Source organism: Cygnus atratus, chromosome 11 (genome assembly GCF_013377495.2).
Source record: "Cygnus atratus isolate AKBS03 ecotype Queensland, Australia chromosome 11, CAtr_DNAZoo_HiC_assembly, whole genome shotgun sequence".
Lineage (NCBI taxonomy): Eukaryota > Metazoa > Chordata > Aves > Anseriformes > Anatidae > Cygnus > Cygnus atratus.
In genome coordinates this window covers 16,607,442-16,679,530 of record NC_066372.1, presented here as the reverse complement: position 1 = coordinate 16,679,530, position 72,089 = coordinate 16,607,442, and the positions used below count along the sequence as shown (strand labels likewise).

Here is a 72,089-nt window from a genome sequence, read left to right as displayed (position 1 = left end):
ATGTGCTGGGTTGTGTGGACATGTTGAGACTCTCCAACGGGCTATAGGATGTATATGAAGGTGGAGAGTTAAGCTTAAGTAATCCACAGACATTCAGATTTTCTAAAAGGTCTCTTTCATCCTGTCTGCCCCTCTTTTGTTCCAATTTTCCATTAATTTTGTGTGATTGCTCAAACTCTTGCTTTCAAATAGCAACATCACCACTGTGGATTCAAGTTCTGGTGAAAACTGCTACGTTTGCTCACACAAGCCAAGCTGCTCATTTATTAGATTTAAGGAAAGCAATTCACCTTTAAATAGGGATCACAACTATTCAGGGCAAAGCATTTAATAGCCAAGAGAGTTTAAAAAAATGGCAAAAGATTATGTCAAATACATTTGAGTAACAAAGCAATTCCAGTCTCCTCTCAATATCCCACTAGCTGGAGAAGGAGGCTAATTTATGTACTGTGAATTTTCCGCTCAGCCCTCTTCCTAGAGGCTATTCTTTCAGAGGAGAGTTGAAACACGTGATGGCTGAGATGAAATGTTGGAAGAGATTGCATTGCACTAGTCTGTATTTTCTAATCCTGGCTAGATAAGCAGGGAACAATTGCTTGTAGGACTTTTATTTCCAAAATTCACTTTTTCTATAGTTTATTTTCCTTCATAGCAGATTTCCATGGGGATCAAACTGAATTCTTTTAACCAGCACCTCTAGTCATGCAGTGTTAAGAATATTACAACAAAAGCTGGAGTGGCCAGCACATCTTGCAATTTTTTAATTTATTCTTATTTTGTGTTACTCATATTTAATTTTGAGTGTTAGGCACTGCCTAATCTACATAATAATCTAGAATAAAATAGAGCCTGATAATGTTTAACAAAATTCAAGCCTCTTTTCCATTTAAGCACCTCTCATGAGAGTGAAAGGACAATAATATAATTTCTTACTTTCATAAAGAAATAGAATGCAGTCAGACCCATCTTAGCCTCGAAGATACTTTTGCATGACAGACAGCTGTCCTTAGCAGTAGGTGCAGCCCCAAACCGGAAATCCCAGCCCATATGTTCTCCATAGCATTTGGATCGCTAGGCTGAAACTGCTTGGTTAAATCAACAGGGATACATAAGAGCCTGAAACCTGCCTTTATTTTTGGTGCTAGTGGCATGGACACAAAAGGTGAGGATGTTCTTACATGGCCCTCAGCTACCTGTATCACAGCTGTCCACGCCCGAGGTAGTCACCCTTCAATGAACAGCAGCGGGGCACTAGGGCTCATCCTGAAGCAGTCAAAGCAGATGAATTGTGCGCGAGAAATGCCCTTGCTCTCCACAGACTACAGTGGAGTACAAGCACAGTGAGAGCAGATGCAGAAATCTACCTTAAAGACAAGTGAAGTTACATGAGGCAAATCCCAGGCATGGTCACCTTTATCAGCTCTCTGCCACGGCAAAGTCCTTGTCTCTCCTGCTCTCTGCCTACAGCAGGCAAGTTTTGTCTCTTGATTTCTGAAATGCTGTCATTTAATTAATGTCACTGGGCTCAGCTTAGAACTATGTGAGTGAAATATAATTGTGTGGGCTAAGAAGAGAGTCGAAGGAGATGAACTGAAGGTCTATCCTGGCCTTACATGCAAAGAAACTGAATCTGAGCCAAACGTTGTGCATAGCTGTTAGCCGTAACATAATCTGAATGAACTCTTGATCCAAACCGTTCGAGGGAGTCCGAAACCCAGGGCTCATCTTTTTATTCAGTCATTATTGATGTAGTCTCAATATTCCTACATTTGGAAATGAATTGAAAACAATTCTTATTTACTTACACATGATAATTAATCTTCCTGGACTGGGAGGAACTGATACATTAAGTGTTTCACTGGGGAGAGTCCTTTGTGCTTTACAGATATTTAAGATTAGACCTGGGTGGAAACTGGAGTTTTTTACATAGTATTTTTTTTTCCGAATGTTTGCTGCAAAATCATCTGACAAACAAAAATATATAATCTTGAGCAAAAACTGCTCCAAACTAAATCATTGTTGGATTGGAGCCTTTCTCACTGAAATATTGAAAACTTTCTATTTAAATCAAGTAGCTGCTGCATAAGAATGTGTAAATCCAACCTTCAGTAAGATAATGTTGTGTACATTTATATAATGCTAGCAATAGTTAGGACAATTTGCCAAGGTTAATAACTATATAGGCAGAGCTGTGATACCAGCTGCTAGAGAAAGAGAACTGGAAAACTTCACTTCTTCTTTGATTGTTAAAACTTGAAATCTTCCATAAGACCCTTGCATGGTCCAAAGTAAAGAACAATTAGGTCAGGCAAAATGATAACCAAATGTGGCTGGTTTCTAGCATCCACGATCAGTTCCTTTCTGTCTAGCCTAATCCCCTTTCAACTACACTAATAGGAAATTGTTGGTATGTAACAAAACTGGCAAACCCATACTGTGTGCCTTCAGCCAAATATTGCTGAGTTTTGAGTGTGATACCCATAATGGTCACACAAACAAGTGAGAAAGACAGGAAGAACAAACCAAGTCCAGCAATTGCCACACCGTTGCATGGAAAACTGGGGTCATTTGGCTCATAGAACTGCTGTTTGTCCGCTGTTACATGAGTCATGAAGCAAGGCAGCACAAGAACATCATACTGGCCTGTTTTATACAAAAGAGAAAGAAAGAAACATATAATAACCACATGTATAGTGATTCCTGCTGATCAGTGACTTTCCCTGAAATTGGGACAGTTGCATTTTAATTGACTTTTTCCCCTACAGCACTGCATTGGGAAATCAACTCTGATATACTTGTAGCAAGGTGGAAAACAGTTGAACTCTTGTCAGATTTCTGTGGAGATCAGATGGTATTTATTTGCTGTCGTGCTCTCTTGGGCTAGATTCAAACTCAGGTTCTACAGATTACAGGGAAAATCTTTGGAGCCTCAGATGGATTTTATGCTGACTAAATTTAGAAATATTAGCAATTAAACCTGAAGCCGGGTTCCTTTTTCTTGGCATTCCTATGAAATGTTGCATTAAAGAGAGAACAGGGTGAAAATAAGAGCTGGTGGACTAAGGAGAAGGATAAAAGATTCACGAATATTTCTGTTAATAAAAAGTGCTGAGCTTGGCCTATTTGATTCATGGGGTTATATTATGCATTATTTTTGAGTATTCAGATGACCTCCAGGAATTTGTAAAGCTTTCATAAAAGTAGAGAATACATTGATATTTTAACTGAAAGTATGCTTTTAAAGAGCACCTATCTTGTTTAGACACAACTTAATTCCAATTCTAGAGAAAATATTGTTCTGTGCAGTACTAAAAACATAGGCTGTATTAATGGAGTACATACATTTCTTTGTTTTTTCCTAAGAGAAAGTGCAGCCACTTCATTTGTTTTGATGATGTTCGCTATTTATTGTCCATCATTTTTTGAAAAAAAAAATTAGTTGCAGTCATCCAAGCAGAAGGCAGAAGCAATACCATAGAGCTGGGTAGGCAGCCACATCACTGACCCAACCAATAACCACAGCCAAAATGGTTTTGAATGCTCCATCACCTGCATATTATTTCTGCCAAATTTTCATGAGTATTTCTGAATAACAAAAGCATTAGTAGAAAATCAGACTCTGTTTTCAAGCTGTTGTGCAGTGAAAATAAAAAGGGAAAAAAAATCATCACAAATATTACTGGAAAAAAAAAAAAAAGAATGCAAGGAAGGGGAAATCCCGGCCCAGTTGCATGTCATGCAACTTCATGAAATACTTTTACTGTTTTCAGGTCCTCTGGCAAATGCAGGCTCTGAACAAAACCCAGCCCTGTCGAGCAAACTGCTTCCTAACTGCAAGCATGGCGACCATTCCTGCAAACAAAGGGAGAAGAAAATATGTAAATTTAAACAAATTCACAGTTCTTTTTCTTCAGAAAAAAAGCTTTCATGTTATTTGAAATAGCCAGACTGCTAGAGTAATGTTCTTACATATAAATGGAAATCCTTTTTGATATTTACACTACTGATTTCTGCACTTTCTTTAATCTCTGCTTTCAAATTAATAGACAATAACATCAGATTCCTTCCTTGGCTCACTCAGCACTTGTGCATATTTACCCAAGTGTCTAGAGTGGAGATTGTACACATATCTCTAATCCACCTGCCCATGTTAGTTAAAAGCCCAGATAAAATCAGCAGCACTTAAATCTTAACCTTTTAAGTCTGAAATGTTTTTAAAGTCTGGGCTCATGGCAACTCCACTGGAGAAGGGGGGAGAGGTGGAAGTTGAATGTAAAACATTTCACAGCTTGAACTATTGTTTCTTTCCAGGGCAAACTGAGCTCAGGAGTCCCACAAGAGTGTTACTCCGAGAACATTAGTGGTGCTGACCAGCTCGTAAAGCTCGCCGTCGTGTTGAGTGCTCCTAGCCTCTGAGAGTCAACTTCATTTTCCATCCCGGCAATATACTGCTCCCGAAAACCTTAGCAAGCAAAAGAGAAGCAGAGGGAGAGCGAGCTGTGATATCTGGCGCTTTCCATCCCTGTTTTTGCCTTTTGTTTCAGTGTTTGGCTCCGGACCCTGTAGAGGCCACTGAGTGATTTAACACCTGGATGGCCCCAGGACAGCATTGCTGCTCTAACAGCATGTTGTGCTCCCTTCTTCCTTAAACAGTGTCAAGTCTCTTGTTGGCTTCCCTTAGGAGCTGGGCCTGGGCGAACAGATGCACCTATTCCTTGGAGAATGAATAGTTTGTTTATGTAGAAGAGATGAATGGGGCAGTAAGGCCAGCTAGGTCAGTTATTTAGCATGAAAAAAGCCATCAGGATCGCCCTGCGGTACTGCTCAAGGAAGTGTGGAGCATACAAAGGTGTACACACATCCTCCAAGCCAGCCCTCCTCGGGGAACACTTTAATTAGGAAGGAGGGCAAATGACCGGGGAGGCCGTGTGTGGAGGCATGGGGACAGGAGGTGACGGGGCCTCACGGCTGCCCGAGCAGAGCACCACGATCTGTGGGTGTCCACTGGGCATTGCCTCCACCCGTGACACTTCTCCCCAGACCCCCTGCTCAGCACCCAAGCATTAAGGTTTATTTTTTTATTGCTTTTTCTTGTTTTCTCCCAAGCTGATACTGGGGGAAAGGGCTAGCTGGGAACAAGGATGGGGAAAGTACATGTGCATCTTTCTTTTTGCCCGTCTCTTTTTCTCTCAATCTACCCTCAACAAGGGTGCCTATAGAATATAGCATAATGCTGTATTGTTTGGTTAGGGATTTAATTTCACTCCATCACAGGCTACCATCGGAGCCCCTGTCATTGCAATTTGTCACACTTTTTCGTGCGCTATATCTCACTGAAGTCACATCTCCTCCTCAGCCTGTTGCATAATCTCCTGGTCTGGAACAAAGCTCTCCAACATAATGAAAGAGGTGAAATCAGGAAAGGGAAAGTCAACGGTGACCGTTATCACTATGGAACTCGCTCCCACTGGCTCTGCAGATTCAGTCACACCACGCAAAGTGGAGTAAGAAGGACATGCTGTTTCTTTTTTTTTTTTTTTTTTTTTTTAAGCCCATTTATTGAACCTACAGGCAGCACCACTGGCTGCTGAGATATGTAATCCTATTCCCTCCTGCAGACCACCAGCCATAAAGAGGCTGCGGGATGTCCCACTGGCCCACCAGGGAGTTGAGAGCCTCCAAAATAGATATCACAGGGAAAGAAGTGGAGAAATCAGTTTGCTTTAAAGGAAAGGATTGACTCATGTCTCAGCCTAAACCCACAGTAACGTTGTGCTTAGAAAAAATACCCTAAACAGTCAGAAAGAAGATAGAATAGGTGCACTTTAAAGGAAAAATGAACATCTGCCAAAATAAGCAGGATTTTGTTTTCTATAGGAGAGTGGTCAAGGACTCTGTTATGTATTCAAGGCTGAATTTCAAGATGTAAGCTGACTGTTTAGAGCTCCGGGGGGATCATATGGTGGTTCATGAGGCTGCCCATGTGTTCAGGGCTCCACACCTTGCTGCGCTGATCCAGCCAGGACTTCAGAGTCTGCCTTGCATTGCTCCTGGGGCACTACAACAATGTCTTAATGTTCTCGCTTGATGAAAGAATTAGAAACTTTGGTTTATTTGTGATTCACTTACCATGACATCAACATAAAGAGAATGTTGATGCTGCAAAGGCAATGATAGTAATAGTAGAGAAATCAGCTTCATAAATTCCTATGTGGACTTTTCATATCCTGTGGAAGGGTAGGGAGTGGCCTGAGACAGATAGCTAATTCACAGGACAATAGTATTTTTGTTCTTCATTCACATTGTCGCAACTCTGCCTGCTCAGAACTTGTGAAAAAATCTGTCTGCTCTTCCTCCGGGGCTGATTTATCGATGTGGGCTTCCAGGTTTGAACTATCTGGGAAAACACTTTACCAGGCTCACAAGCAAAACACACGGATTTGTGCTTGCAGCTTACCAGATCTGGCAGCAGAATTCTTTAGAAAACGTGTTTGGAGGGTTTCTTAAGAAATGTAAATAATGTCCTCTATAAGGAATTTCAATTTCTCCAAGAGGAACAAAAGAAAAGAAAAATCTGAAGCACTAAATGTTTGTGGCCTTGGGTGAACTCTTATATTTTAATTTCTGCTAAAGGCTATTTTTTTTCAATAGAAAAACCGCATTTCATCTGAAAGTTTGCACTAAAACGTCCCCAATTTTTGATCAGTTGTGAACACCACCCTTTCACATTAAATAAAGAGAAAGTATAAGGTATTCACAAGACATGTATCAATTTGACATCAGTGTAACATTTCTTAAGTGGCTCATTCAGGAGCGAAGCCCATGACTAACAGGCAAATGGCAGTGAGATACAAGGAAAGATGGTTTTACAAAGGAGAGCAATAAGAAAGGAAAATGTTACACTGTTTGCACCGTGTGTTTTATAAGGAAGATCAGGATAACAATGAGTCACTATGGAAAGGATTTATTGGGCTACGGAGCTAAAAGTCTGTAAAGATTAAAATTCTGATGGGGTTTGGATGTGGAATTGTTTCTGAGTTTAGTTTTTATCCAGCACACTGTCCAAGTTATTAATCCCCTTGTGTTTTCTAAGCTGGGTAACTCGTTGTCGATATGCTCTCTGGGCCAATTTCAGGCATGCCGGCCCACAGGCTGGTGTAATATTTCTTCAGGCGAATCACTGGGTGGTCTTGTCTTGTCTTGTGAAGAGTGAGAAGCAGATAGCAGGAGACTTTCAAGATTGCTGTTGCAGGCATCAGTCTCTGAGTGGAAAATAATCCACCTGGAAGGACGCTGCCTTTGCAGAGAGGGGCGGCCAGCGCTGCGATCAGGAGATAAGTTACGCTCGGAGATGTTTGCAGTGAAGGTGCAATTTGTCAGTGAGACGCAGGGCTGGCGACTCAGTTCTCTGGTGTCTGTTAGCATCTGCCACTCGCATCCACTTGCAGCTTCTCTGGAATCGCTGAGCACTAGAAAGCGGCACACTTCACTGCCGCGCGAGAGCAGGTGACTGGCATCAGCCCTCAGTTAACCCTCCTGACAAAGCCCAGAGACGTGTTGACTAGCTGCAGAAGGTGTCTAGTGTCCAGCTTTCCTCGGGATGGCCATATGATCATTTGCAGCGTAGGACGCAAAGGGAGCCCAAGTGGGACAACCCCACGTGAAAATACAGTAGGCAGGGAAGCGTGTTGCGATAGTCTCGGCTCCACAGCTGCTATCTACCATGTTTTCCTCACATCACCGATGCTGAGATGCTCTTAGAGGAAGGAGATATGGCTTGAAAGGGAAGCAAAGAGTCCAGTTGGGACAGTTTGTTCCTACAGGCAGCATTTACCTCCTGTGAATGCTGGCAGAGAAGGCAAGATGCCAGTGGACAATAATGTCTGCAGGGAGGAGCAGGGACCTGGGGCTTTGCATGTGGCTGTGTGGAAGCCAGCAGAGTCCCTCCGTGCTAATCCCTTGGTGTCTCTGAACTGCTGAGGAGGCCGATTGCAGGTCTTTCCCTGAGTACAAGTGCTTCAGGTCAGATTCACTGTAGCTGGAAGTTTTTGCAAGTATGTTTCCCCCTGGTGTGTTGTACGCCAGGAGACAATATCTTGTTTCCCGGAGAAGAACTTGATATTATCACTAAGAAGTAGATTTAACAGAGGAATCTGGTGAATTTGTCACCGCCCTGCACAGTTCCTCTGGTTTTGCTTTTGTTACAGCAGCTTACATAGGTTAAGGAGATAGGGTGGAACTAGGATCCTTTCTGTTTTGTTGTTGTTAAAAACCTTTTTACAAAGAAAGGGATCAGAATGTTCACAGCTCAAGCTTGACTTGGATAAGGCAGCGTTGTGTCTGAATTTATCCAAATTATCCGTACTACTGTCAGGACAATGAGTCATGAGATTTACAACACTTCTATTTCTTGTCCCAGCTGGAACTACCGCTAGAACATTTTTGTGTGCTGGTCCGGCATTCTCAGCTCTGGTCCCATCTGGAGTGAGTAAGATGCACCTGAGTGGGAAACACTTAGCCGAACATTTCAAAACAATGAGGCACAACATTAGAGACCAAGATCTAAAAGTTCATGTTATCAGGCCTAGGCTTGAAGAACAATTTTGTGTTTGCTCCAATAAAGGCAGGTGCTGGACTACCAGGATAGAGGCACCAGAGATGTATCTGCTGACTTAGGGCTCAAAGGACAGAGGAAACATCATTAAGTTTTGTATGAGAATGAGTACATGCCTAAACACCTTTATTGCTTATCCTTGTTTTTGGTGTGGCTTGTACAAAAATTGTATGGATCTTCAGCAAAAAATTTGCTGAGCAAGTGAAAATATCTTGAATGGAGTTTTGTTTAAAGGACACCCTTCATGAAAGAGAGGGAGGAAAACTACTGCCAGTCAGTGTATCTTTGCAATGCCATAGTCTGTTGCTATTTCTAGACGTTTTATGTAATGATGAGGATTTACTTGAGATTTTTCTCAGGAGCTCGGCTGGGTCCTAATGGCACTAAATTCCTATCATTGGGTTTCAGGACACAGACTCCCACTCTGCAAGCTGATGTGACCAAGGCAAATCACATCTGATCAAGTTTTCTGTAGTTCTTCAGCAAGTTCTTACAAGTGCTTAAGCAGGTTAAGTGCCCAAATCCCATTACTTTAGTTTTGAAAAGCTGGCCTTTAGTCTCTCTAGTACATATGTTCATAGGTATTTATGATCCCAACTACCTCTCACGATTTCCCACTCTGTGCCCTCAGCAAAAGATGGAGAATAGCACTACCTTATCTGCCAGAGATATTGGGGGGATAAGTACATTAAAGATTCCTCAGAAGTCACTTGGGCTGTTTCATCTCACAGGTGTATTTACATGGCTTGATTCTCTTCCCATGAACTCATTTGAAATAAATAGAACACAGTGGTAATATAGCTGGTGTCACCAAAGAATTACTCTTATAATGTCATATCCTGCTCAGAGGCTGCATGGGTGCAGAACCCAAGTGTCCTTCTTTGGAGAGGGCTTGTTTCAGTTAAACAAGGGTTGAGGTACGTATAAGATGGAAGCCTTCCTTCCTACTCTCTCGCCATGGCTGTGGGGGCAAAATGAAGCTTTTGCAGAAGCACTTCTAGTTCTATATAGCCACCAGCTGAAATATCAGAATTAATCTGGTATTCATTCCTATTACCTACCCCTTTATTTTTGAGGCAAAATGAGCGCAAACACTTTGGTTCAGAAAGACAGGAATTTACACTCCAGCAAATAGCTGAGCATTAATGACATTCAGCCTATATGGAAGCATATATCTTATAGGAAACTGCATTGGTTATGCTTGAGAAATCTTTCTAGGACAGTCATTGCCCTGAGACTTATGCATCTGCATAAAGTCTACTACATTAGAAACTGAACAGAATGGCCCGTCTCTCCCACGGTCTTAAGTTAGCACTTTTCCTTTTGTCTGGGGCACCCTTTTCTAAACTTGAAATCCAATTGGCCAACAATCAAAGCCAATTAGCACGTGAGGAAAATAAACCGCAGACCCCACTTCTATGTATTTCATGGGCTGTAAGAAAGCCTAGTTAGCTCAAGGCATTAGCATAGTTCAGGATCGGTCGAGGCACACAGCACAGACTAGTTGGCTTAAAGTATTAGAGGACTGCGATAGTGGGCTGGCTGAGCAGCAGTGTTATTCTGGGCTCACAGCTGCCAAACATTCTTGACAGGAGATGAGGCAGATGTCCAAGGACAATCAAAGAGAGAAGAAAGTTTAAGCCAACGTTTGCCTATCTCATATTCTCTACTTGATCCTCTCCTCAAAGACAAGGCACAGCTGTTGCACTTCAAGGTCTATCTGGCTGAACCCAGCAGCTCCTCCTTTTCCCCCTCCTGGCCTGCCTGAGCTTTCTGTGTGTTGGACTTTGGCAACCTACCAGACCTCATTAACTCCTAACAGGACGATTCGTGACGCTAAATGGGTCTTATTTAATCTTTTTGCATGTGTGTATCTGAGGACAATTCTGCTGCATACTAATTGCATGAAAATGTGGCAGATTATAGTTATGTGAGCATTGCCCACCAGTCTACAAGGGATCACCCCAGGCCACAAGAACAAGCACTGTAACATTAACAAGGTGATTTTTCACAGCTGCGATGGCAAAGGTGATACAAAAACAGCAGACAAAAGTGTTTCACAGACAAAGGCATCAAGAGGCTCGGTCATTTTGCTCTCACTGATGAATAAAAATACAAGAACTGTTGTGATAATGAACATGGTGAATGATGGCAGGTGTATTAATAAGAACAGAAGTGCCATATCTATAGCTCCCAGCCCATCACAACAATTTATCCCACTCAGAGCCTGCTCTCTGCAGCCCTCTTTTCTGGCTGATGTTTGGATTTGGGCACAGACTGAGTGGTAGGCCAGATTTTGTGATGCTCACGTCAACTCCTTCTGCTTTCCTTTTTCTGAGTCCCACAGCAACTCCTCTCACACAACAAGCATGGGGCAAGTGTCTACCATGTGGCCATATGAGATGGGGATGCCTCCAACTTAATCCCATAATAGCCAGGTGATAAAGAAAGGACCAGGCTGAACAGCTTTCAAATGCCTCCTACTTAAGGAAATATATTGCACTCTAGGACCCCCCAAATTGAATGTCACTGACCTACAGGAACAGGCTGGGACACGGGAAACTTGGGCTCTGCCACTCCTTAGCCTTCAGCAAATCATTTACTTTCTCATGGTTTATCCTGGGCCACTGCATGGGAATAATAACGTTTAGCTGTGTTTCGAAAGCTCTGTGAGACTGTCAGAGGAAAGGAATTGGCTAACTTCAAAGTAGTGCTATTATTAACTGCATACAGAGCTGTGGAAAAGATGTAACTGGCCAGTTTAATTCAAGTAGCCAGCTGAGTTTCCTGGGCCAAAAATATGGGGAGTTTGTTTTATATTTTCCAAATGAGAAACAAAGTGTGTTTCTCAAAGGAAGATACCTTCGTGCTTTAAGTTTTTTGAATTTTTTACATATGGAGAATTTTTACACAGGCAGAATAGCAACCATGTGCAAATAGCAGCTGAGATTTGGGCATGTGTTATTTTGTTCCCCGAAGTACGTCTGCAATGAGTCTGAATGAGCAATCCTACAATTACAAATGTTTCTAAGTCTATAATGGAGCAATTCTCCCTCTCCCTCAAATGCAGTAAAGAATCTCAATTCTGGACATCCAGCAGTTGCAGAAAACATGTGTTACTTACCTATTATTCATTTTACTTAGCATTATTCTGCCCTTTACGCATTGATTTGTTTCATTCATCCTTTATAGTTTGTTTTCAGCATTAGGAACTGTACCTGCAGGCATGCAACAGACGCACTGAGGCCACCACATGCTGGAAGCTTAGAAGTGCTGTTGTGATACATCCCAGCAATATAATAACTCCTCGCCATGGGCTGCAGGCACATGACTGCAATGGTTGAATCACGGTGGCTGGAGGAGCTACCACCCATCAGCTGAGCCACGGCAGCCATGCGCACTTTCTTACAGCACCACCTCTTGTGAGTTAACACGTTTGTTTCAACCATGAAAGCAGTTCCCACGCCTCATCTGGCAGGCAGTAACTGGTTAAACTGTGGTAAATGGATCATTTTCAATTGTGTGACTATATCTATAACATAATCTGGGATTTCAAAGGAGCCTTGGGCAATCAGCATCTCCCACTGCTTTATAGTGGGCTTTGCATGTCTCCATCCCTTAGGATTTTGGTTATAATTCCTAGAATAAAATAATGTCAAAAACTATTTTGACTGTCCCCTAAATGTAATAAAAATCTATCCCTGAAGAGTCATCAGTGCCCGGTCTCTGCGTGCCAAATTTAATTTTCTGTGTTGGGAGGAGGGGAATGAAAACAAACAACCCCTTAAACAATGACATTGGGATCTGAATGTGCTGTGCCTCCCAAGCCATCCAAAATCAAACACAAAAGGATGCAAAGCATTCCCAAATGCCTTCCCTTCACTTCTCTTCTCACAGCAACTCTGATGGACTAAAGCCTTTGGCTGAGAACAAGCTCATGACCGCAGCACCGATTCAGCCGCTCTTTCTCTCTCCAGCAGCCCCTTTCTGTCTGCCTCCGACCTCTGTGCTTTCAGCAGTTTGAATTTTTGGTGGCTGGATGTCTTCAAGAGAGCAGCTTCTGCCTCTCTAGCATGGAGCTAGTGGGTTATCTTGAGCTCATCATGAACTCAATGGACAAATAGGAGGGAGCCTGTGTGAAGAAAGTCCATTTGTCACCATTTGGGTGCCAGGGAGTGCTGCAGTTTGCCATGATACAGCAGAGAGGATGTCGGATATTGGTGCAACCCACCCAGGAGGCATCTGGTGCTTCTGCATGCTCAGGGTCCCAGGAAAAAAAAAATGCATTGAGAAATACCATGAATCCAGGGCTCGATGGAAGTGATGTGCATGCAACCCTGGCAAACAGGCTGGAGGAACTGGGGTGCGACATTTGTGCTCGACTTTCAGCTGGCCAAGGGAAGGCGAGATTCACAGCTACTGCCACGCTCTGCTCAAGGCGAGGGGGGATTTGGCAACTGAAGCCCCATCCTCTCACCTTCATTAAAAACCCCATTCATTATACGTGATTTAGTGCTATGAGACACATTAGAAAGCAGGCTCTAACTAGCACTTGAAAAGTTACTTTGGTCTATGGTGAAGATATTTAGGTACCTAAGCTGCTTCGGGTAGATTTTTCAAAAATGCCAGGATGATTCATTCCTATTAATTTCAATAACAGGCAGTTAAATGGTGCATTTATTTGTCAGTGCCTAGCTGCTTAAAAATTGGATGGTGCTGATTGCAAAGATTTAGGAGCCCTGGCTCCTCACTGGAGCCAAAATCCTGCAAAGCGACCATCATTTTTGCTATCCAAAACTCTCTGCGTTTTTGGGGTCATTTCCTGTGTCTATCCAGGTCTGTGCTCTCTTACTGCTGTTTCCACTTTAAAGGCGGCTGTATTTCAGTGCCTGGGGAGGGATTGGCTGCACACATATGGCCAGACCACACTTAAGGCCTTTAAAATGTATAAGGGTGAAGCTGAAGTCACCCTGCAGCTTGACGCCCACCATCCCTGAACACAGCTGTGAATCCCCATTAGTCTTTGCAGTATAAGGGTCATGTGAAGGCGTGCTGGTTTTGGTGACGTGCAGTTTGAAGAAGTAAACATGAAATACTGCCCCTTTTTACACTCTGACTGAGTTTCTGGAGTTACCCGAATTGCTATATATTGTTATATATTGTTATATATTTCCTGGTGCTTCTGGGGCTGTGATTTCAAGGCACAAGCAGACATCTAGCATGCAGGGACAGCACTGGAAAGGGCAGAGCTCTCTATGCTTCGCGTGGCAAAACAGAAAGGATGGAAAGCAATCTCGGCTGGAAAGCAGAGGTTTTGGGCTACGGCTGTCTCTCTAGAGAGCATCCCAGGGCTGGCAGCCAGCAGCCGGGTGGCAGGCTGTCTCAGGTGTCTCTCTGCTCTGCAGAGACCGCAGGGGAAGGCAGCCAAGGGTGGATCAGACCTGCATTCGGTTGCACAGAGTCACTCAAGCAGAGCAAAACACAAGGCAAATCTTTCTTCCAGGTCCCAGCTGAGTTTGCCCTGACACTACCCCACCTTGTCAGAGGGAGGCAAGGGTCTGGTTACTACGAGCACTTTTTGTTCATTAAACTTGAGCTGCAAGAACTAATTTGCCTTTTGGGCAAGCTCTCTGAATACAAAGCTGCGCCTTGTCCTGTCGGGCACAGGCAGCGCTACCAGTGCTTCAGCATTGGAGGCTGCAATGGCATGGCCTCAGCTGGCAGGCAAAGCTAGGCCTTGCTTTGCCCGGCCTGGTGCGGGAGCTTTGCTTTGACACGTGGCAGCACATTTGTATTGCTATCACCTCCTTCACCTGACTGCTGCTGGCACTGAGGTCGCAGTGAAGCACCTTGTGTTTTATTGGGAAAATCCTGCTGCTGCTTTCAAAGGGTAGGCCTCTGGGTGAGCCTTCCTCTCAGAGCCCCTCCGCCATTGCTTTCACTTACCACGAGGGTCCAACCCTAATCCCTTTAACCAGCGAGGCTGACCTCAGGCAGCCCAAGCCTGTGAAACCCAGATGGCAACAGCTCTGGGGACAAAATATCTCCCTGCCCCGTGGAGAAAGAGCAAAGGGAAGTTTACAAAAGGCCCATATGTGGCTGAGCCATTTTAAGCAGCTCAGGTACAGACACACCTCTTCCTTATCCAGAAACCTCCTCGGGGAAGGAAAGAAAGACATATGTTTGGCCTCTGCAGCAAGCTCTTATCTTGGCAGGAAAAAGCTATTGATGTTCATGTTTCACATTTCTGGCGCCCAAAACAGGTTCTGATGTTTAAAACGAGGCAGCGGTGGAACCTGTTTTAAATATGTAACAGTCTCGGAAAGGAGCAGTCTAATCACTTCATTATCCAACACAGCAGAAAATGGTTTGAAACCCAAACTTGGGAGACGGGGGCTTGGAGGAACCTTCTACAACAAGACATTGCCAGCATTAACCCTGGTATTTATTGCTCATTTTAACTATGGTGCACAGCAAGCATTTTCTCAGCCTTGCATTGCAAGAATATATAATTCATATGCTTAATATTTAGCCTCAGCTCTCCTTGCATATGTTACAGTGCTGGAGACTGTTTGTGTGTTTGCTATATATCAGTTGACACCTCTGTAAAATCTTTATATTGAATGCCTTTGGCAACTATATGCCAAATAATAGCATTACCATTTGTAATTTTCTTAGCTGCAGCTTTCCTGTAAGCTTTGCTCTATGCATTACAAGTAGGAAGGATTTAAAGAGCTTTATTGGTTCTCAAGTCTTCCTAATGACCTTTCCTTGCTTTTGTAAGTCAAAATAACTTTTTTTTTTTTTTCTGTTCTCCTTGTGCATTTTCAAGTAAAACTGCAAGAGCTCCTAAGCAAATAAGTAAGAGAGTCAGATAATCACTGTCTCTGCCCCTGCAGAAACTCTTTCTTCCTCCTCCTCCTCCTCTCTCGCTTCCTGCCTGGAGTCCTCTGGTGTCACCCTCAGATTTTGTTGACTCTTGTCTTGCAGATACTTTTCTTCCCTTGCTCTCATCTTCATCTCTGCTCATTATACTAGCTATGCTGGCAAAAGAAATAGAAGAGCCCCTGGTGAAAGATCGGGGCCGAGCTGTGCTAAGCACTGTACAAATAACACAAAGGCTGTCCTTGCTTCGGGACTCGCGGTGTAGGATTTAGACAATATGCCACTGGGGAATAAATCAATAAATGGAAAGGAGAGAGTGTTTAAGAAGGAGATATGTTTATACCTGTTAATGATTATGTGGAGTTTCAATAGCCCCGTTATTTGCTTCTTTTATAAATTCTGTTGGTATTCACCTAAAACCTCTCAATACTTTCCTGAATCATAGTCTTTTGTTTTGCCTGTCCTGGGCATCATCTTGTCCAGGTTGGGCTCCGAACTTTTCCCAATCAGGACCGCATGTTATTCTTGTTTAGTTAGCACCAGGTACATTTACAGGGTTGTATATTTGCTTAATAAAAATAAATAACCAGCAGAAGTTCCAAGCTCAGAATTACTTCAGACACAGCATTTTCCTTATTGCTTTGTCTTGTGGAAAACAAAGTACATTTTATCCTACGTTTATCATGTAGCTTATGTGGTACTTTTCATTTTGATGTATGGCACACTTTCTAATGTGTCTCCCCTCATGTCTCTTTATTACTAAAGTGTTTCGGTGGAAAAGTATATTACAAACAAATAAATAACTTTCAACTACTGTCACTAGACTAGCAAGTGAGCCACAGGCACAGGCTAGTTGGGTCCATTCATTACAAAGCCTTATTCAGGACTTTCTATCTTTTTGTTTTGTTTTGTTTTGTTTTAATGAATGGCTCTCATAGCTTCATCCTAGCAAATTTTGCTCTCTGGCTCTTGTTCTCATATATCCCTCCAAAAGGATATTTGAGCTGGTTCAATCTCAGAAGGAAAAGCAAAACTCAGTTACTTTCCCCCCCAAAATGAAAAGTTGGAACAGGGAGGGGAGGAGAAAGGAGAAAGAGCAGAGAGGTAGCAGATGGGATCTGAGCTCTTGGGTTAATTCTCTGCTAGTTTTTGGGAGAGGGATGGGAACAGTGACAACTGCTGCTGCAATGGGCCACCGTTTTCACCCCATGATAGCTGCCAGCCCAGCCACCAGCATCTCCCTGGGTCATGGCAGCAGCAGGAGTGGCTTCCTAGGGCTCTGAAGGCCAAACAGCCAGCAGTCATGGTTGAGGCTGGTACCTTCACCCAGGCTTGGTCTGCACCTAGCTGCTGCTGCAGAAGCCCATACTCAACCTAGGTTTTGAAAACAGATAAGAAACAAGAGTTTGGAAATGGATGCTCTATTAGAGAGTGGCTTGATGGTTGTGGGGAGCTGGACAGAGAACTGTGACTAGCCTGAGCTGACCACTGATAGCCACTAGTGAGGAGACCAATGAGAATGAGTTTAAATGCATGAAGCTTTCTTTGTCCAGTTAGGAAAGAGTGGAAGGCAAAAACATAGCTTTCAAATTGCAATGTGGGAAGCACCTGCAAGCCTTCATTAGTCCCACAAACCTGTTGTTGGTAATGTAATAAAGAAGCGTGGGCAGGAGGGTGCAGGCTGCCAGCACTGCAGCAAACACAGGCAAGCTCTGTGTTCAATAAGGGACGGGTCCTTCCCCACCCCCTGCCCTCCTCCATCACCTTGCCTTTCTAAAGCACCAAGTGCGCCCAGGGTTGTTTTACGTGGGCTGGGTTGTACATGCAAAACTTTGTGACAAGCCCATTAAAAGTGTGTTAAATTACAATGCTCCTGTTTAGGCTCTCTCACCGAGACATGGACGCTAATTTATGGCAGCTGCTGGATGATAAACCTAGAGATGGAAGGAAGAACCCACGCAAAGGGAAATGGAGAGAATAGCATGGTAATTCCTTCAGGCAGGCCTGAAGCCTGGGAATATTCCTTTGTTTGTTTTGAAGCACTTTCTATGAAAATACAGTTATAAAAGAATTCTTTTAGCTATATTCTCTCTGCTCCCTGCCCCAGCCTGACTGTGTGAAAAAGCAACTTTGCCATAAACAGATTTTACTATATCAGAGTCAAATTTTACTACATCATTATAGGAGTGTTCCACTGGGTAATATGACTGGCCGCCCTATCAGAGGACTAGTGCTAATGCTGTAGTGAAAACATGCCATCACACTTCCCCAATAAAAACTTTTATTGTATCCCAGTGCACATTAAAAACAACACTAACTGCATTAATACATTGTAATTTACTTTTGTGTTATGGAGCAAATGACAAACCTAGTGCTAATGAGGTCATATTTTCCATTACCCCAATGCAAACTCTTGGTTAATCCAGTCCTTGGAGATTTCCATTTGGGACTCAGACACACTGGTGTGTGCACATGCACGCATAGACACACAGACACACGCAGTGTGCATTTGCTGGTAAGGGATGCTTCCATTGTCACTTTGCCAAATGCGGTGCTCTAATGTGATTTTATTTTAAACTGCTGCTTTTGAAACAAACTTTTTTTTTCTTTTTTTTTTTTTTTTATTGCTGTGACATTTGTGTTTAGTTCACAAAGCCTTTCTTAACCAAAAAAATATACACACATTCCCATCACCAGTGTTGTCTCTTACTTGTGAAGCCTCTTTCACACTGTGGTGAACAGAAATGCAATTCTTCTGTGCTGCAGAAGATGAGGCTGAATGGATTCTTTAGGGATTGCTTATATTTCAAGTGCAATTATTTAAGAAGCTGTAAGCTTTCCATTTTATTTTGTCATGAGCTGAATGTTAGAAGAAAACTCATTTCTCAGGAGATATGGATGATTCTTTATTTCTAAACTTCCTGTGGTGTTTTCTTAATGATGCTATTAAATGATTAAGCTTTGCTTTTATAAATTAAATCACCAAAATGAAATCATTAAGGCTCTCAGTTTTATTAAGCATAGTTATTTGCCATCATGTGTAAATTCACTTAAGTAATCATCTACACTATCTCCTTTAAAATTGTGTTGGCAGCACCACAGGGAGGTCGGTTCAGAGCGGTGGCTGGCGATACCTGTCTCTCCTCATTTCAGCGGGCTTAAAATAGGCTAATGAGAGCAAGGGATGTGTTTGTACCAGCCAGGCAAACCAAAGACTTAGCACAGGACAGATCGCACAGCCTTGCCCTGCCGTTTAGCGCTGGGACTTTCTGCAGCCGGGGCTGTGCACAGCAGCAGCCTCTTCCAGCCCAGGCGGCACAACTGGGAGCTCCGCCGGCTTGCATTAGTTAGCAAATGGCTTTGTCTTTATTTTCCTTCCAGCCCTGTCTCTTTCTCTCCGTATGTCTCCTCTGCTCTCTGCTATTTGTTCTTGCCACATTTGAGTCTCCAATCTGCTGATGAATTAGGCTGCTGCTCAGGGAGAAAATTGATCTTCACTCTTACAGAAGTTGCAAGACAAGTTATGCTTAGTTCAGGCTGTGGTATTTTGCTGGGCCTCGCTATGATAAGGACAAGATGGTTCTAGGTATATGGACATGAACTGCAGCTGTGGAACCTAAAGCAGAGCCTCTTGTTGATATTTATATTTAAAGCCATTCCCTTTAGCTCTTGAAACCATTATACATTTTTAATAATGTCTTATCAATAATGTTTTTGTTTTTGTTTTTGAAAGAGAGTGATAAAGCGTAGTTTTTTAGTGATTCAGAAACTAGTTTCAGATGAGCGAAAAACAGTGTACATGTGTTATCTCAGATTGTAACCTCTGCGTGTTGTAAAGCTGGAGGTAGTGAGGCAGCCTTGTGTGATAATGCAGGTATTTTACATACTTGTTCAGATACGTGTCTGAGGCGGGAATTATCCCTAGCAAAGCACCTGAGGGAGGTGTGCTTTGCCCTGCTGCAATGGGTTAACTAAGTTGTCCTCTCCGAGCTGTAAAGGGCCGGGTTCCTGCCCTGGCTTCACATCGAGCAGGTTTTGCTGATGGCTGTCACTTCTCCTGACACTGGAGACGATGGAGATAATGGGGAGGCTCAGTAATTGAGTTTGGCATGTGGTCAGGAGCTGCACAGTTGCAGGGACAACATGCCTCTAGAGCAATCAGACCCCTCAACCATGGGCAAAGTCTCCTGTGGTCTCTCTCTCTTAATTTTCTTTCATTCTTCCTTTCTTATAAACTGAAACTACAAAGTATAAAAACAGGGAATAATCCATAGTAGCTTATTTTTTCCTCCTGTCGCAAGCACTGTTTACTGCTGTTTGGTTTCAAACTTCAGCTAGTAAATATTCCCAAACTCAGCTCTGAGTCTTGTCACTTTACCAGCTTACTGGCAAATAAATGAATAAATGAATACTTCCCATTACCAATTTATAATATTTTCAGAAAACTATGAGTAACCATGATCCCCTGGAATCATTCCTGAGCTGATTGCATCCATTTGCTTAGATTTTGAATGGCAGAAGGCTTAACAAAAAATAAAAAAAGGAATTTCATAATAAAAATTCATTCTGAAAAAAAAATGTTTCAAACCTATGGAGTACAGCTTTTTGTATCCTCAGATTATTTGCTGTGGCTTTCTTATTCAAGAAAATAGTTTGGCAAACAAGATTACTTAGCATTGAGAAAGCTGATTATTTTTGTTAAAAATGCTGAATTATTTTATCATTTCTGATAAAGAAATTTTGGGTGAAATGCAATTGTAATGTGCATCATCAGCCTAAGCGTCTTCAGCTGAAGACTCCTGCCTGTTTTTATTCTGAAAAGTGCTTATTTACTTAGACTTCTCAGGAACGTAAACATCCAGAAGCAGAGAAATAATTCTCAGATGATGGTAATGTTAATGAAAAACAATTTGCATTATATATACACACATGTATGTATATATATTTATTTGGTACTTATATGCTGTTAACATATATCTGCTAAAACTTTAAAATACTCTTGAAATATATGAAGTGCTTTTAAATTTGATCTGGAAGCATATTAAAACAAATGAAAGTCAGCAGTAAATCTGGGACAATATTATTGAAAACCTGATGCAGATATCTATGTTGTTTGCAGAGAGGCCTTTTTGTCAGACTTAGAATAGTTTTGGCTGAATTTTCAATGAAAGAGTTTAAACTGTAGGAACAATAAATTTTTTGACTTGACAGAAAACATTGTTATATAGACAAATAACTGGCATGCCAGTAAATAAATGGAGTGTATTTTCCAAGCATCAATAGATGCCTGGGCAAAAGCCATTTTAACAGGAACAGATTTTTTTGTGTGTACAGCGGCTCCTGTGTAGTGTTTGGAAAATGTACCCATATGTCTACTCACAAATAATGTTCACCTGTAACGAAATGCACACCAGGTTTATGGATGCTATTGAGTATTCCCAGTCCTACCACTATGAATAATGATGCTTACATGCCCTCAAACATGAAAAATGCTCATCTGAATGCACTGAAGTAGCCTGACATACAGATTGTTGACATTATTTTTTAAAGAAGTATTCACAGTTGGAGGCAGCAGCATTATCCTTGCCATGCGCCAGTGGAAAAAGGGTTTGGGAACTTAGCTGAAAACCAGTTATTGATGTTAGCTAATTCGGGGAGTTTGCTCCAAAGTATTCAGTGGAGAGCAGCAAGGCTGAAGATTTGGATTCCCCAGGGTGGGCAATCATTCACTGCTTGTGAGCCAGAGACTGCAGGGCCTTAGGCAAATAACTTTGCTGCCTGTTGCCTCTTTTTCCCCATTTGTAATAAATGACTAGGTATAATTATGTATCTGTTGCTTTAGAAGATAAATTAGTTCATATTTGCAAAGCAGGGGGAAGAAAAAAAAGTGGGTTACCTCTGGTCTTTTCATTCTTCTTTTTCCTAACTGCCCACTGAAATTGTTTCCCTTTGCCAGAAGAATAAGAAAAGCAAGCCAATGTTTATTCCTGCCATGCAGTGCTCTGCTCCCGAGCATTAAAATGCCATTGACCTTTTCAGCCAGGCTGAGTGGGGCAGGCCAGTGACACGGGAGAGATGGGGGGCCAGTTCTGCAATGGCTACAACAGGTAGCGATTTGGCTTGTTGAGCCCACACTCAAATTTTGTCTGCAGATTTCAGCCCTGAATCGCATGTTGCTAGGCGGATACTATTTTCAAACGTTTAAGGCAAGCTTTTGAGTGTAATGTGCACTTCTCTCCTTCAACATTTAAAGACTGCAGCAGTGGGAGAGGCATGCGGCATATCTGTAAAAGCCTGAAAGCTGATGAAATCTCAGTTAGATCTGTTATCTCCCAATGCTTTAAAGGTCTTCAGCTGGGAGATTAAAGAACAAGGTTACTGTGACAATTTGTTTACACGCAGGGAGAGATTAAGATCTCGTTGAAAAGGAATAAAAATAACATCATCTTGAGCTGTCACAGCATGAGACCCATTGTAATCAACACTGGTCTGATTTCAGGGATAATTTAAGACCAATTTATTATCTTAATTAAAAAAAAGAAGAAGAGAGAATTCAGTGTTTCAGATGCCAGTTGGGCTGCTGTATCTACACTTTACACAGTTAGAAATTTAGAGGTGTTCTGAAAGCAAAGCCAAAATCAGATGATACAAACATTTGAGTCTGGCTTAATAAACTTCAGCTTAATTACACAACTAACCACAGAAAAAAACAACCCCAAAATTCCCAAACCCACTCAGAGAATGAGCACAGAAAGCATTGTTTCTAAAGTCCATTTTAACCCTATATCTCAAGCAGGTGAAAATGCAATAAATACATATGCTTTGATTATATTTCATGCATATAATTAAATTGTTTATTTGCAATAACAATAAGATCATGCTGAATATTCCTCATATTTGCCATTGTTGAAATTTAAACTCCCTGAGCTTCTGGTATCTAAATAAGAGCGCAAGCAATTTAGAGTTCAGAGAAGGACTTGCTGTGTTTCACAGGCATTTGATATCAAGCACTACTCAAAAAAGAGACTATTTCTACCTTTTAACTCATATAAGACAGAGGAATCTATAGATCTTCAAATAAAATGGAGTTAAAAAAAAAGTTAAAAAAAAAGAAAAAAGAAATCAATTTGCCTGGCCAGTTTTTGTGGTGCTTTTGCACTTGTTTTTACCAAACATTGAAATGGCTATTTCCATCTTGCATGCTTGCAAAATGCATTTTAAAATGTGTTTCTCATGATCATTCACCCTTGGAAGCTGATGATCCAAGTTTCTGTATGCTCATCCAGCTGGTGGAAGAATATCAGGTGACTCATACGATAGTGCTTTTGGCACAAATACCAAATTTTAAAAGCAACTAGGGGAAAAAAAAGGAAATTCACCACTAGTGCATCTTTTAAATAGAATTTGAAACAAATCTGGCAAACTGTAAGAGTGTTTTCAGACATCTCCCTCAGAGAAAAAGGTGGGATGGGGCAGATGAATTACTCACTGCAATTTGCCTATTTCTCCTGTCTCCTCAGGTCTAATTCACTGGACCACCCTTGGAGATTTTGTGTTCAACTTTGAACCACTCCAAACCTCTGAAACAGAGTCAAACGTGGGTTTTGAAAGCTGAATCCACCAGCACCACTGCCAGAAGAAGGGTTAGTCAGTGAACTCTCCCCTATACATAAAATGAGAAGGACCTGAGGTGGTTCTGGGTGGGAATCTGCTGGACCCCAGTGCTCCAAGGCAGGCAGACTGACCCAGCTTCTTCCAAAGACTTTACAGCATCCTCATGGAAACTACTCCAGTGTTTCACTGCCCATAGCTTTAAGACGTTTCAGCTAGGGAATCATTTGGATGCCTAACCACAGGTCTCTACTGTCATTTTAAATGTCTTATTGCATCTTGCCAGGCCTACAACCCCATCACAAGGATGGAAATCTTGCATAGGTCCCTTATATCTGCCAGCCTGTCTTGGATACTCTTGGCACTAACCATTTAGATATAGACACCTGAGCTTTTCCCCTGACCTGAATCCGTGCCGTAAAGTAAACTCTTTCCTTTCTAGTATAGCCAGTACGGCTGTGGAGGGTAGATTATTTTCTTCTTTCATCTTTTGCATTTCTGAAGACCCTCAGTTGAAACAATTGTGTTCTTTCACAGGGCAGATTCCCTGGATTCTGATCTTTCTGCTCGCCCTCCAAACCTGGCCCCAGTCAGCTCTGCATGGGCTGGAGGTCATTCAGGAGTCCTGCAGGCAATACCCCCGCTCACACATGCTAATATGATGTTTGCCTTTTCCACAACATCATCACAGCATTCCCTCCTCTTTGACTTGAGATCTGCTCGTCTCTTCATGTCCTTGTTGAAGAATCACCACCTTGCCCGGCTTTTCCTGTCTTCATGTACCTTGCTCCTGCCCAGACTTGGACTCCAAACTTGCCCTTAGGGAGTGGTACCTTATTTTTTTCGAGACCATTTTTTCCCATTTATCAAGATCTCTTTGAATTGCTCTCCTTCCTTTCAGTGAGCTGGCGACCCTCCCCAGCTCAATGTGCTCTGAACGTTTAATGCCCATATTCTTTATTTCGCTAGCTTTAACAATCCCGTTGAACAGGGCCGGTCCCAGGACAAACCCCAGGGGAGCTCACTCAGCATCACTTTCCATTTTGACTGCTGATAACTTACCTCGGCAATCCTCACAGTCCAGATATGCATGGTCCTTTTATTTGCTTGCCCCACTCAGAGAGATCTCCCCTGGAGGTTTGGGGGGTGGTGTAGAGGCACAGATTTCAAAGCAATATGTCATTTTACCCCAGAAGAGGATCTGACTGTTTATTTCCCCTCGCCCATTGAACTCCTTTGTCCTGTTGCCCCGCGTATAAAGGCAATATGAATAACCCTGAGCCATGTGAGGCTGTGGAGGGGGAGGTTACCGTGACTCACACTACCATGCTTTTTTGTTCCCCCTTTGGTGCTGTATTGCCTAGTGCGTGTCCTCACTCCTGGCTCTCACCACAAAAGGCAGCAACAATCAACCAAACCTCCGAATGAGTAATCTGCTCACAAAGAGCCTTTTGAGTGCACAAAGTAGTTGCAGGGAGGAAACGTCCCACTGGGGAACCAGGTGGACAGCAAACATTCGCTTTCCATTACAAATGAGTTCAAGGGAAATGGAGTCACCCCAGCATGGGATGCCAAATCCGTGTCCAAAGCTACTTCCCACCATCCAAGCCAAACATGCTTCCCTTTCTCTCCCTCCCCATCTCCCCTCCTTGTTTACAAACACGTTTACAAGTACTTGATAGGTGACCTTATTTACTTAGTAACCTGTGGATTCATTTATCTTGAAATTAGCAGGTAATGAACTGGAAACCCTCAACAACCCTCCCACTAATTAACATGATAATAAGATTGTTTTGCTACAGAGGTACAATTAGCATGTATGAGCTAGAGGGGGAGAAAGATCAATAAAATGTCTGAAGGGTACTAGGAACCAGTCTCAAGAAGAGAACAAAAGAAGAGAGCTTTATGGGGTGACAACAGCACCAACAACTTCCAGGCCTGTCCCTTTACAGATAGCAAGAGCAGTGGTCGTTTTTCCATGAAGCTGCCTGCAGGCAGGCTGGGAAGACCTACCTGTGTCATATACTGCTCCTTGCCATTCAGACTAGATTAGCGATACATGAAGAGGATTGTAGATAATATGTTTGAAAATGGAGAAAAAAAAGTTTTGAAAAAAAGAAACACCAACAAAACACCAGAACATACATAAGATGTCTGTCCGTAAAAATAATGCGTTAGGTGGTGAAAGGGGATGATGTAGAGACATTTACCACCCATAATCATACAAGAACTTCAGCATGCATGTTGAGAACCACACACCCCCCCCCCTTAGCTGCCTAATTGCAGAATCAAGCCTTTACATACAGAACTGAATGGGAAATAGCAAGAAAAAATTGCACAACTGTTTCAGGAGGCACTCTTTGATAAGCCAAGATGGGTTTGGCTGAAGGGAGTTAGGGAGAACTCATGTGTGAGAGTGGTGTGCAGATGACGAGAGCTAGCTCTGCCAGCCAGGTATGGCCCTCTCCTCCAAATCCCTGGTCAGGTGGAGGGAAGCTGCTCCAAAAAGAGAGCATTTCTCCATAGGAAAAGGAACATGAAGGAAAAGGGAGAGGGTTTTTTTTTTTTTTTTTTCTTTTCAAACATGACGTTGTATTTAGTGGACTAATGGGCGATGAAGAGTATGGGGCTACAGATCTGTTAGCCTTTCTGTGTGCTTCTGTGGGTAAATGCACAGCTATTTATTAAAAATTAAGTATTATTCTAGCACTGGGTGCACTGTCTGATGCACCAAATTGAAGGGCCAGCAAACTGTAATACTGCCCTTTTATGCAGATATTGCTGGATAAAAGAACTCTGGCCTTCAGTTTGGAGGAGGCGTTCAGCTTAAATCCCTGCATGTCTCAGTGAAGCTCACTAGAATTCTTTATTTTTCATAAGCCCCCGTAAATATTGGCTCCTCCGCACAAAGCCATTTTGCCCTGGATGACTTGGGAAATGAGATCATTCACAGTTGCTTGACGTAAATGGTGGGTGCTGAAGGCTTGAATCTGGCCCCGAGCTCTTTCCCTCACATCTGGCTTAACCCCACATCTGTCCTCCCCATCTGTACTGACGCCTTCTGTCACCTCCGAAACTTTACATTGTGCAGCGCTTTTCAGCACAGCCCCTGCCAAGGAATTTGGGATCGCCGTGCCTCTGGAGTGCAGGCTTCAGGTAGCACTGACACCTCCTGCGAGCGTTTCACCACGAGTTTGATTTTCGCATGAATGTTATTCATCAGTCATTTGAGTTCACAGAATATTGTCTCCTGGCATTCTTTGGAGTGCGAAAGAGGAAGGAAAACTATTAATTACTTTTGATTGACATTTTCCATTTGTGTGTGTGTGTGCAGGGGGGGGGGTTGTTGTGCATTTTTTTAATAGAACCTCAGGTTTCAATTGGGTAAACTGACACCTTGCAATCTGATCTGACAGCCCTGCTTTGTGTGGGAGTTTGTACAACTCCAAAATTTCAGCTGTGAGACTTTCTGCGTGAGCAGTCGTTTTATTAGAAGTTTTGACACCTCTCCTAGCAGGGATCAGTGCCCGCTGTGTGAACGGAAACACCAAAAAGAGCATTGTGTGATGCAGAGTGGGAAGGGAAGAAAAGAAGTTCTGTAGCAAATAACCGAAATTAGCTCAGACAGAGTTCTTTGGAGACCTTACCTCACAACAATAACAGTGGGACACTGGAGGTCATCCCACTGTAATTACTGTCATGAGTTCACGTTATCATTTAAAAATCACAGATGCCCACACAGTTTTGTTGCATTTTGTTTCTCCCCCTGAAACTGCCTGTTTTGTGTTATTTTGGACTTCACTGTTTATGATTTTCTCTCACAAGAGGATGGCAGCAGCTTGGGTTCCTTCCACCTTTTTAGCTTGAAATTTGCAACCAGTTTGTTGGTGCTGGGCTCTGGAGCTGTTGAGACTGACTGCAGCAAGCAACGTGAGACAGGTATCTGACTCCAGAAGGGAAGAAGTGCACTGGGGCTACACCTTGTAGTGTAGGACTGTAGACCAGTCCTTTCCCTAATGGACAGCCACACCCTGCAGACCCCAGTGGACTTTTGTTTTCTGTTTGGCTCCAGTAGCGAAAAGGGTTTTTTGTTGGATGGGAATGGTATGTGAGTAAGTTACTTTTGAAATTTCCTGTCTCTCCATCATGTTTCCATCCAAGCCCGTCTAGTAACTGGGCGGCTTCTTGCACAGATTTTGGTTCAGGTAGATAGAAAACAAAACCGGATCAATTGTAGAAGCTGGGCTGAGGGTTTTGTGGGGAGAAAGCAGGCCGATTTTTTTCTGATCCTCCTCACCTGCCCTCAGCTAGGTTGATAAATACCTGTGAAGCATTTGCTAGGAAAGTTCATTGTAATGAGCAATCCTTCTGGCCTAGATTTGTATCTTCCTTGAGAATAGGTGTAATTTTAGATCTGCTTTGCAAGTTTTTTCTTTTCTTTGTTTTTTTTCTTTTTTTCTTTTCCCCCTTTTCTTTCCAATACTGCTCCGTACAATAGGAATCTTGTCCCATGGTGTGAAGCCCCTGCAGAGTTATAAAATTGTGTCACCTTCCCTGCCTCCCTTATAAGTTACTCTATGTGACACTATTAAAAAGAAAAGCCACAGGATCTCCTGGGATCAAAACAATGTCCTGTTGTTATCTTAACACCACTCCATTTGGCTTTTTTGGCTTTTACCTTTCATTTCCTACAGCTCTGTGCAAGCAGAGCTTGCCTTGCATTGTGCTTCATTCCATGCATGCATTTTCTCAGAGAAGATGCTTTTATTTCTGAAGGATATGCTGGGTGGCCAGAGGTTTCAGATTTCTTCAGCAGGGATTCATCTCTTCCAGGAAGGGGGAGGTTGGAGTGAACAGGCCAACTAAGAAACTTTCATCTCTGTGCAAGAAGGGAGGAGAGACTTAGATGCTCATCACTTCCTCAGATGAAGATTTAAGCTCAAGAATTAACTAATAAACTCCCTATCCCGTGGGAGTTGAGACAGTGTATGTGGGGGAGGGAACAGGCTCAACATGTGTGAGTTTCCCACTTTGAGCAGGAGTTTTGGTGGCCTGGAAAATGTAATGTGTTTTTCCTTCAGACTCTCTGGAGTGTGACTCATAAGCCTCTGCAGCTCAGACAGTTTTGCAGAACAAGCTACCAGCAACCTCTTTGTCCTTCGTGTGGTATTACTGAATAAGCTCACGGTAACTCATGCCTTGGAGCAACTTACCATCGGAAGATGCTGCAATTGGTGCTTTCACACTTGTTTCACATTTGTTAACAGGAGCAGAAGTTACCTATGTAAGAACAGGTTTATCACTGTGTAAAGGCTCAGGTCTAGAAAACATCTACAAGTGGTGCGCCCTTAAATCTATTTGAATATGTGATGTGTCCGGTTGCATTTTCTGTGTTATACATTTCTGTAATATGATTTTATTTCTGACTTGAAGATCCTGCTATTAGATATTATTATAACTTGAGGATGAAACTCTTCATAATGCTACCTTGCAGTTACTGTTTTTGACCCAAAAGCCTGCAAAGTGCCTGGCAAATGCTAAATGGCTTTATCAGAGACCCTAGAGGTCATTAATTATAGTTATATCCATTTTACACATATGCTAAGTGAGGGTTTCAGCACTTTGTACTAGGTCATGCAGTGTGTACAGTGTGTGGAGTGAAGACAGAGGCCAGTTTTGTCTGGCAGGATGTCCAGGTGTCCTGGGAACTGATGCCAGTCCTTACGGACTGGAAGGATTGTTGGGCTGGAGAAGAAGCATTGCACTCCTTGAAGGTCTCTGCAGTAATGACAAAAGTATCTTGCACAGATTGTACGAAGCTAACTGGTCTTAATTGCAATATCATAGCAGCAGTGCATAGCTGCGATGCACTGCCAAACCACTGGTCTGTCCAGGAACTTATGTGGCCCCATTCACTTCCATATGAGAACACATTTTTTTTTTTTTTGGTCTTTACCGAACTTTTAAACAGCAAAGGCTATTTACTCACAGTTGTACAGAAAATGAAGTGGCTGAGGAGAGGAACCTGAGCCAGAACTGCAGTATCCCCTTCCAGGACGCTATCTATTAAATAAGTCCCTTGCAGTCTTAACTTTTTGTAACAATTAATGTTCAGAAGTCTCTTAATAAATTAATTATGTACTTAATTAGATAATATGAAAAAGTAACGATCTGAAGAAATAACATTGCAGGCAATCTCACCTCTTCCTCCTAGAAACAGCTCTAGCTTTTCAATTTCCAGCGGCCACTTCCAGCACAGAGAGATGCTGCAGCCAGTGGGCAGCTCCTGGCTCTTGGCTTGCAGACCAGCATATTAGAGGTGAGCAGTCTGGCCCCCTTGATTCTATACAAAGACTTCTTCTGATATGCATTTCTGCCATCATCCTTTTTACCTTTCTGTTACATTTCTGATTGTTTTGAGGTTGGTTTTTATTTTTTTGTTTGTTTGTTTATTTTAATTAAACATGACTAAACAATGATTCTCTGGGTGGGAATCATTCTTCCTAATAACCACAGTGTGCATACTAACTATACTAAAAATAAATCTTGTCTCTGACTAGTTAAAAATTGCAGTGATTTGTTGATGCTTTTTACCTGTCACTAGTAAGATATAAATATAAATAAGTAGAATTACATTTAAAATATCCATCACTGCACATATGGAGAGTGGCAATGAGTGGGCTGTAATAATAAAATATACTTTATAAGTGTCATAATCATTCAGACACCAGGAACTCATAAGCCACAGATCTGACATTCAGATGATGAATTGTGATTTTGTTTTAAAAGCCAGACATGTCAACTCCACGTGCATATTGGGAATTGTAGTTCAAGTGACCTCTGCTAAAACACTGACCTTAACAATAACTTTGTTTTACATTTCCCAGAAACTTTTTAAGTAGGTGTGATACTTTCCAAATGCAGTTGTTGCACTAATACTAATGTAAAGTCATTTAAAATATTTTGACACCTTAGTTGTGGTCATATATTATATGACACAGAAAATGAGATTCAGTGAATGGCTTAAAATTAATTCTATTTTGGGGTCTTGGTAACATCATAAACCCCTTGAGATTCACCTGTGTGATATATGATATCACTGGATAAGATAATATTCTTCTAAAACTCTACAGCTCATCCATTCTTGCATGCAATAAATAAATACATTAAATATACATACGGAGGAGTGTTAGTATTGGTACATATGAAAGAGGATTAGATAACACTCAAGGGAGGCTCCATGGACTGTAGGGATCTTAAATCTGATGGAGGAAGGTTGATTCAGTGGACTTCAGAGACCTAGATTCTGCTCCCCTCTCTGCTGCAAGTTCCTCTTGTGTGACCTTGGACATGCTGTTTAAAACCAAATCTAAAAAGTATTTAGGCTCCCGATTCCTGTCAGGATGCCTTGCTCATGCTGATTTTGGTAGAAATTTAAGATTTGAAAAGGAACTGGGCACTAAAATCCCTTGAAAGATCAGGGCTATGTTTCTTTGGGCAGCAGTTCCCTACTTTCAGGATGGAGAAATTATTTCACAGGGATATTGCTTGGGTGAGTTCATGAAAGATGCCTTACTGCACTGTGCATGGTCCTGGGAGCTGTACAGATGTGTGAAGTCCTGTCTCTGATTCCCTAGGAGTAGCTGCGTACACTATATAGATATAATTATAGTCATATCAAATGAAAACACAATTAAGTTCCAGAATTGAAGCTGATTGGCATAACAAAGCTGAGATTTACTGCTTCCTTTACCAGGCCAGCACAGGTTCTAACACAAATCATGCCTCTTAGCCTTCAATTTGATAAACTTTCAGCTATTTTGACATGTAGAGCCAACTGCAGCCTACTCCATCCTGACAAAAAGAGCCTAACAAATGGATTTTCAGTCACCCACTGAACAGAGCTAGATGACAGATCTACATGAAATCCTTTTTGGAGGGAAGGCAGCCTTTTAACTTGATTGATGAAATTATATCTAAATCTGGTAGATTTGGGACTTCAAAGGCATTTTTGCCTACTTAGGGCATCCCAGATGAAGGGAGTATGCTATTTGTACCAAACTCCCATGCTCAAGTGGTTTGCAAATTGACCCCTTTGTAATAGGTTAAAGGTTCCGTGCTAGATAACGGTGGTTCATTTTGATTAATTATGTCAGGGAATTAATGTATGATTACTAACTTTTAGCAGACCCTGCTCTTTCTGACCTCGAGCTGCTTGTTTGTGTGGCTGGTTGTAATTTTCGACCAATGGGTTACGAGAGGTCACTGTGTGGTCAGCATATTTTAAACAAAGAAAAGGGAGGTGGGGAAGGGGGAGCAGAGAAACAGCAATCACAGATCAGAGTGGATGGACTACAGTTTACTGGCCTGACAGGGGAGATTTGTTAAGTGTTTTAACAGTAGATTTTTATACATTTACCATTTCCAATAAAATATTCTTCTGAAGAGCTGAGAGAGTGGCCTGGAAAGATGTTGGGAGGATAATTTAACAGTTGAATGTTAAGCCCATAAATTGCACTTCATACTGGTTTCAATAGCAGAGAACCTTGTTAAAAAATAAATTGGGTGGTGTTTTGTTTAAGACTTGGATTGGCTGAGAGCAAGGATGAAAGCTTCTTATTAAGCCAATGCTTGGGAAATGTTGCTTACAAATTTCTTAACCAATCACCAAATATTTAGCAAATGTTGATAAAACAAGGTTTCTTGGGCTTTTAGCTCCATTTCATATTTAAAACTCTTGGGTGGTATGTGAAGCCATCCAAGAATTTTTAAAGTCTAGGAAGGGAAATATGTGAGGTCCAATCCTGTAAAAACCTATGCACTCTAGATCAATTGTATTCACTGTGTTCAGTATCGTATTCAATAGAATTGTTCATGCCGAAAGTGAAGACTATGCTTAGGTCTTTACAGGACAATAGCTATACTACAAAAATCATGGTAGACTCCTGTGTAGAGGAAGGGAAGTAGGAACCAGAAGTCCTAAATCCCTCTGTTTCTTTCACAAGCTTGTTGTTTGATTCTGGCAGAGAACTTGAGACAGAGGCTTCTAAGCACATACTTTTAAAGCAGCTAAGGTAGGACGTGAGCTTTAGAGATGTTACTTGCTTCCAAAACCCTTGGAACCACGGACACTTATCATTTCTGAAAATAAAGCCATATTTACTATTGGGTGTAAATGTACATCGACTTAAGTAACCAACTGCAAATGTACAAACCAAATTGCAACTATCTTTCCTGGGCCTCACTCTTCCTTTAAAAAATGTGTCTAAAATGTCTACCTTGTTTATAGGGGCACTGAGAGGCTTAGTTCATTAATGTTTGCACAGTGCTTTATGGCCCTTAGATGAAAGGCACTACTGATGCTTAAAGAATGATTATTATTATAATACTTATTCTAAGAACAATAGGCACATTTGTTTTATTTTCCACTGAGCCCCTTCAAACACCAGGGTGTCCAATTAAGCTGTAATCAGAATAAGGGCTAGGACTTTGCTGAAACTTTTCCAGCTTGCTTTAGAAACCCTATTTCTGCTTTACTTTTGGTCGTACTTTTTTTCCTACCCAATGAACATGGACCTCTTTTCTTTGCTTTGGATCCCCTTAATTTGGTTGTTCCTTGCAAAAACATGCTCTTGACAAACTATCTGTTGCATTTGAAGTGTGAACGCTATGACAGAGCTTTGCAAGAGGAAAAACGGGTGCTATCTGAACAAAAATATGTGGTGTTAGTAGGGTCAGGAAGGGACACTTGGAGGTAAAATGATCTGAAATTAGCAGAGGGAGAGAAAGAATTGGAAGGGAGAAAGAGATAGGAAAAGAAAAGGCATTGAATATGATGAGAAGACTGCATATGGAGACAGAGACAGCGACAGCAGTGGTGCCAAAGAAACAGAGAAGATAAAGTAAAGCAAAAAAGAAGTATTTGGAGTGTGTATATATATATACACACACGTGCATACAATTCTGTTATGGTTTGCTAAAATTGCCTGGCTCTTTTGAAAAGTCACCTCATACAGCAGGAAGATAAGCAAGGAGATTTAAGATTTGTTTAAGCAGCACTGGGGAAAGCAAATCTCAGATAGGACTGAAGGCTGAGCTCTTATAATCAGTTGGCACACCGCTGATCATTGCTGATTGCCCTGCAGCTTTTCTAGGCCAACCCACAATAAGTGTAATTCAAACAAGAGTCTTTTGCCACTTAGTGAAGGAAAAACTTGTGTCACGCTGACAATTTCTTAGGCCAGCGTCCCACTCACAGAAGGAGCTAGGAACTGATATTTCAGGCAGAAGTAACCGACAGAGCATCCTGACTCCACTCGGCGAGTGACAACCAGAAATTCAGTTTCCTAGTCCCTGCTTTGACTATTAGACACAATTGCCTCTTAAGCTCTTCATTTAATGGAAAGTCTGATGGCTGTCAGAGCATGAATGTCAGTATTATTTACTTATTTAGTCATTTCACAGTAGTGTTAGGGATCTCACGCAGGTCATTGTACATGCATTTAATAAATGGCAATCCTGCCTCAAATGATTTACAATCAAAGCTGTTGATTCCGGAAAGTACTTGCACATACATGCTCTTCAAGTAATCACAAAAGCACATGCTAACTTGCTTTACATCAGTTGAAAACTTCCTTAACACTATCTCTTCAGAATTAGGGTCTGAGCTGAAAATGTAACAAGCTGTGGGAAAATGGAGTTGTAAGGGAAGAAAGTATTTTAGGATGTGCTAGCAGTGTTATAATGCTTTCAGCTGGATTTTATAATCTGATTGTCTGTCTATCTATCTATTTCTAATAACTTTAAAACTTGATGGACAGTATCAACCACACTTGGCAGAAGGATAAACAGTGCTAGATTAAAAATAGGCTCATGGGCACAAGCACAAAGTACATGGTTTAAATAATCCCTACAATGCTTCTAGCACTTGAGTTTGCGTGGCACCTAGCGGGCTGGAGTTGTTCGTTCTGAAAGTAGTGAGGTAAAACAACACAGACACAACTGTGTTTTTAGCCACATGAGAATCTATCCCACAGAAAACTCAAAAAAAGCAGGTTTTAGAAGTTCCATTTCTCAGGGGACCACGGGCTTTTATTTTTTGAGCATAAGAGGGTGAATTTCTGAGCCCTTTGAAGACAAAGTGAATTTGCCATTGCTTCCAATGGAGCTAGGACCATAGCCCGCTACATAGCCTGTAGGGACAGAAAATATTTGTTTCCTTGTTAGTATGGAAAAAGAGAGCAAATTAGGAGCAACGGTCTTTGGGGCTGGTGAAGAGTGCATCAGGCATTGGTTGCTTTTTACATGTCTGTACATCAGAGACTTGCATTTTCATGCTTTTGTATGTGCCCAGGTTTTGGGTGCTTGCACATGCTCTGATTAAAGAACAACTCTGAATAATGTTATTTAATTTAATGATCTTAATAAGCACATGGTGGGGAGTGTCTTTACTGTATAGGCACAAACAATGCTACATGCTTCAACATGAAACATAATTAGGGTGTGCAGTAAAATAAAGGGGTGAGGGGGGAAGGGGACATTTTTTTTGTTTTTTAAATGAGAACAGAGGTGACTTCCAACAAAACTTCAAAACCAGCTTGGCTAACAATGAACATAGCCCCATTCTTTTTAATCATCAACAAAATCTATCACACATGTTCTTTCAAGTAAAGTTTATTAGAAAGAAATTGCTACTAGAGAACCACATGTGAGCTCTGACTTGGCAAGGTCAGGCCAGGGCAATAAACCCTTGAACTTTACAAATATGCAAAGCTGACATAAATAACAAATTAAACCCAGCCAGGTGTAGAGCTGCAGTGAGCTGCTTGCCAGAAAGATTCAAACTCTGGCCAGCGTGACCTCTGTTAGCTTGTGTGGAAAGCGGGGGCTTATCTCCTCGGCTTGTTGTCCTTTAGGGTTCATACCTGTGGGTTCGGGTCACCTTCTTCTCCTCATTAGCTTAGAAAAATTATATCGCTTCATTAGAGGTGTTTGTTCAGCTTCTGAGTGTCCTCAGGCATTTGGATGTGTTGCTGGGTGTGTACTGGTTTTGTCAGGCTGCCGACTGCCCTGGGCACAAGCAGTATTTCACCCTGGGTCTCTTGGCTCTTTGAAAGATCAGCCCAGGATCAATCAGCAAGGGGAACATGGAGATGTTTCTGTTGGAGGATTTGGTGAGACAGGATGGGGGAGAGAGGAGAGGGGTCTTTGCCTGCAGTACAGAGTGATGTACACCCCAAAATCTGGAAATCAGTAAACATGAACATGCCCTGAGCTGGCTATCGGGTCCTGTGAGCTCTCCGAGAGCATTGTTTGTGTAGCTCACAGAATTGCACATCACCTGAGTGCTATTTCAGATCGGGCTCCAAGAGGTGCTTTAGGAAAAGGAGCCAACCCTTCCACTGATTTTAGCCATACCTGTTGCAAATTCTCTGTGTAATCAGGGCTTCGTTAGAGGTATAATTCTCACTGCAATCAATCACTGTATCATTCTGAGCCTCACTGCCAGATTTCCAGAGGCATTCAGCTGCAGATACACCATCTCAGTGGGATTTTCAAATGTCTCTTAAGTGCATTAAGCACCTAACTTCCACTGAATGCTCAAGGGGTTTTTAAAATCCCACTACGTGTCTCTCTACGTCTTGCCCCTTAAACAAGTGCTTAATTTTAAGTGCAGGTAGTTTCATTGATGTGTATAGTACTACTTGTGTGGTTAAAGTTAAACATGTGCTTAAATATGCTGTTAAACCATGGCTGTAATGGGTGGGGGAGGAATTGGATGCAAACATTCAGTGCTTTATATATAAATGTTTTGCTGGAGCACCTTAATTTTTGGATACTGGTTTGAGGCAGCAACAGTAAAAGAGAAATGTGTCTCTCAACTTGAATATTGAGGAAATTTGTTCTGAGAATCCCAAAAACAGAATAAGACAGCACACTGGGACATGATGTTCTGCACAATTCCTTTACAAGTGTAACCAGACTTTACAATATCTTTGTCATGAGAATTGCTTTGACATTTTTTTTTTTAAATGCAAAGCCAAACTTCTTAGAAAAACACTTACCCTGAGAGGCAATACTCTGTAGTGACTACTGAGCTGTTGTGTCATTTTGAGCAACACGTTTCACCTCTCTGTGCTTCTATTTTCCCTCCCACTGTCTTTACTATTTATATTATAAGAACTCTGGGGCAGGGACGGTCTCTGTGTTTGCATAGCTCTCTCTCTAATGGTGGTGTCTCTCTGCTGGGACCACTCAGTGCTGTCGTTAGTAAAATCTAGCAACATTCTTGCACAGACTACAGAAAAACCGTAGAACTAAGCAATGGAAAAAAACCAAAAAACAAAAAACAAAAACCTCTTTCTTATTTATTTCAAGTTTTAGTTTTGTGCCTGAGTCACAGGTTAAGGCTCTTCAACACGTGAGGTTTATGTATACTTGTTAAAGACATCTGTCCTGATAAATGGGTCGGATGCTTTTTATAGAGTTCTCCACTGGGTCCACTCCATCATAATGCAGCTTCAACACAGGCCTCCACAGAGCTTCAAGACAAAAATCCAGGAAGGAGAAAGTGAAGGGAGATTGGGTGAGTTTACACTATGTGTTAAGTGGAAGAGCTGCAAAGAGGTTGGGAGACTTGTCATGACATGCAATTAAAGGCTCCTCTGGGAGTGTCTGTATAAACTCTACACATAGCAGAAAGAAAACAGACAGCTGACAGTTGTACTGTGAAGTCTTAGAAGAATATACAGTGTTCATTGCTGACACTCAAAGGCAATTTTGCCTAGTTCTGTAAAGTCTGAATGCTTTTATTTAGAACTAGGGACAATTCTTGTCAAAAAAAAAAGAGCTTGATTTTCTGTTCTAGCTGTTGCAAGTTATCTTCTTGCAACCTCTTTTGAACTGAACCTGACACACACTTTGTTTGTTTTAGTTATGTTTTCATTTGATGAATGCCATTTCTAGTGGCCTTCAAAATTTTTTTTTTATTTATTTTTTTTAACCTTCGGTAGTAATTTTGGCTAGAGCGTGTGACACATATCCCATCTTCCCAGGTTCCTATTCAGAGCACATCCTCTGTGTGTGTGTTTGTGACATGTCCAGAAGTGCAGATAAGAAGGGACAAGTTCAGCTCGACTTTGAGCCCCTGGGAGCAAAGAAATGGAAGAACCCAGTCCTTAAATACCTTGAGAATTCTGCTGGTGGCTGAGGCTGCTGGTTGGGAAAGGCAGGATTAGAGGAAAACTCTGATCCACTCGCTCCTTCAGCCCTTTTTCCTTCATACTGTTAAGAAGCCTGAATGAGGACCCGAGTTGGCTTGAGGTTATGCAGATTTGCATACTTAAAGGTGACAGAGGTCCAAGCCTCTATCAATTGCATTCAAAAGAAAAGATCTAACATCTGATTCTTTTAGTGACCTAGGTGAGGTACCCAAGCAACAGGTTATGGGCTGTTTTGGTCAAAGCCCACATTTACCATGACACTTCAATGGGTCAGCATTGCAAGGTGGCTTCTGTTTACTCGATGAAGATCTCCGTTCCGTGTCAGGGAGTCTGTTGTTTCTCTCAGTTCTGTAGTTACCAGAACAAAAGGGAGGAATTTGCTAGGTCAAAGAAGTAAAGAGAAAAATCATCCTTTCATTGACTTGTTTTGTCATTCCATGTGCAGTTTAAAAAAAAAAAAAAGGAAACAAGGAAACGATGTAGAGAACTTGAGCATTTTACATTGTCAGAAACATTGTTATAGAATATACTGGCTATTTATTTTTGGGATGGTGTGACTTCACTATACAAAGACCTCCAACGTCCTATAGAAGGAACTCAAATAGATTTTTTTTTTTCTAGATATAGGGGAATAGAAAATGAGAAGAAAACAACTTGGAATCCACTAGAGAATTTAGAGTGCAAATTTAATTTATATGGGAAGAGTGGTGATGGGAAATATAGAAAACTCTAAGTTTTGATGGTTGGACCAGGCTCAGAGCCTAAAGGCATATATCACTGAAGAGTATTAAATATTTAAAAGAAGGTTTATTTAGAGTCCTCAAAACTGACAGGATCTTAAATAGAAGATCATATGGCAAGAAAGCTCAACATCATTCTTGTCAGGGTGAATTAACTATGGAGTATAGCCCTGTATAAATAAGCAGCCATGGAAATTCCCAGCTTCATTTAAAGTCCTGAAAAACAAAGTCAACTCCACTCTGAAGGCAAAAGAATAAGACTAGGGTGGGAAGACAGGGTAGACTCAAGCTCTCTGAACAATTTTATCAGTACAAATTTCTCAGGTAACTCCTCAATTACTTTAGCAACAGAATAAAGAAGAATTGTATTTCAAGGGTCTATTGTTTATTGCCCAGTACAACTGCCATTGGTTGAAATGAATGACATTTATAATGCATTTCATGATACAATTTTTCAGTTAAAGCTTTCCCTTTTAGGTGTTTCTTTGGGCTTCTGGGGAAGTGCTCCTCCTCAGGGGAAGAAGTTGCTATTATTATTGTACAGAGGTTGAGCTGGGCTTTACCTGAGAGACTCATTGACAGCATTCATCTATATCTTTCTCTTTTAATCCTTCTCACCACTGCATCCCCTTCTGCCTCAAAAAAGATGTCTCCCTGTGCTTAGACTGTTGAAATGTGTGAAAACCCAGAAACTAGTTTGGCCCAGTATATTATGATGAATATCAGTGTGTTGGTCATGCTCATGTAAAAGGCATGGGAATCCCTCACAGATATGGTAGACCCTTTAAATAAGCCTTAGACAAGAGCCAAAGCCATGTTCTTGCTGCGCTACAGTGATGTGGACCTCCTCTTGCCTTATTTGTACATCACAGCTTGTCTTGGGATGGTTTTAAGGATATTCACTCTGCCAAAAAGTCTCCTTCCTAAGCTATAACGGAGAGCTGCCAACATGGTATTTGTACCACTGTGGAAGCCTTTCTCCAGAAGGTCAGTGGGGGAGCGTAATCAGTTTAGAACTGGATGTTGTAACTTACTTGAATGAAAGATTTTTCTAAAGGTGACATTAAGATGAAATATTTAAGATAAACCAGAAGATTTGACTGGAAATTCACAAAGTCCCTCTGAAACAGTCCACACTGATTTACTGATCTTCCATTTTCAATTTATGAGCTGAGACCAGAGTATACCACTGGAGGATGAGAATAGAGTAGTCATATTAGAGCCAGCTCATATATCCTACAGACAGACTTTGGAAGAATTAGAAAGTATAATAAAGTGCTTGTCCCTTTAAGACACTGCCTGGCTTCTTGCCAATTTACATCCTGGAGCATTAGATATTTTAAAAGCCCTTAAAACTGTCTCTTTCTCTCTCTTTTTTTTTCTTTTTTTTCTTTTTTTTCCCAACACTGTCTGAGGTTTTCACCTTTTAACAATGAAGAAACAATGGTTGAAGCATCCTTTGCTTTACAGCTTTCTCCCCCTACAGCTTACTGAGGGATGAATTCTGTTCCCTATCACATTATTTTAAATATGAGATAACTCTTGAAGGCAGAGCAACTGGTTTATATGGCAGGTAAAAGAGAGAAAAAAACGTATGTTGTTTTAAAAAGCAAATTCTTGGTTTTATATAAGAGCGGTAACATTGGGATACACAAAGTCACCCAGGTACTTTTCAAGAATAGATATACTGCCAGGGCATTCCAGTGATCTTTGGTCTCCAGTGTTTTCAACTAATGGTCACCATACAGGGCAAAAAGCCAACCCTACAATCACTGTGGAACCTGACTGGAGCTTTGGATGTCCCCGTAGAGGGCAGCCACATTTTCAGTGAGCTCAGTGGCCCATGGGTCAAAGGCACAAGCACCAGCGCCAGCCCCACTGCAGTGCCCTGTGTAATGCATGCAATGCAGCTACTCCTTTCAAGGAGAGTCAGAGGGCTTTAAAGATATGACAGTCCTAGAAATAGTTCTAAAGTAAAATGTGTTCAAAAGCAGCCTCTCTGTGAATGGCTTAAATGCCAGAGTTGGGGTTTTATGTGAAGATATTCCGCCAGAAAGTTTTTTGAAGGGTTTGATTTTGACTGAGCTTTGCAAATATAGTTTGCAAGCTGGAAGGAATTTGGGGAAAGAGGAAAGATGGTCAGGGGGGAAAAATAAACAAAAAGAAAAATAATAGGCCATCAACCTGGGGTCATTTTCTGAACAATAAAGAGTTGAGAAAGGACTCAGGGATCCTTTTGTGACATAGCAGGCTAATGAAAACTTTCAATTCACTCTGCAGTTTGTCTGCTCTTCCTTCAGACCTGACTTTTTTTCTGGTTGCGAGTCAGGCAGAGATCCCTTCCAGTTTTAGGCAGCAATTTCTTCTCATGCAGTGGGGAGATTAAGCCTGCTGAAAGCTCTCTTTAAGGGAGGATTCTATGTTCCTTTCCTCTCTTCCTTGAGATCATAAGATAATGCATCTGGAACAACATTAGCTCATCCAGGTCTGTGGTTTTATTTTTGATAATCAAATCCCAGCAATCTCATTTTCCATCTGCCTGAGCATATTTTTGGGTAAGGGGTACATATCAACTAGCACACATGGCTGTGGTCAGATATTGTGAGATCTTCTAAACATGAACAGAAAATTTCCGCCCTCTAAGTTATATCTAAACATTCCTTTTTCTCTTGTGCTGTATTTTCTTTCTGCAGCTGAGAGAGTTATGGTAGTCCGGGCCAACAGAACATGTTTATTTCTCCTTTGGTAGTGTTTACTCAGCAGACTCCCAAACTTGGGTTCAGACTGCATTTACTCTCAAATGAGAAATATTTTGATGGCTTCAGCCTTATTCGATATAGTGCAGTGTCTATTTGTGTCAAGAGCTAGCATTAAGTCATTGTCTGTCTGGATTAAGTGTTAAGGGTACAATGAAGAGTCTGTGGACATCTTGTTAGGAGACAGCTGGCCAAATGAAAGTAGGCTTCCTTCTGAGTCTCAGCAACATCTGCATTCCTAAACAACAAGAGTATTTCTTACAAAACCAAGTGGGTTTTCTGTCAAGTTTAGCCTAGAAGTGAGATAATTATAGGAAAAAAGCTGAAACACATCTTAGGAGCTTTTAGGAGCTTATGACACTTTGTTTGGCCTTTTGTGAAAGCCATTAGTCATTTATCCCCTTTCAGCAGCAGAGCACTGGCGTACAACATCTGTGCTCTGCTTCACCTTAGAGCTTCCTCAGGATCACTGCAGCAGAGATGGAGTAGGTCTTCATGCTACTAACAGTAGCTTCCTATCTGGGGTGTAGGGTAGAGGTCTTGAGACCTTATCTAGCTCACACTGTCTCACAGCATTTTGTATTTTCTTGGGGAGGATACCACATTTTTAGTGAATTATCCAGAAGTCATTTTCTTATAAAGTATATAATATTAAATCTTTCTCATCTTACAGCATCTCTAATTATTACTCAGACAGCTAATAAACAAACCCATAAAGGACAGTAATTTCAATTATATAAATTAGGAAGAGGAATAAGATTTGTGCTATGTATTTGATCGGTCATGAAGCTCCAGTCTCTAACCTGATCTGAAGCTCTTTGTCAATAGGATATTTTTTTTTGTAAAACAGGACATCTTATTCTGAAACCTTTCAAGGTCAGTCAGTACCATAGAAGATGATCTCAATACATCTTTCATGCTGTCCAAATGTCTGCAATCATATTTATGCTTAAAAGAGCTCTCAGAGAGTATTTATTTAACATGAGACTGGATTTTGTTAATGTTCAAGAATTGCATCAAAAAAGAACAGGGTATTCTTTAGTAACTCAACTGAATTTTGATTTTATATTTTTATCTCTATGAAATATTGTTTCTTTCATTTCAAATTTTGTTCCAAATGAACAGCCTTTAACAAATTCATTTTCAGAAGTTGCCTGGATTCACTGTGTTAAAATATTTTAGATTCTTCTTTTGTTCAACCATTTTTTCTACGTCAGCTGAATATATCCATGATGATAAACAGACTGGGGAGGGATCTGAACAAATTGCCCTGCATTTTAGCCCTCAATTATACAAGGTGATCTTATGAAAACAAAAAGTGAAGTCTTGAAGGGTCTCTGAATAGCACCAGGAAATAATTCGTGCCAGATTGTTCTTTGTTAGTACTGAAGAGAGACTCCTAGAAGTTGGTTAATACAGAGAGTTCACCTATATCTCTTATCCTTAAAAAAGAGTTTATTTGATTTTCCAAACTAATTAAAACAGTCAGGTGAGATAGGAGCCTAAATTCCAGTCAAAGTTAATGAAGAATAAAACAGTTGAGTCACTTGTGAAGCATTTGAAAATGTCCTGGTGGTGTGCTGAATCCTGACTATGTAGCAACATCAGCCAAGCAAATAAAAGGTCTTCCAAGTCCATTATCATTCAGAGGGTGAACTGAGAGGAAGCGGAGTGGCTCCGTGACAATTCATCTGATAGTCTGAATGTAAAAATAACTGCTTCATAAACTACAGGAAGATGTATGTCAGGGCCTTTGCCATCTCAGATCTGTAGAAGAATGGAAAGATACCATAGTAAGTTATCATAATAATATTTTTCATTCACAAAGATTTTCAGCAAGCAAAATGAAAAATTGAAAGTGGTCAAACCTTTGCAAATAAAGACTAATGGCGTAATTAATCCATTTAAAGCCACCCACCCAGCTGAGGTTAGATGTCTGTCAAGTTAGCTCTTCTCTTGGTGAAGGCTGTTGGGGTGGCCATATCAGTTCAGGTACCCGCACAGCTGAGTTACTGTGCCAATTGTTGCATATTACCATGGAGTAGCAAAAATGGTTTAAAATGGAATATGGAAAGGATGTGTTTTTTCTTCATCTTTTACTTCTTGCGTAAGTCACAGTGCAGGTTATACAAGTTTCATTCAGTTGTGGACTAGCATCATCACCCTGCAACCCAGCTGGCTTCCACACACGGAGGTAGTGACTGGAATAGTGATCTCTGGATATTCCTTGAGAGAAGTGTTTGCAAACAGTTGTAGGCTGCCACTTGATCATATAGGCTGCTAGCAAATATTTACAGCTAACAAAGAGATTCACAGGATGCAGGACTGATTCACAAACATTTTTTTGGCACATGAAAAAAGAGCCAAATACTCAGTGAGTAATATTTGAAGGGAATAATTGGAACTGATCTGTAGGCAAGCTACATCTAAAAACTACATCTTCTTAATCAGTGTCTTTGGAAGTAGGGAAGGTGCTCAGTATTACCTGCACCAACACAAGTCCTATGTAATTTAAAAACAAGTGAAACAAAACTGAAGAATAATTTAAATGATTCAAGCAGGCCAGGATATAAGAAAGTGAATTTGATTTTTTTCAAGATGAGGATTACACAATATTTCTCTAGAGGTTCTCAAGTAGGACACAAGATCCCAAGGAATGAATTAATGCAGGGGGACTTGCTCTTTTCCCTTCTCATATGTAAGGACACTCCTCCGTCAGCATGGTTCCTACTCTGCTAGTTCATTCTTGCCTCGGGGGAAGGACATTATTTACTAAATCATGTTTTGGGTTTTAAATAGGAGGTTTTACATTGAAATACCTATCTAAACCAATCCAGCAGAACTTGTAAGATCTGACAGGAGCAAGGGAGAGGCAGTGGTAGACCAGAATGGCTGCCCTAAAAAAATAGGAGATAAATATTACAACTGAAAAGAAACCTCACTTCCTGCATTTGTGGGCTTTGTTAATATATAACATGCACATATTATAACTACTTGGTGACAGCCTCAAACCCCCTCCGGCTTCAGGATTCTGTTCCCTATTTTTAATCATAATTTAAGTGTGAGGGTTAGGATTAACAGCAGGCAAACATTAACCATAGCCATTGGACCTCAGTGAGCCTACCAAAATTGGAGAGTGGGTTAGCCAAGAGAGCAGTCACTGGGGAAAAATGAAATTCAGACGTATTGAAAATGTAAAGGAAAATTGCAAGCAGCACAGTGAAGGAAGTTGATTGGGCAAAAAAGGGAACCTTTGCAGCTTTTGATAGAAAAGGTGAAATTCAGTGAGAAAAAGCAATAGAAAGAAGGAACAGGAGAAAAGCAGAAAATAATGATATGTCAAGAAGAAGTTTACCTTCTGCAAAGAGGGGTCCGAACCCATGCAACAAGGAAAGAATTCACATTACCTTCTTTTGGCTTTGGTGACTTGCACTGTGGCAGTGGAATAACACTCAGGGGTACTTGAGAAAGCTACATTGATATGGTGTGGATAGGACCAGAAGATGACTAACTAGGGTGAACAGGAGGAATGTGGGAGAGTTGTGTGTTTTTGTTAAAGAAAAGAAATTATTGCTGCTTTGCCAGGTGGGTTGAGGCAGAAATCTCATACCTCTGAAAGTAATACCAGATCCCAAGGGCTGGCTACATGGAAATCTCCTCTATCCACAGCGTTCATTAGGCCATTTGCCTCTATAAAGATCAGACAAATTTATGTTGAGCTAGGTCACATGAGGCCAAAACCTCACCTGCTTCAGGCTTTCAGGACTGTACTTTAATGACAATTTAGGATCTAATGGAAGGCCAGGAAAAGGGTCATTTTATATCTTGAATATACTAGTATCTAACACTGAAATGATGTAATATACCTGATTGCACGTTACGTATAAATCAGGATAGCTCTTAGGAGGACCATATGTTCTCCATGCCAAGGGAGATTTACACAGATTCCGGTGACTACCTGCCTGGGTTAAGGCAGTGCGACTCTTTCTCCCTTCCTGAGGAGCTTGGCTGCAGTGCTACAGTCAAGCTGGCCTTAAAAAAACAACCAACAATAACAACAATGACAAAAAAGCCCCAAAGCCAATGAGCCTGTAGCCAGGCATTGCTGCCATAAAGCTTGGCAGTGGCATTCTTTAGGAGCAGGGGGAGTTGCTGTGTTCCCCTGGAATGCGGTGAATGGCTTGTAAATTAGAGTCCCTAATGAAACCGCACTGGTGTCCAACTGCAGCAATCATCTGGTTAAAATCAGGCAGTAATTCCACTAATTTTACTGCCCTTCTCCCAGCCCTCAACGCCTCATTTAGGAAAAAATGTTTATGTTCCCCTCAAAACACCTGCGTTTTAACTTGGGTCCCCAAAGCTATTATTTTTATTTTATTTTATTTTTAAGACTTTCTGTTGTGAAATGCAGCATCCCTCTCTTTTCTGAACTGAAGCACATGAATGCCCTGGGATTCCCAATTTTCAGACATGTTTAACTAGCCCTGTTTTTCTTGCACACTTCACAAGCTTTGCCATCCTATATATTTTCTGCCCACAGCTGCTGTCCAGAAGTGTTTAGGATATATTTTTTCCCCTTCTCAGTAAATGATGAAATAAAACTACGTAGAGCTGTTTACATTGTGACTAAGGAAGTTAAGGTTGATGGAGGTGATAGTGACTGACACTTATCCAATTTCAGGCTTTCCAAAACGTCTGTGGCTCTTATCATGATTTAGTCTCTACCAGACCTTGTAGACATTAAACAGCAAGAATGAGCACTATTCTCACTCGGAAAAAGAAACATAATATAGTGGATGCTGGAACACTACCATGATGTGCTGTGAGATCTTACCATCTGCTATTCCATTAGGGTGAGTTATTCATTTTGTCTCCTTGGTTTTCACGTTCATTTAAAGCTTTGATAGATTATGACTAAAGATCTCCTTTAAAAGTTGTAAGCAGATATTCCCAGCCTGCGATGATACCATTTCTTGAAGCAGAGGCATGTGAGACAGGGGAAATAGGTTTCTCATAAACAGTCAAACATCTTCCTTTCTCTTCAGCCTTCACAATCCTGAAATATTTTGCCTCATAGCTAATTCTGGGAGGAAAAAAAAAAAAAACAAAAAAAAACAAAAAACCAGGGGGGAACACACCCAATACCTAGCCACCTGAGAATATCTCCATCCACTTTACTGAATTGCTATGGTATTTTTAAACAGCCAGGCCAAGTTGTGCCAATGCAGGGATATAGGTCATCTGTTCAAGGCTCTTTATGATACAATACAGCCATACCCAGTAAGCATAACTGGGGGTAGGATCAAATTCTCACCCTGTTCCACTTTGGAGAATAGAGAATCAAGACTATGCAAAGTATTGTAGCTATCCATATGATTTTTTTTTTTTTAATTTTTATTTTTTTCCCAGTTATAACCGGGCAGAATGGGAATTTTCCCACCTAAGGAAATTTTAGGGGGGTCACTAATTTGTTGAAGATAGAAATTAAGCTTTCTTTAGCTAGAAATGAAAATGCTGGCCAAAGTGATTTCGAGGAAGGAGCTCAGGGCAGAGATAAAGCTGTACCTTGAAACATTCCACTCAAGTGTGGCACACAATTTCTCAACTCCTACTTCTTTGCCTTCACACCACTGTGGCATGCTCTAACTGTTAGTAGGCCTGGACTGAAACATGCCTAAAGAAGCAGGGAGGAGAGTGTTTTGTTTTGTTTGCTGAGTCATTTGGGGAATGGCAAAATCTTTGATGTCCTCCCAGTAGAGAACAGGAAGGTATTGAGAAATCTTTGCCGCCCACAAGACCATAAAACTGCTCTCTTCCTTGTGCTGCTGCTGGTTAGGTAATCTAGTTATTCTAGACATGGAAAAATATTTAAGTGGGAAGACAGTGTTCTGGTTGCATCCATGGGCTGATGGAGACCCACGAATGCAGCATCCTACAAGTATGCAGAGAAGCTGGGCCTCCCCTCAGGGATGGACCTCGCCCTTTGCTTGCTGAGTTGTAGGGTAAGAGCAGAAGCTGGTTCTATCCACTGAGGGCTCAAGTCCACAATGAGATGAGGGAAAGAGAGCAACTCCTTGACACCCCTGATCACAAAAGGAGATTAAGGAAAAGAGAGAGGCCCATTGCCAACACCAAGAAACACTGTGCTGGGAGGGAGGCAGTAGCTCAGGCAAACCTGGCCCATGCTTCCTCTCAAACTTCAAACAAGAAAATTCCTCAGAGCTAATAGGTCCCAAATCAAAATACGGTCAGGTATGGAACATGTGGTCACCACAGTATCCCAGAGGGGTGCAAGAGGTGAAAGCTTACAAAAGCAACTGGTCTTCTTCCTGTTCTTCTTCTTCTTTCTTTCTTTCATTTTATTTTTTATTTTTTTATTAATATGTTTTGCTTGCCAACTTTTTTCTAGCCTTTGTTTTGGCCTCACTGTATCTGAACTCCCTTCGACTTGGTGGTGGAGGCCTACAGCTGAGCAGCATATACAAATGTAATCCCAATAATAAACGGGAATGAAGGAAATATCATATTGAACACTGTATCACATTCAGTTTTAATTAAAATTATCACAAGCAGATTTATGTTCAGTATAACTTTTCCTGCTGTTTCCAGGTTGTATTTATCTTCTAATTTGATTGCTTTTCTGTGCTGTTTATGAAAGCTGCCTCCCAACCAGAGATAATGTTGCATTTTAACACTTTAGCTGAGTTTGTACTTTCAATGAATTTTCTGCTTTTTGAATTTTTACTTGATTTGACATCTTTCTGAGAGCTGGCAGAAGCAATGTGTAGCTTGATGGTTTAAAACAAGCAGTTATTGGAAGGAAGTCTTTCTTCAGCTGACTCTTATTATGAACTCACTGCTGGGACTGAGACTCCAAATCAGCAAATAGCATCCCATTAAGGTCAAAGAGCTTGCTGAAGAGTGTGGTGTCTGTATGAGACAAGAGAAGGTAGGGGAGCTTCCCTACCTATTGAAAAATACCCTATTTGAAGGCCTAATCTTTGAATTACTTTGGGGAATATCCTACTTCTTCTTTTAATTTGAATGAGCTCAAAGCTTCAAACTCCTGATATTTCTTCCAATGTTTAGCTAAAATATACCAGAAGTGATAATGGCTCCCTTTACCTCTGAGATTCATAGATGATTGAGTCATTAATAATCTCCTAATTTCTATGTTTTCCTTTCTTTCTTTCTTCAGGGATTTCTGGAAGCTAAATAAGAAAAAAGGGATTTTACTGGGAGCTTTTCTACAATTTGAAAGGTGAGATATAGAGAAAGAAAACCCCTTGCATAAGGAAGCAACATGTTAAAATTAAAAGTAGGACTTGTCTCTTAATATCTCTAAATTACTAGACAATTTGAAACCCAAATTTCACTGCCTGACTTTTTGCTTTGAGAAGTCAACCCAGAATTGCAAACACAGCCATTCTCAAACCTTGGGAAATTTCACATCCTGATCTGAGTTTTGCAACATGCTCCCATTTCTGATTAATGCATACCAATGCTACTTTGTTATAAAGTCAAATCAATGCCAAATGTGGTGGTGATTTTTTGATAGGGAATAAGCAACATCCACCAATATATTTAACACAGGTCAGTAGACAGCCTACAGTCATGACAGTCTTGAACTAGTGACCTAGAAATGAAAGACTCCTTAATCCCTTTACCAAATCCTAAACCACTCAATTCCTGCCCCACCTCAGCAACCAAAGTCTTTTATAGATGTGCTGGAGGGTAATATGTAAGCCAGCAGAGTGTAAATTAAAGAGGAAAAAAAGGCTCTACTTACAATAACATCGTAATTGTGGAATTTGAGAAAATAAGGGACTCAGGAGAGGTCTTCAGTTAGCTTGTCTTAAATTCAGTGCAAATTTATTCTGAGAATATTTTGGCACCTGCAAACAGCCCAAAACTTTTATAAGCATCGTAGCAGGGGAAAAGTGATGCAAGTGAAAGACTGCAGATAGACTCAGAAAAAGGTCTTGATTGTTCATCTGACCTGTTGGCTTCCTCTGTTGCTACATGAGTTTATTTTTATGACTGCCTAACTCCACTGATTACTGCGATGACATTACGATGTCGCACTGGCATACAACTGGAGTGGTTAATCAGATCCCTTATTTTAGCTCTTCAGGGATAAAACTCATGCCTTAGAAAGAAGAACAGCAGCCACAGCCCATTCATCTCTTAAATCCCATTTTGTTCAATCTGGTATTGCTTGAATCTCCATCTTTTTCCCTGGGATTGCTATATGAAGAGGTTCTCTTCTGTGATTTCTTAGCCCTTCTCGCAGGACCTGACAAAATGTACCATGAGAAAAGTGTTCATTTCGGAAGCTGTTTCCTATAACATAACGGAACCTTAAAAAAGGAGTGGGTTTGAATTCTAATTGAATTCAAAGCTACACAGCACAGAGCAACAACAGCAAATTCTGTGCCTGTACAGTTGGAATTTTGCTGCCAAATGTGGTTAAACAGTTTTTCACTTTTCCCCAAAACATGAACATTGTCTAAGTAGAAAAGTATTTCCATTTGTAGAAGGGACTTTTTTCATTTTGTACATCTGCAGGCATAAAAGGACCATAATAGACCACAAATTAGATCCGGGAACTGAAACAAGCTCAGCTTGTAACTGAGACCACAGGTCTGTAAAAAAACTATAGCATCATTTTTGGGTGAGCTTTTTTTTTTTTTCTTTTTCCTTGTTTGTTTGTGTTTTTTTTTTCTTTTTTTTTTTTCTTTTATGGCAAAGCAAATGAAAACTCATTTTATATTCAAATATGACACCATCTGTTCCCTGAGTTAGAGAAACTGGGTGAACTGATCCAATATACATTGAGCTAGAAGGAGGGGAACAAATGCAGAAAATCTCTCTTTCTCTCATCTCTCTCCTGTTTTGTGTCCCACTGTTCCATGACTTGACCACAAAGGACTTGCAGATGGCACGACTGTTTTTTTTTTCTCTGTTTGATCTGGTCCCTCTATTCTTCTGGACTAGAATTTTCTCTTCTTTAGCATGATCTGTTCTCTGTCTCCTCTTCCCTCCAACAGTCTCTCCTAATACTTTTCCCTATGTGTGTCTGTGTGGGTGTAGGCATGTGCATGTGTACACATGGAGACCACATCTTGCAGGACCTCTTACCAGAGCCCTGTGGCACTTAGTCTTAGGGTGGTGACAGTGCTGCTGGGCACAAAGGAGACAAAGCAGAGGTGGTTTGTCATTGGTGATTCTTGCCTCAGTGCGGTTTTGGTTTAACTCTTCCACTTCTTCACCTGTTCACCTGTACATCCCCTATAGTGGAGGAAGCTACCTTATAGGAACAGCCTGGACCAGCACAGTGGTCCTTAGGACAGCATCCTTAGGAGCTGGTAGCCCTACAGACAGCTTCTGGATTAGTCCCATGAAAATCCCTTTTATTTTTGACCACAACTGTTTGGAACCAGGAACAGAATAAAATATCCCTTGCAGTCATCTGAAATATTAGGAGATCATGGAACATACAAGTAACAGAAAGGAACTAAGTGAAACGCTTAACTAAAAGCCCGCTGTGCACAGAATTCTTTGGAAATGTGAAAAAAATCTCTTATAAAATTTTTAAACTCATCAATTTAAACAAAATTACATAAAGTTCCTGCAACAACCAGTACCACCACCCCCCTCCAAAAAAAAACCCACAAGAAGAGTCCCAAAGCTAGGCCAAGCCTGACAATAGCTGGTTGTGAGGCATGTGTTAAACAGTTTTCAGTTAGCATGGGCAAAAGAAATCAACTACGAAACTGTATTTAGGAAATATGAGAGTACTGTAATCTGCATAAAAATAAATTTGGGTATATTCCCAACACACAATTGCACTGTGGAATTGAAGGAAGTGGGCTAATGGGAGGGAAGCTTTGCTTTCCCTGAAGAAAACCTGCCCAGGATTACTTTTTTACAAAAGTAAAACTACTTTCATATTCTTTTTTATATTGCTGTCCTGTGTTTGGAACTGAGTGAAGAGCTTATATTAAATAATTTCCTCAGTGAAATGAACCTTATATTATTATTATTGCTCAACAACTGTCAATAACATTCTGGGGTTTCCTTCATATGCTTCTTGTTTCTAATGTGCATATTCCTCTAAGGATTGATCTGGGTTTGGGTCAAGTCTTTGAAACCACTGTGTGGTGTTGGAGCCACATCTATTTTTGTGACAGGCTGCTTTGCTTTTCACCTCTTCCATGTCCCAGTCAAAAGGGACATGCTGCTGGGGACCCTAGAAGTTGAGCAAATCCAAAAATATGGGCTGCTGAGGTGGGCTGTGGAGGAGGCAATACAGAGAGGAGAAGCTTTGGAAGCTCTCTCCTCACCTTAGACCAGCACCAAGGAGGCCCTTTGTCCCCCTCCAGTGTTGTCCCCCGGCTGGAAGGCAGCAGGCTGCTACAACCGACCACAACACAGGCTTTCCAGCGCGCAGGAAACAGGTTTGTTTTTTGTTATCCATTTGGCTTTCCTCCCACTTGAACAGCAACCAAGATTTTTTAAAACTTGGAGCGAGGCAAGGCCTCTTGCGTTTCCGCCCGGGAAATCCTCAGGCCTAATGGGGCGCACATGGCGGGTGCCACTGCGGCCTGCTGCCGGCACAGCCGCGGCCTGCGGTGGGTTCACCCTGCGGCTCCCTGTCACGGCCACCCCACGGCCTGGTGGAGCAGAGCTCCAGCCAGGTGGTTCAGAAGCCTCGGCTCACTGGCCAAATTTGTCATTATTTTTGCCTTGACTAAATTCCCAACAGGAAAAAGGGGGCAAGTCCAGAAGGCTGAGATGTTCTGTAGCTTGGCACTTCAGGTGCTGCTAAAAACAAGTGTTTTTTTTTGTTTGTTTGTTTGTTTATTTGTTTTTTTCAACATTTCCAGAGAGCTCCTTTGGCTGTGCCTGTGGTCCCAGCCCACAAGGGCCTAGGCAGGGCTCCTCCCATGGTGTTCCACCTTCAAGGGGAGGAGAATTCACCCCACCAGAGATGTTCCCAGTGCGTCTGTGAGAAGCCAGGCATGAGCACACTGTTGCCCTGTCACACTCCTGTGAGCAGTTATTTCACACAGGGAAGAAAGAGGGAGCGGAGAGAAATAACTGTTTCAGCAAGAAATGTGTCTAATATTTCTAATCTGTGGGTCACCAAGGCTGGGTGTTTGCTGAAGGAAGGCAGCCACAAAATGTAGAGCAGGACAAGGAAGGACAAGACTTGGCTAAAAGCAAATCTGAACGTTTCATGCTGTAAATTTGGAGGAAGGAATGCAGTTCCCTCCCTCCTTCCCCACCACTCACATACACAAAACAACCTGAAGCTTGTAGTTAAGAAAATAAACTGCAGAGAAAGCCCCTGAAGGGCCTTGGCAGCAAGCATTTCTCACTAAATTGGGAATCTGCACACTCATAGTCTGAAATAAATTAAGATGCTGGGGGGTGGGGGAGAAAGAAAGGAAGGGAGGGGGAGAAGACAGGGGAAAATCAACAGCTCTGGGGTGAAACACAGGTTGATGCTGCCTCATCATTTTTAAACCTAAAATAAAACAAGCAAATTTTCTTTAACTGCAGGTCAAAATAAAAGGGGAAAAAATCTTTCCTCATCTGTTCACGGTAATTACTAACAGAAAGCAGCCCCTGCCAGCTGCAGAGTTCATGGATAAATGGAGGGACACATTATTCTCTCTCTCTGGGATCAAAAACCCAAACTTTGTATCTCAATTTGCCTGTGGTATGTCTTTCATATACACTTGCAAAGTCATTTCACTGAGCTGTTCAGTCGGGACTTTTTCATCAGAGTAAAATTGTGATGTTTGCAGGCTTTCAAGTTTATTTTAAGTTTGCTTCTGAATGAGAAACATGACTCCTGCAATTTCCCAAACTTTTACTATGTCATTATAGTGTATTTATTATTGGATCTACCCACTTTCCTTGTTAGCAGCCAGTCACAGCAGAGTGAGTTCATACTCTAACCTATATCCACTGGCTTCTGTGGATGCAATAGGTTGTAGAAGTCCTCTGGAGGTATGAATGTAAAACACATGAATATTTGAAAGCGATGAGATTAGCACAAATTCACTGGAATATCCCGACTGTTTACTCTCTGATGCTAAAGCAAAGCAGTTAGTGATTTTTCTCAATATGTCACTTGCAAGATTCCATGGTATTGCAATCTCAGATTCATGTGCTGTTGTAGAAATGACAATGATAGACCTCCTGGAGCTTAGCATAGCTAGATGAAGAGTAAGGAGTGACAGACTATCCCTGGTATTTGTCATCAGCTGATTTTTAAGGGTCTTAGGATCCAAGCACTTTAAAAAGAGCAGCCCTGAGGTTTGTCTAAGTTGTCATGAAAAGTGATCTTGTAACAAAAATAGTAATTGGGGGAAACAGAGGTAGCTTAAAAGCCCTTGTGATTAAACAAGCTGATTGCACTGAAGAATCCATCATCTCTAAACATCTCAACATCCCCAAAGATCAAACAATCCTTCCATCACAGATAGTAATAAGCAATTAAGAGCCACAAATGGTGCATGTTTCTGTGTTTGCATGCTTTGTTTCAGGCAATACAGTGATGGGGCCGGTATTTTTGTGGTTTGTGGAGCTAAAAGATAAGCCCTGCTCTTTGCAGATTGTTTAGTAAGACCTAGAAGGCATGTGATTTCATCATGATTTGGTGATCACAGGTAAAACTGATGATTTGCAGTATTTGTTGAACCCCTCTGGCATGTGAACATGGAGACCATTGCCTTTTCTGCTGTAGAAATAGTGGAGAGTGATTAACGAGAATTATGAGAGTTTTTGAGAAAGCTATGACACCATTTTTCAGACTAAGAGGCAGGGCATGAGAAGAGAAGAATAAACACAGGAGCAGAAATCAGGAGATCTAACTATTATCTGTCTCATAGTTGCTATGTGACCTTGGTCAGGGCCCTGTGTATCGGTTTCCTAGCCATAAAACAGACGGAGTTATCTTCTTTCACTACCTTTCAGGGCATCAGGAGGTTTAATTCATGCCTCCTTGCAAAACGCTTTGAGATCCTGGGGCTGAAATGTAAAGTCTTCTTTTTATGATTCAGGGTTTTATTCATTTTAATGTGGGATTTTTTTTTGTGACACGTATTAAAGATACGGCACTGTAGCTGGAAAGTTAACCAGTTGTGTGTGATGCTCCGTCCCAGGAAGTCAGCCTGGTGGACTGCAGTATTTCATTGATGCATTTTAATGTATACCTTTTATACCTTCACCACTCTGGAGTGGAAAACTGACATTATCTGTGCTGGTCTCCTGCTTTGTCACTGGCTGATTACACAACAGAAGAGGCTAGGCCTAGGGCAGACCTATTTTCTACACCTATTATGCTGTTGCACAGTTGAAGTTCAGTTGTTAGCTGCTTTTAAAAACGACAAATGTGCTCTAATTTTAGAGCATCATAGCAATCATTGTTTTTATTTCAGTAGAGAGGAAAAGTGGAGGAAAAAAACAGCTTGGGACTTAATAAACACCTTAGCCTGCAGCCTTCGACTTTATTCATGAGGTTTTTTATCTTCTCTTCTACTCTCCATGCACTCACTGCATCTTCTTTACTGCACAGTCTTAAATTACCATTGCAAAGGTTATATGTTTATTTACAAAGAGCTGGCTATGAATGGTGATCCTAAAGGCGAGGAGGGTGTCTCATGGCAATAAACATCTCTTGCTCCCTTAAACACCAAGGCCAAATGAATAAGGTGATGTTTAGTGCCTCAGACATATTATGGTTTATGGCTTCATTAACTACCTGACCTGTATTGTGTGAAAATTTCATCAGTGAGATGCATATTTATTCCCTGAGGTGGGCTGGCTGATGATGTTCTTATTCTTAAAGGAACAGCGCAAGTAATTACTTATAATTAGCGTTGTGAAAGTAAGGGAATTTTGTGAAGCAAGATAATTTCACGTACCTGAAATTTCACTTAACGGAAAAAAAAGGCAGTGCAATGAATATTTATGCTTGAGTGAAACTGAAAATACATGAATATGGCTTCTGTTGACCCTTTGCAGCATATGGGAAAGTTTTAGACATTAAGGAATTGAAAAAAAAACCACACCACAACTCTTGGCCAAATTCTTGTCTGGTGCAACATAGTTTCCCTCACCAGAGCTGAATCTAGTCTTTTAGATCAACTGAATGTGAAACATAAAGCATTCAGATTTCTCCCTTCCCTCTTCACATCCCTTCCCATTTTCTTCTTTCTCCATGTAGTCCAACTTAGTTATTATTAGGATCTGTGCTTTCCAAACAGGGTACTGGGGATATTGCTATCATTTTGTGCCTTTTTTTTTTTTTTTTTAATTATAATTGTGCATACAGACCCTTATGCCATACTGGGGTTATATTGAAAACTCTTGAATTTTTAGTCCAGTGTCTGACTGAAGACCAGCTTTCCTGGAGTATGAAGCATGTCATGGGCTGGTTTCATACAGGGATGCTGCGATTAGGATTCCGTTGTTGTAAAGGGGGTTTAATACTGATGAAACCACTGCAGCTAATGCAAAATTATTTTGCATTACTCACGGTTTGGAAGTGAGTTCACGGCCTTCTGTGCACACACCTTCCGATATGAAAGATAATCCAAGACCACAGGAGTGTTTATTGTAGGATTCATAAAAAAAGGATTCATCTGTCTTTAACATAATGGAGGTGTTTCTTACAGCCTTGAGGGAGGATTCCAGTGTTTGCAATGATCAGCTTTGAATTTACTAGTAGGGCGAAGGTAGCTTAAGTGTATGTGGCCCTTCCACCCCAGGATCAGTCAAAACAGCATGCACTGTCTGTCCTGTAACATGAGCACAGCTCTCCAGCCCTTACATTTCCATTAGGGCTGAGCCTATTCCTCTGGTTGTTCCAAGTACTTATATTTCTAATTCTATCAGATGAGGAAAAAAAAGATGCTGGATACTAGTATATTCGCATGCTTAAAGGACAAGCTAGTAGCTGACTGTAGGAGAAAGCACTAAGAAGCCATGTAGAAAGGTCTTTCTGAGAGTTGCAATTAGAGTTTAACCATAAGTATATGATGTATTTTGCCATGTGCACTAACTTAACCAGAGAATGTCATGGAGCTAATTCTGAGCAATTGGATGTCTGTGGTCTAACCACTGGCAATAGCTGCAATGCATGATGAATGGCCTATGGTCAAAGAACATATCCTGAACACGGAGAAGCACAGTTTAAGCTGTTGTTCCTCCATGGTAATGTTGTTCTGTGGCACAAGAAAGTTTTCTTATCCTGTGAATGTTTGCTTTTCAGCTACTGTAAAAACAAAACTTTAGCAAATAACTGGAAACAAACAAACAAAAAAAAAAAGAAAAAGGAAGAGAGGGAGGAGAGGGCGGGAGGGAGGGAGGGAGGGAGGGACAGAGAAAGGAAAGAAAGGAGGAAAGAAAGAAGGAAGGAAGGAAAGAAAGGAAGGAAGGAAGGAAAAGAGGGGGGGAGGGAGAAAAGCAAGTAATCTTTCTCAAGTGCCACCTTCCAGACCAAGGGGACCCACCTCTTCTGCTGCAGGTTCAGAACTAACTTTTTAGCAAAGCCAGGACATTCACTGCTGGTGCTCCAGTGAATGGATGTTCATGTTTGACATTCCTTGACAGTTTTCCAGGGTTCCAAACTCTGTACTCACATGGGAGATTTTTTATATGGTCATTAGATTTGAGCACTGTTAGCTCACCATATCGTTAGCAACAGCCAAACTGGCTCAGTCCCTTGTAGGAGTCTAAGTATGATTATTGACCAATGAGCAGGTAATCGGGGAAAACAAAATGAAAAAGGGAGGCCCACACATGGAAATTTTACTTGTGTTTCTTGGAACCAAAAGCATCTGCAAACATCATTACATCAGTGTCTATCTGTCTTCAACCACTATTGCTTCATCACTCCTTTCTTTCTAGGCAAAGGACTTTAACAGATAAATATCTCTTTGACAATAGTCCTGGCTCTAGAGAACAAAGAAATACCCCTGATCTTGCTCGTATATGTGGAACCATTTTTTTCCGAACTTTATGATGTCCCTTTGGGAAACTTTCTGTACTTTGCTGGTGTTACCTTAACTTTATCTTTGTTTAGCTTTCATTCAATTGCTTCATGCCATTGAATAATAATAAAAGAAAACCTAACTAGGTCAGCTGTAGGATCTGTAATAGTTATAGAAATAATTCAGAACACTACCATATCCTTTATAGTTGGGAATTCATCTTTTTTCCATTTTATTAGAAAATAAGAAGACATACAACAACAAAGAGCCATGCAGAGGACAAAATTGCTCCTTGCTTAGAAAGAAAGTGATGGCATTTTCTCACAGTTAACATATACAAAAAGCGGAAATACTTTTTATTTATTTATTTATTTATCTATTGGAATTAAGTTTAAAACCAATCTAAATGTTGAATATAAGGGAAGATTTATTTATTTATTTATTTATTTATTTATTTTCAAGGGCACAAGGATCAGAAACACCGGTGTGCTCTGTTTTACTGTAGCATCTCCCAACATGGTTGAACTGGGGCACCAATATGCTAGATATTTCATAGTCCCAAGTACCTACACTTTTAGCTGTCAGACATATATACAAAATAAAGGCAAGGAGATTAAAAAATAAAGAACAAACAACTAAACAAGAAAAGAGATAAGTAATATGCTTAAGTAAAAAGATAAAGTTGTACAAGGACAAGGTTAAAATTGGAAACACAATGAAAGAAAAAATACATGACCATCAAAAATATAATAGTACTGACCTGGCCACATAAGCAGGGGACAACTACATGTGAGTAATTGAGAGGTCCCAAACCTGGTAAGCTTCTTTCTCGAAAGCTGCAGTTTCTTTCTTCCAACTTATTCAATCTTTCACCTGTTAGGCTTCTGCCCTCACCCTTAACCCCTGCTATTTGTGTAGCATGGTAGCAACTGAGGTTAGAAATCCAAAAAAGGGTAAGTAAAGGTAGATGGGAGAAAACTCCATAAGTCTGCAGAAACTTGGAAACTAGAAATACAAGCAGATTTTATTTTCCCACAATTATTTTTAATCTGTAGAAAAATAATGTTTGTAGTTCCTTACCAGCTTTGTTCGATCTGATTTAATGGTTTGTCACTTAATAAAAGTGGGCTAGGCATGAGAGTTTGGCAAAATAAATAAATCAGATGTCGGGACTGTGATGGAAAAGGACACCAAACAAAAAAAACAGGCACAAAGTTTGAAATCATGTTATGGTAAAAAAATAACACCAATGGGAGGAATCTGATTTCCAAAGACTGATTTGCGATATGGGGAGAATCCACAGGATGTGTACCTCAGCTGGTTTAAATTGTCATCCATAGAGGATCTGATGCACTCAGTCTATTGGCCTGGGGATAATTCTCAAAGTTGTGGCTCACACTGCCTTTGTCAGAGGGAGCAAATTTGTAGATCATTTATCAGGCAGCATTCATAAACAACGTTTTCCCCACAACTTAGTGTCATGCTGCCTTGTGTGTTTCATATTATTTACCAGGTAGCCTGTCTCTTCAGTTAGTGCAGTGGGACATGGCAGACAGCAGGACAGTGCCATGTGGGTATTTGAAGGAAGAGATACACAGAGGATTGCCTTGCAAGCTCTGGAAAAAGAGAGTGACTTTCTTCAATTTGCTACAGGGAGTCATCTAGGACAAATGTCCCATTTTTTCATCGAGCTCCCTACAGGTTCATATGTATACAGAGATGTACACAGTAGAAGGAAAAGTACTTAGATGTACTTCTGAATCTAAGTAATGCAACGGCAGTGGAGGTGATTGGAAGTTTGTCAGCAAATCCTCTTCTGTTCAACAGCTCTTTTTCTCTGAGATGCCAAACTATGCAAAGAAAAGGACTGATGAAACTGATAAACAATTCCACTTCAACACTTTCTCTAAATTCTTCCATTGCTTGGACCAAAATCTGTTGTTTTGTTTGCAATGTAAGTTAAGAGGAACTTCTGTGAAAGAAAATAGAGAAGAAATGCAACTGTTTGGAAAGAAAATGCTTCAAGCAGTCTAATCCTCTTTGGTGCACGTGTAGAATTTTGGTGTCTAAAAATTTTGGATATTTTTTTTCTTTTCATCTTGATTTGAGATAGGAACATTTTTACAAATGTCAAATGTACACATGGGAGGGGAAAACCATTTCCTGTCTTGATCTAAATTGTGAGTTATGTGTACGGAAATGTTGTGGGTATTTCTGTGGATTCTCTCTCCATTATAGCTGTGTGCATGATTTCTACATGACATCACAGGCTGGACACAGCATAGGCTAAGCCAGTCCCAGGAAAGAAAGTCCTACTGGATCATCTGAAGATTTTATAATATGCCAAAATACCCCCGGAGGGCTGATGAGACTTGGGAAAATTCATTTCTACTTTGGAACAAAGATTTCAAATTCAAACTACCAGAAAATGAACTGGGGATTGCAGCCATCCAAGTTAGGCTTCTCTCCAGTAACCAGGAGATTGGATGAAGGGCTTTCAAATAAGGTCTCTCTTCCTTGCCAGTCATAGATTTTGTCTTGACTAAGATCTGAAAGTATTGTTGGAACATGCAAGCTCACACTTTTTGATTAAAAGCTTTGAGGTGAAGCCTTAGTTCCATTTAAAGTTAATGGCAAAATTCTCACTGACTTTTCTGGAACCAGGATGCAATGTCTTTGTGTGAAGAAAAGCATGCTTCTTACTTGTCCTCGCAAGATAGACTTTTAAATCGACTGTGCTTTACTGAATACATCAGCAGCCACACTAATGTGTATTTTTAAAATTTCAGCTCCATTCAAGGCATGCTGGTCACATCCTTTCTCCAACCTCCTACCCTAATACACAAGTACATGAATAAAAAAAATAAAACAGTCAAACCTTCTGCAATGTGAGCAAGAAGTCTTGTAAATGATGATTTGTTGCAATCAGGCCCCATATTACCGCTGACATCCAGCAAACCAGTAAAACCAGTACAGAGAGTGTACTAAAAGAGTGCTTCTACCACGAAGAACAGGAAGCCATGATGGCATCCACATGAATAAAGAGACCAAAACCAAATACAGGATTCTACTTCAGAAAGTAAAGAAACATCCGAGATGGTATCACATCCATAACTCAGACAGGAGGTAATCAAAAGCATGGTAGAGAATATTTGAAACTACTTATTGACATGCGTAAGCCCTATTTCAGGAAGGAGATCTGGATAATGCTCTATGTGATATTTCTGTGTAACATTTCTAGCATATTAAAGTGATCACCTTGCACAATAAAGCTTTTAAAAAAGAACAGCTGCAGAGCAAATAATGGCATGTATTTAAAATAAAAAGAAATAGAAAGTGAGGCTGAGCAAAATCCGAAACTGAACTGGGAGCAGTGAGACTCTCCCTTCCCTCCCTCTCTTCAGACTAGGACCTGTATTTGAAGAAGGAAAGCTAACAGTTTAAATCTTTCTGGTGCTAATAATGGCAGACCAATGTTATTTTATGTGGTGTTAGAATCACATAATTGGGTGAGAGTGAGCAGGAGGCCAGCTGAGCAGACAGCAGCGTGGGATGGCTGCTGCCAAGGTGCAGTGGAGGCACGGGGATTTTGGTGCAGCCTGTGGCCACGTCTGCCCCAGCATCCATGCTAGTCGAGGATAAGTCATCTCCTGCAGATACTGTTTAACAGTGTCCGGAGAGGGAACGTGAACCATACCAGAGGCAGGGAAATCCCCACTTCAAATCAAAGGCTGGTGCGATGCCAAAAATGTCTTTGAGATTTTATAAAGGTGAAGGGAATCAAACAAAAATAAACAACGTCTAGGGAGCGTTACGCATCCCTCTGCCTGCGGTCTCCAGATGCCGGCGGGCCTGAGTCACACATGCCGAGGTGGATCCACTGGAAAGCCGAAGCAACGTCTCAGCAGAGCTGGAAGGTGTCTGGGTTTGGTTTTTGCGATTCCTGCAGCTAATTTAGAATGAGACAGTCCCTCCTCGGTAGACGGGGTGACACAGTCCAGAACCGAAACATTTTTCTGCAGATGAACTCTGCAGGTCTGCAGTGCATCATCTGGCAGAAGGAGAGGTAAGATGTTACAGGCAAAAATCAAACACCACATGGGGCTGAGCGGAAGGAGAAGGAGCTGTCTTGCGAGTGCTGAGAAACACTGACAGCTCACACTGCTGGGTGAAGCTGCCCCATCCGACAGCACCTGGACCTTAGCTGCCTGGTGTGGCTCATCCAAACTTTCCCTGGAAGCCCTCTTTTCCTTCCTCTCATTCAACAGGAGTGTTTTTTGAACTGAGCGAGGCTCACGTTTGCACCTCCAAAGAAATAAACAAAGAAAGCAAGGGTGATGCTCTGCTCGGCAACCCTGCGCTGCCATCAGGACTGGGCTTTTCCCTGGGCTGGCTGGGGAGTGCCCCTCAGCCCCTCCAGCCCTACCCCCTTCACTTTTTGTTGCTGTTCCCAGAGAGAAAAGTGAATTTTGGAGAGTGTCAGAATAGTGTAAATGCTGATATATAGGCCACAGTTGTTTGAGGGCCTTTTGAGAGACAGACTCCTCCCCTCTCCTCTGTTCCCTTCAAGTTGGGAATGATTCATCAGCTGGCCTTTAGCAAGAAAAGAGCCCTGCCCTGGGTCTAGGGCCTTTGACCTGGGTGAAGAGAGGGGTCAGACTGGGAGCAACTGTGCAAGCGCCGCTCGGCAGCTACGGGTCTCGGGGACACAAGGGAGAGGGGACTGAAAGAATGGAGTGGGACGGTGGGAAAAAGTGGGAATTTATAAAAGTTAAGAGTATATTTCTAAGAGTCTCAGCAGATCAGCTGACAACTGGGGTCAGGGGTCGTATTTATGCTTGATTCCCTGGACATGTTACAGTAACATCTGCTTGTTAAGGGTCTGTGGGGACCAAATGTTCCTGACCTTTGCCTATGGAAAGGGACAAACTGGGAGATTAGGGGTGTTCATATTAACGTTTGTGTTTGACTTGAAGGTTTCCCCTTATCTGAGCCTGGTTTGTCAGTTTTGCTGAAATTCTTTTATGCTCTACCCAAATAAACAGGTCAACCATGCCGATGGTCTGGCCAGGATTTGAGGTCACAAGGTGTTTGACGTCACTTGACTCCTAGCAAGGAGAATGGGAAGGGTGGAAACTACTGCTCTGGGAGGTGAGGCTCAGTCCACCCCCTGGCCTGAGCCCACCATCAGTCATGAGCGTCTGGAGAAGGATTCCTGGTCCCTGTCTGCATCTATATTTAGTAAAGAAAGAGCTAATGCCAAGATATAACCAGAAGCTTACAAAAAGGGTAGGACCTCTCAAACTTCTGTGGTAGATTTTGTGACTACTGGCTATATCAGAAAACTCCACATATGGAAATTCCTTATTATACACAGTAGGAGTTAATGTCCCCACACAGCTGTATTTGAAATTCATTTTGAGAAGCAATAACTAGAAATGACATCATTTTATGAACTATAATCCCAGAACCTTTCGCTATTCCTACTAACTAGGAGGAGCTTGGGTAACAGGGCACAGTTTTACTGAAAGAAGGATGAAGAAACAGTTGTGGATGTTTTTCTGAGTCCCAGAAGCTTTGACAAGATTGGAGGCTTTGTTCTCATGTTGATCTCACTAGACAACACCTCACTGGCTTTTTCAATTAATTAGGAAGTTCCTTTTAATACCTGACTTTAGAACCAATGCTCAATTAACGACTGAGTATCTATGAACATACAGCAAGTAGGTGGGTGCTCTTCTGGACCTGGGAAAATAGGACTGCTGATTTGTAGCTTGTTTACAGACGCTGTTTGTCACACTTGTGGTATTCCACTTCCGTCTATAGTTAGTCACAGCTCAAGCCCCAGAGACCATGTAAAGTTTTATTTTGGCTAAAAATAGCTTCAACGCTGGAAACTTTTTGTTTTCAGGTGTGTATTTTGGCTATTTTTATCCAGCAGCAGCTACAAATTATCTCATATCATGCTATCACTTGTGTTGCCCTGTCCTTGGGTCCAAAGTCAACAGCAGCTAAATTTGTATTGTGCAGTCCAGTTTTTAACTGTATAAAAGACAAAGAGTGACTGGTACAAAGGAGAGAACCTGGCTGAGGCCCAGGACCTGGAGAAGAACTGAAGCAAACTGGATCTAGGGATCTGGGCTGGTTTAAAGTTGGGGTCTCAGAGTGAGGAGACTGGGGAAGGAGAGGAATGTACACCATTCAAATCCACCTTTGTGATTATAAATAATAAAAAATTTCATTCGGAAGTGCATTCTACCAGACTTCACAATAAACCTCCTAGCTGGTCATTGAAATTCTCTTAATCAGGGTCAGAACCCACAAGCTGGGGTCTGCCCTGTGAGTTCAGTGGGAAAAATATTCCTCTTTCCAAATAGTTTTTTTTTTTTTCCTCTTTCCTTTTCTCTTTCAGTTGGAAGGGACCCCCACATAAACATGCAGAGCAATTTTCCAGTACATTAACCCGGGAGGGGGGAATCCTTACTAGAAACACAACGGGTAGCCGAAAAAAAAAAATGGAGCAACCGGGTGAGCTGAAGATGGATGAGCCTGGGATATAAGACAGGGTAGTTTTTCCACTGTCTTGCCCTATACACCTAGGACAAAGGCTTCATTGAGTGAGATGCTTGACATCAGCCTCATAAACTAGTAGTTGGGCACAAAAGATCTGACACTTGAAAGTACCAGTCCCTGCCCTTTTTGCATTGCAGCTGCACAGAGGGGCTGGGTCTAACAGTTGTGTCCCTTTGTCGTCCTGTAGGACAAGAGGTGAAGATAAATAGTGTTGACTTTAATGCAGTCACACAATTTTGCGTTTTCCCAAAAGACAACATTTCCTCCCAGGCCTTACTTTATTACCTCGGGCAACTAGAACCATCTTCCTTCTCTTGGGGGTGGGGATGGGCTAGAGGTAGTAGAGGGCAAAGGGAGGAGAGGTGAAACCCAAGCCCTGGTACCTCTTGCCCAGCAACGAGATGGGCTGTGGTTTTCTCCAGCTTTGTTATAGTGCCTTTCTTTTCTTTTTCATGGGAAAGCTGGAAATGGCCTGAAAAGCTTGGAAAAAAGCTGACAAATTTACAAATTTCTATGACATATAAAAGCATCAACTATTAAAAAAAATGCTCGCACAAGATCTATACCAGGAAGAAATATTGAATTTTCTGTGGCATTCCTCTGCTTCCTCTGGGAAGCAGAAAAGCTTCCCAGAATGTGTTGGCATCCAATTCCCTTGCAAAATGGTCACCCGTGAATTCCTGAAATGTCTTTTAACCAGAACAATGAGTATTTCACCTGGAAAAGTTGACAGAATCAAAGTGTTTATAGGACACAGCATGGAAATAGTAGCAGACCAATGCAGACAGTGGGGGAGGAAATTCATCAACGATGGACTTCCGATCACATCTGAACTTGGTGGGCCATAGCCAAGTTCAGCTGTCTAGAAAATGGTCTGCCTGGCATTGTGCTCACTGGCTGAAGAGTGGCTTTTTGGATGCATCCACTTCATCTTGTGTAGGGACTCATTAGATGATGAGGAGAACACTGCGAGTAATTCATACTTGTCCAGCTTGACCCTTCTTATTCCTTCTCCGCAGTGGACTTGTGGTAACGACACCACAGAGGATGAATGAGCTAATTAAAAATGTATTAAGGGGAATTCTATAGTTGTAAGAAAAATAATGTTAGACCTGGGACATGAGGGCTGAGGAGAAACAAAATATCTAGCCTATGATCTATACTGCTGTGGCTAGATTGCTTTTAGTATTCAAGTGAGGCTGCTCAAAGCTGGCCTAGCTACCTCTTCCATGCACAAGTGTCAAAAGCACAGGAGCACCTGTGGCTGCTTTTTTGTACAGAAGTATGCTGGAGAAAGGCTTCACGGAAAAGATCCTGCCTGACAACGATTACTTCCATTTTCCAAGTTAACAATATTGTTAGTTTTTCAGGCCTTGTAGTCTAGTCAAGTTTGTTTCTTGGCTTCTCATTGACCTATGATCTTGGAAAAACTTGAAAGGAAGTCTTATATGCTTAAATAGTGTAGTTTGTATTTATTTGATAAGTTGTCGGCAAATCTAAGAGAATAAAGACAGGCAAGTTCTCAGGCTGTTTTCAGTCCTATCAGCCCTTAGGACTTGGCAACTAAACAGAAGATGAGAATTTATGTTTCTGAAAAATAAATTCAGTTCTGTGAGATACCAGGGACAGGCAGAAAAAGATTTTTCTTCAGCATTGTCTTCTGCAAATGATATAACTGTCTACCCCATCACTATGTTATGCATTTCAATAGAAAGAAAAAAATCGCCCAGTGGATTTGACAGCTGTCTGGCAGCAAGAAAAGTCCTGGGCAAAACTACTAACTCCAGGGAGTCAATGACAAAGTCCAATTGACTGTGTTGGGGCAGAACTTGTCCCCTGGGAACAGTCCTGGCCAATTTGGCCAGGAACTAATTTCTTGCTTTCCCAAGTCACTCCAGCAAACACTGCCCACTTCTTTCTGTGCCTGCATTTTTAAGTGACCCTCCTGAGCACTGAGTGACCTAATTTCTGGGGCACTGAACATCATCCAAAGTCAAAGGCTGCTGAGGGTGCTCCTTGCTGACTTACACTTCCAGAAATCAACTGATATTTATTTCTGTGTCAGCCAAATCAAATCAGGCTACTGAAGTCTAATTTTCAAAGTTGTTTTTAGCCATTGAAATTAGAGAATGAAGCAGCTTAGGAAACTATTTGTTACCTATCTGCATCTTTATGTGAGTAAGTGTCTTTAAAAATATGACTTCATCTCCTTATACTTAGTATTATTATTTTTTTTTTTCTTTCCAGGGTGCCCATACACCTATGACCTTACTGAAAGGAGAGGCACTAAAATTGTATGGCAGGTCTTATACGTGCAGAGGGACATCTCAGTGTATGTAAATGCATGCCTCAGCTCTGGAAAGAGCTCAAGTCTTTCACTGGGCTGAGGGCCAAATAGGTGCTGGAATTAGAGCAGTGTAAAGATTATGTTGGGGAGGGGGAGGCACTGAGTTGTTTAGGAGGTGGTGATGTACACAGAGATGGTACACTGGGTGCAGGGGTATGCAGTTCCCCCATACAGACCAAGGCAGAGGCAGCCCCTTGGAAAGGACCACCTCTCAGTATGACGGGATTATCTGGTCTGCACAATAGCGTATACAGAAAGCTGGAGATAGGATCTTCCTTTCATCCTCATCTAACTCAACTCCACACCCTGTGGAGATGTGCTGCCTGATGTGCAGAGAGCTCCTGTGCTCAAAATCATAGCAAGGATAAGAAAGGTTTACTCTGCTCCACTCTGCTTCTCTCTGGGCTCCTCAAATACTGACTATTATTGTTGGTTTTTCCTTTTTTTTTTCTTTCTTTTTTTCCCAACAGTTTAAGAAATGTTCAGTAGCAAAATAGAAGAACTTGGGCAGAGCCCTTCTTCAAGGAGGGTAAAATGGTACCAAGCAGCCAAAACAAGAGTCCTCGCTCACAGAGGTGTCTTTGTGCAGTATAAAACTAGCAGAGCTGGGTCTGTGCCATGTTTTCCTTACCCTGTAAAGAGTGGAAGGCCAAGAGCATGGCTGAAAAAGGCTCAGGACATTCTCACAGTCAGGGCTGGCAGGACTTGTTGGAAGGCTGTTCCAGCTGGCTGGGATCAGAGCATCCCCAGGGGTGTGACAGATTCCCCCAAGAATGAACAAGCAGACTGAGGAACATGAAGATGCGTCTCCTTTCTCCCACCCCCTGCTCTGATCCCAAACCCAGGTCAAAACCAGCTCATTTCAGCCCCAAAAATAGCCCTTTGATTCCCTTTCCAGAGCCAGTCTTTTTCTAGTAGTTAGTTAAAATACTGCAAGTTTCTGCCATCAAGATTTTCCTTCTAGGTGCCTGGGGAAAATCATTGATACTGAGCTTAAATAGGCATCCTCTTCTATGTGATTCTTTTCTCTAAACAAATTAGCATATGTTGGAAAACTGTCTTGGAAATGAGACAAACAATGACTCGATCTGAACTGTTTATGTTGGCTGAACATTATGACACTGGGAAAGTCCAATGCTGGTCAATATTCTTTTTCTTGGGAATTGACAGTAATAGCTCACTCAGAAGAAATGCAGCATCTTGCACAGTACCGATACCAAGGCTGGAATTGCTGGCAGAGTCTTCTGTTATTTTAAGGATGCTTTACTGTAATTTTTCATTTTGAGGAGTTGCTTGATTGCATTATTTCCAGTATATGGTTTATTCCAAAGAAGCGGCTAGGATTCTTACCAGTACACAGCTGTCTTGGCACTGTGAACTCTTTTCCTGAATTGTTGCCTTGTAAAAACTCCCATTGATTTTGAAGTTCTCTGACTTACATTTAAGTCTTAACTGTCTGAGGTCCAACATACCTAACCAATTTTCTTTTACTTCGTATTATATGCTCAGCTATCAAACAGAATTGACTATACTGGTTGTAATACCGTGACATATGGGGAGAACGGTGAAACGCTGTGTGTAGGATAGTTGAGATTGTCCTGTCCTTCCACTGCAGGCAGAAACCCACCACATGTGAGAGCTTGTTTGGAGCTGACATCTGCAGCACACAGACAAGGAACAGAAAATATTTTGGAAAAAAATGCAAATGACTTCTGAAGAGTATTTTGAATGATGAGATGTTTTGACTATCTCATAAAATGGATGAAAAAGGAAAGACAAAAACCATTAATGAAAATTTTGCAATTTTATTTTTTCATCCATCTTACCCATAAAAAGGTACTTTTGAAGCTTTCATGTGGGATTTTTTTTTTTTTAATTTGCAGATTTCAAGATGTTTCAAAGAAATGTGATAACATTTGTATCCCCATTTTACAGATGGTTTGACTGAGGCACAGGGGAAGTGAGACAAAAATATTCCTTGCATCCATCTTGTACAAACTCTGTAGTCTAATAAAATCTGACACCAGTAAGACCAGTGCTGACTGGTCTTAAGTCTGCCTTGTAACACCCAAGACATATAAGTTGTTAGGTTCCTCTTCTTTTAGTTCATTCTCCACAGCACTGAAAGTGAGTTAGATTAATCTCCTCGAGTGGTGGACTATTGTTTTCTGAAACATTTTCATTCAGGTAACGGAGCTTGTAAATATTGGACTTTGCATTTGTTTCTCTGAAGGACCTCCACAGGAAAAAAAGGAGCAGAAAAAATGTTTATATTCTTCAGCCAATGAGCTGAGATAATGTGCATTGACTTGAATGGTCTTGAATGATTTCAGGAAAACTAATCTGTGCTTAGATGCATATTTAAATACATAGCTAAATCAAGATACTATTAAGTTCCTGTGTCAAGAAAAAGAGCATCTCCAACTTAAAGTATATTTTTTAACAGAACTACACAGAGAATAAAGTTCTGTTAAAGCTACCTTTCCTGTTGAAGCTAGAAAGAAAAAATATAATTTTATGGGCTTGTGAAAAAAATAAAATTTCGTTATTTGAAACCTGAATTTTTTCTAAGTAGATAAAAACAGTCATCTTTAAAGAAAACTTATTGGATCAAAAAGAGTAAAAAAAAAAAAAAAAAAAAAGAAAGAATAAAATGTCTGGAGCCATATTGATCCTTAAGAAAAAGTTGGGTTGGACTGTAGCTCAATTTAAAAGCTGCCAGCACCTGAAGAAAATACATTTTCATCCTGAAAGCTTGTGTGTATTATTTCTAACCGATTTGTTAGTCCAATAAAAGGTTGCACTTTAACTATCTTGACTCACTTGAGAATAATTGGCATTTCTTTCATTTTATAGCATCATTTAAGTTTTAAAATGGATTATTTGCCTGCATATTCCTGCCTTTTGCTGCTGCTGATAGATGAGTTCCCACTCAGTGGGAACTCTCCAATTTCTCTTTTTGAGCTATATACTGTGCAGCTACTGTGAAATCTTCTATTAGGCTGAAATCCAGCCTGGTGCAATGGGCTGGACGAAGTGCCTTTCCATGACTCCTGCCCTGTAGCAAGGTGTTCAAGAGAGCTGAAACATTGGGTTACAGGTCAAAGACAAGGTTGTGTTCCCTAGGGAATTAAAACAAACCAAAGTAGGAAGGATGCACAATGATGCAGGGAGAAGTATGTTGCTGCAGCACCAAAGGTAAAAAAAAAAAATGTTCTCTCTCTGTGTGTGTATTATGACCCACTGACCACTGATATCAATGGATTAGCCCTTCTGGGACTTCAATATCCTCTGGATTAGCCTTGTGGAGCATCAGTGACTGCTATTGCTGTCTGTACTCCAGGGGAATAGCTGTGAACAGGCTGTTTTGTGGCCCTGCGAATCCATGGCTAAGGGATATAAATTCCATCTTCCTCTTACAGAGTGTGGAGTTGTTTTTTATGTGAAAAAAGTGGGGATTTTGCCCTCAGTGAATTCTTGCTTGCTGCACACAAAATGTCCTGTATGAGGGAATTCACTCTATCAAGAGAGAGCCATTTTCATCCTGATTTGTGTCTGAAACATGAAAACAACATAACAGCTGCATGCTGCATTGAATAAAGAATATACACATGCATTTAAATCACTTATATCTTACTTTTTTATGATGCAATTGTGAATTATGTTCTTTTTGCATCTGTAATTAGAGGGCAGAACAGATGGTGAAGGCTTCGTTTAAAGTGATGTGTCCATTAAAATAACCTATGCTGCCAAATGATTGTTCACTATAACAGAGTATTCATTCACTAGAGCAGGCATTTTGCTCTGTTGAAATACATTCAGGTCTCTGGACTTTACAAAATCCTTGTTAATTTTAGAGCTTCCCTATAAAAAGACTGACTGTAGAGGGTTAGCACTAAACCCCCAAAGCATATGTTTTACTGTATCTTTATAATTTTAGGATGACCTTGTTTATAATGAAAGAATGGCTGTAAATAAAGGAAAATGAAAATAAAAAGAAAAAAAAAAAGAAAGAAAAGGATCATGCATTAATTTATTTTAAACACAATTATTTTGTGGTTTTTAATTAATTTCCAGGATCTTTGAGCCATTCTATCCAATCTGGAGCAGAGAGTGGCGTGTTCTCAGGAAAGGGTCTGTTCTGGTGCTCAGTGTAGCAGTGATGAAAGTTCACGGCTCTAGAAATGTTTACACTAATCAGAGAATTCACACACAATGGTTACATGAAGACTAGTATTTCTGAGTCTGATGAGGTGGGAAAACCCTGAATATTTCCCTTTCTCTTCCTATCCCACTTCTTGGGATATCACTCACTATCAAGACAATCATCCCACATCAAGAGAGTGGAAAAACAAATTGCGTTTGCTCTGTTTTCTTCTGGGTAAGGAAACAGATAGAGAAATGGGGCTCTCACTCTTAAAAAATTTGCCTTAAGGAATAAAACCTTTGAATATTGGGGTGAAGCCAACTTTGGCCAGTTGCGATTGGAGTGTATTGCCAAAGTCAGCTGGGAAACCTGTGAAAACTCGGTTGTGAGTCTTAATCCAAGTTCTTAGTCCAGATGTATTTTAATAATATAATTTGGTTTTATGTGTGCATGTGTGTGTTCTCAACAGGGAGGTCAATGACTAAGTGGAAAATGAGAAGTGTTTTTAATGGATATTCCTCCAATATGGCATAACACTATAACGAGACAATAGCAATGGCAAGGTATGTGCAGCACTGCTAATTTCAGCTGTGGTATGGAGAATGTTCATCAAGATTGTCCCACAGTCCATCTGATGAACACTGGAACATGCCTATGGTGTATGGATGCAACAAACTCAAAAGTCCAGATTAAGCTTGTTTAGCTTAATTTATTGTGTAGACAAAAAATCAACATCTTTGGTGCTTCAAGTGAGTAAAAAAAAAATCTGTGAAATAAAGAAGGCTATTTCCATTAAAATGTGAAGACAGCTGAATTCTTTGCATGTTGACGTGATTTTCATTTATGGACAACAGGCAAATGATTTGCGTGTTAAACCACCCCTTGGCATTGTGCAACAGCAAGACTTCCTTGGGCACATAAGCTAGAATTTATAAAATTGCCTGGTTTAGGTAAGTCAGAAGGAGCACAACTCTCTGTGACACATTCATTATTGGCATGATGTGTATGTCCCTAATGTAGTGAGCAACTAACAGATGAACAGATTACATCACAGGCTGAGAGGAAAATAAAATGTGGTGGCTAAACACAACCTTTTTAATTGACGTTTGCATTGTATTCTATCTAAATATATTTTTGAGGGGAGGGGACTCTGTCAGCACTTGAGTAGATTCACATGCTGCCTATTTGTGCTCTCTAGGCTGCAAACCAGCTCTTCAGTGATCAAGCAGATTTCAGAGTGGATCTATTATTCAGAGCAGGATTCAGATATACTCTTTTTTTCAACATGCCTATGACTATTGTGTTTCCATACCTGCTATTGATCATCATTTCCCAATTATTGCAACATGAGAAGCACACATGGTTTCCAGACTGCACTTCTGATCTCTTCCAGTCCACAGCTGTTTGCTTAATGAAGGCTTGTGGTTTGTTTCCATTTCCCTGGAATTATAAAAAAAAGAGAGAGAAGAGGAAAAGGGGGAGGGAGGCCACAGATCAGAAAAGAATTTGCTAATTTAAATGTTGATTATGGCACTGTTTAAAGCCCAAGTAGTCTCCAAGATTGTGCCTGTGCATATGAGTTTCATTCCATTAAGGTCAAAAGAAGCTTTACGAGGCTGGTCACCCCAAAACTTGTACGAGTGTGTATATGGGAGATGAGACCTTCCGCATTGTTAAATAAGCCTGTATGAGGAGGTGGTGAGTGACATGCTTTTACGGAGGATGGTTTTCAGGACTAGAAGAAACCTTTCTGGAATAAACACGTCCCAGTTAATGGTATTAAAACAGGGCAAAAGCAACATCAGTGCAAAAATGCCAGCAGCCTGAGACATTCTGCTGGGGCAGCAAGCAAACAATGGGTGCCAACCGTCTAAGGCACTGTGTTAAGATAGCAGTAACCCTTAATGGTAACTGTAAAATGATGCATTATGTTTACCAACAGAAAGGAAAATGCAAATTGACTCTTTTTGTTTACATTTAAGTGCCTATCAAGGTCTGTAGGTAGATCTACAGGTATGCTCATCTGTCAGACTAGAGGAATTTATTTTATTGTCATAAATGTAAAAGGTTATATATATATATATTTTGTGTGTGTATGTTTGTGCTTTATTTTTTTCCCTCTCTGTCTCTCCCCCAGCTTTGTCTTCGCCCCCCTCCCCTTCATTCCCTGTATTGTTCTGTAAT

The 72,089-nt window shown here is 41.2% G+C and overlaps 1 long non-coding RNA gene across 1 annotated transcript; it reads right to left on the bottom strand.

Annotated features, from left to right (window-relative positions):
* Positions 1-41,266: 41,266 nt before the first annotated feature.
* Positions 41,267-49,213, bottom strand: LOC118252044 (uncharacterized). The gene is made up of 3 exons (XR_004780029.2): positions 48,618-49,213; positions 47,954-48,039; positions 41,267-42,595 (listed from the first exon to the last, which is right to left on the bottom strand). It is a non-coding gene; the product is annotated as an uncharacterized LOC118252044 (long non-coding RNA).
* Positions 49,214-72,089: the final 22,876 nt, after the last annotated feature.